General features: G+C 44.4%; 3 protein-coding genes across 6 annotated transcripts; 2 read left to right on the top strand and 1 right to left on the bottom strand.

The window, feature by feature from the left end:
* Nucleotides 1-6,481: 6,481 nt before the first annotated feature.
* On the top strand, nucleotides 6,482-14,215 carry CRYGN (crystallin gamma N). The gene is made up of 4 exons (XM_062493673.1): nucleotides 6,482-6,523; nucleotides 6,980-7,228; nucleotides 8,957-9,102; nucleotides 14,080-14,215. The coding sequence occupies exons 1-4, from the start codon at nucleotides 6,503-6,505 to the stop codon at nucleotides 14,213-14,215; spliced, it is 552 nt and encodes a 183-aa protein (XP_062349657.1). The 5' UTR covers nucleotides 6,482-6,502.
* Nucleotides 14,216-31,018: 16,803 nt separating this feature from the next.
* Nucleotides 31,019-52,763, top strand: WDR86 (WD repeat domain 86). Its single transcript, XM_062493662.1, has 6 exons — nucleotides 31,019-31,181; nucleotides 33,902-34,043; nucleotides 35,500-35,932; nucleotides 44,614-44,749; nucleotides 49,072-49,175; nucleotides 51,119-52,763. Exons 1-6 carry the CDS (start codon nucleotides 31,019-31,021, stop codon nucleotides 51,335-51,337), a joined length of 1,197 nt encoding a protein of 398 aa, XP_062349646.1. The 3' UTR covers nucleotides 51,338-52,763.
* Nucleotides 52,764-54,289: 1,526 nt separating this feature from the next.
* NUB1 (negative regulator of ubiquitin like proteins 1) lies at nucleotides 54,290-68,439 on the bottom strand. Of its 4 annotated transcripts, XM_062506159.1 has the most exons (16): nucleotides 68,307-68,405; nucleotides 66,363-67,111; nucleotides 65,975-66,092; nucleotides 65,727-65,888; nucleotides 64,394-64,452; nucleotides 63,801-63,871; nucleotides 62,873-63,055; nucleotides 61,252-61,340; nucleotides 59,767-59,873; nucleotides 58,716-58,902; nucleotides 58,244-58,351; nucleotides 57,939-58,091; nucleotides 56,903-57,049; nucleotides 56,522-56,617; nucleotides 55,583-55,775; nucleotides 54,290-54,974 (listed from the first exon to the last, which is right to left on the bottom strand). In XM_062506159.1, the coding sequence occupies exons 2-16, from the start codon at nucleotides 66,374-66,376 to the stop codon at nucleotides 54,811-54,813; spliced, it is 1,851 nt and encodes a 616-aa protein (XP_062362143.1). In that variant the 5' UTR covers nucleotides 66,377-67,111; nucleotides 68,307-68,405; the 3' UTR covers nucleotides 54,290-54,810. The 4 variants fall into 4 exon arrangements, with proteins under 4 accessions (XP_062362143.1, XP_062362160.1, XP_062362134.1 ...); XM_062506176.1 differs by lacking the exon at nucleotides 66,363-67,111 and having other exon boundaries at nucleotides 68,307-68,439; XM_062506150.1 differs by having other exon boundaries at nucleotides 65,975-67,111.
* Between the last annotated feature and the right edge of the window lie 2,365 nt (nucleotides 68,440-70,804).

Below are 70,804 nucleotides of genomic sequence, written 5' to 3'. Positions count from 1 at the left end.
CATCCAGGGGTCCCTGCTGACCCCAGCCATTTTGTGGTTATGTGAAGATTACCTACTCTTAAGTCACATTAAGTTCTCATTGACTTGTGAGATTTACAGTGCTCTGTTTTGGAAGTGACTCCTGCCTTGCTTGTGCCCCTGTCCAGCTCCTTGTTTTGCTGTGTGAATAATCCTGAGTCCCAGGGCTGGAGCTGCCCAACTCCCAGCCTGCTGTGCCTGGAAATGCTGAGGATGAGCAAGGCAGAGGGGTAGATGAGCTCAGCAGGGGAAGATGGACTGCAGGTGCTAAATGGATACATGATGCTTTTTTCCCCTGTTATTTCCATGCCTAACAAAGTTTGTCTCTGCTTGGTTAACTCCATAACAGGGAATTTGGAGAGTCAGCTCTAGGGCTGAGGGGCTTTCTTTGTAATGCTTCTTCCCAGCTTCTGTAAAGGGTTGGTGAGTCCATGCTGGAGAAAGAAAAAGCTGGAAAAGTGTTTTCATTTTCCCTGTGTGTCTGCAGTAACTGTGCTGTCATAACTGGACAAGGTGCAGATGTCCCAGGTGCTGTGCAAGCATGGTGCAGGTGTTGACGATGTGCCCAGACTTGCTGGGCTTACCCTGCCAGTTAACACCACTGGGCCTCTCCAGAAGGAGAAATCAACAGCTTCTAGTTAGCCCTTATGTAATCAGGACTGCTCATCTTCAGAGCGTTTTGCTAATACTGACTCATCTTCACAACTTCATCTAATAAGGTCACAATTGCTCCCCTTCGACAACTGGGGAGGGGGAGTGAAAACCTTTACACAGATCCCTTCAACTATTGTGAGTATTCAGAGATGTAGCTAAACTGGTCTGGGTCATGGGTGTCCTTAGCATCCAGCTTTTCCTTGGATATCCTGTTTCCTTACTGGAACTTTTACTTTCTTGAAATACAATGAAAACTGAAAGAATTTCATCCCCCAGGCTTTCTGATGCTTTCCAAAATGAAGTCCGAGATCCATCTCAGTCAGATGCTGAGGTGTGTGATGATCCCTGGACAGAATATTACTGAAAACAGGACTGTAATAAGCTAAACCTGACCAGCAGGTCCCTTCTCCAAAGTGAGGAGCTGTTTTTCCTAACAGGAACCTGGCCAGATCCATTATTTTGCAGCAGGGTTTGCTGAGTCTGAGGAGGTTTTTCAGAGTCCTTACCCCACATGAGTGACACAAAGTGTTGCTGACATGGGATGGGTGATGGGTCAGGGTGTGGGATGGCCACCCATGGTAGAGATATTCCAGAGATTTTTATCTTGTAGTGTGTCCATGCTGAACCCAAAACCATTGCCTGGCAGCTGATTCCCATTTCCAGCAACAGGTGATGTATTCTGCCAATAAGGATGTGGGTTGAATGTTTTGCAGAGATGTTGTGCAGTCAGTGTACCCAGTCCCCCTGGCAGCTCTGAGAGGCAGCACATGGTGCACTCAGGTACAGAGAGTGGGTTAATCCCCAGCAGAAACTGGTGCTTTTGGCAGCTGGTCTGAGGTGGGCCAGACCAGGTCTTTATTTCACACAGAAACTCCCTTAAGTCATGAGATAATTTTTCACTCAGGTCTTTTGCTACTCCTGAGGAGGCCAACAGGATGTGCTCATCATTCCCAGCAGCAAGCCAAAAATTTTTCTGTGGGAAGGAGCAAGACCCATGGTTGTTTCGTATTTAATGAGCTCAAAGTATCTTATGCTGAGGTACATGAAAGATCTATAAGCTTTTCAAAGCAAGGTGGTGTTTTGAAGGCCCTGAGCTAGGGATTTTCCATGCCATGTCTTACACTGCTTTGCAAATATTACAGGCTCCTCCAGAAGCTGAAGCATGGCCCTCTCAGAGGATGTGGAACCACTCCTTGGCTGCTGCTCCATTAATGGTTACTTGTGTGGGGCTGTACGAGCTGCAGGAGGTACCTCTGAGCAGAATGCTAATCCTGCTAAGCCTCTGACACAGAATATTCCTGTTCACATAAGTGAGGTCACTTCCAAAGATTCACCTCCAGGAGTCACACCCTGCTCAGCTCCCCTGGCTCTGGCCTGAACAATTTGGAGAGCAAATTGTCTCTCACCACCTCACTCATCAGCCTTGTGGCAGCAAAGGCCAGCAGGGATAGCACAGCCTGGAGCTGCCTTTGTGGGCATCAAACCCAGTCCCTCCCTCTAAACCAAACCCACAAAAGAATCTCAGAGTTTTGGGTTTTGACTGTTAAAGCCAAATACTCAAACTTACAAGTTCATTTCCAATGTTTCATCCTTTAAGCAGCCAGTGGAAGAAAGCTGCCCACAACCCTTTTGCTGTGGGGCTTATGATCAGATGCACCTGGGCACAAGCAGGAGGTGAGGTCATCCCCAGCATCACTTGCCTGAAATACTGTTAGTGGCCACAGGCTCCTTAGGCTGCTCTTTTCTCTCTTCCATTGGCAGCCTTTCCATCTTTGGTAAGGAGTTAAGGGGGTTTGTCCAGGAATTATGATCTGCCATTCTTCCATATTCTTTTTCCCCCATCATTTTCATGTTTTTCTAGAGATGGGTCCTTTCTTATTTTATATCTTTAATGTGATTTCTCAAAGAAATGAGGATAAAATTGCCAAAACCTCTTTCCATCTCTCTTGAAATAACTTTTGAACCTGTGGGACAATTTCTAAGAAATCTGACAGCTGGGCACAAGTCTTGGATTCATCAAGCTCTTGCACATTGAATGAAATGTCACACTTTAAGAGAAACAGGAAAATTCCCTCATGAGACAGAGCCAGAGGAAACCAGGCTTTTGTAGTGCTTTGGGGAAATTTGCCATGGATGCCACAGGTCTTCTTCTCCAGGCACCCAACAGCTCATCATGGTCAGTGCAAAGAACACATGAGCTATGACAACAGTGGATGGAGAATTGGGTCCCAATGCCAGCGATGGTGCCACCCACTGTCCTTGTGCTCCCAGCCATGACTCAGAAGAGGGACACTTCTTCCCTCGCAGGGCACTGACTGCAAGGCCACAGGGAATGGCTGGTTCTTGGGAACACCGCTAATGCCCCCCATCTTGGCTGCAACTCTTCCAAGTGGGTACTTTGTGTGTCCTGTTACTTTCCCCTGCACCATCTGGTGATTAATTTAACACCTCAAAATTAGCACTGGCATTTCAATGAAGTTTTGGGCAGGTTTGTTTTTTTTTCTTTTTTTAAAATCAGATGAGGGTTTTTTTCATTGTTTCCTGCCTCACAGAACAACACATACATGTGAACTGTGTTCCTGTGATGCCAGGGCAGGTTTGCCTGCATCAGCTGGAGGATGTGTTTCCTCTCCCAGCACAAAGTGCTGCCTCTCTCCTTCCTCCTCCAGTGCATCCCAGTCAGTGACATCCTCCAGCTCAGCCTACGTGTGTCTGCACACACGCTTATTAACTTTTACATCTTAATTGAAAGGGCGGCACACATTTGAGCTCTAATGAAGACATCCTTCCTCCTGAAGCAGTCTTTAATCTTGAGATGAAGCAGTGAGCCAAGGCAGCAAAGCAGGGCTGCCCAGCCAGGCTGCTGGCACAAGTGAGGATGGGAGTGACCTGCCAAGAAAGGAGGTTCTAGGATTTGGATTTGAAGCATGTGCCTGATGGTCCAGGGAGAGAGGAGGCAGCAAGGGGAGGTGATGGGAGCCCAGATAGTGAGGAGGAGGATTCAGTGAGCAGGAGCTGCATGAGCTCTTCCAGAACTATTAAAAAGTGTAAAAGACAAATCTCCTTTTAACGTGGCCCCTTGGTATGTCTCTGCATGCAGGTCTATGGACCACCCCCATACATCTGCCTTCACCTCTTCCCAGCCTGGCTCATTAGTATAAACTGATGGGATTTATGGGGCTGGGAGCTTCCTTTGCTATTTGTCCTGGGAATATGACAGTTAAAATCTCTGGATATTCTTATAATACAGACAAGGACTTTGGTCCCATATAGTTGCAGTGTAAGCACAAATACACACACACAAATACACACACACAAATACTCACGTACACGAATACACACTCACACACTCACATACACAAGTACACATACACAAATACACACACTCACACACAAATACACACACACACAAATACTCACATAAACAAATACACACTCACACACTCACATACACAAATACACACACACAAATACACACTCTCACACACACACAAATACATACACTCACACACAAATACACACACACACAAATACTCACATAAACAAATACACACTCACACACTCACATACACAAATACACACACACAAATACACACTCTCACACACACACAAATACACACTCATACACAAATACATACACAAATACACTCACACTCACATACACAAATACACTCACACACAAATACACTCACACACAAATACACACTCTCACACTCGCACACAAATACACACACACTCTCTCACACACACACACAAATACATACTCACACACACAAATACACACACACATAAATACACACTCTCTCACACACACACAAATACACACAAAAATGTACACACACATACACACAAATATACACACTCACACACACATAAATACACACACACACAAATATACACACACACATACACAAATATACACACACTCACGCACCCATACACACACACTCTCTCACACATACACAAATACACACACACTCTCTCACACACTCACACACACACACAAATACACACTCACACAAATACACACCCACAAATACACACACATGCACATAAATACACATTCTCTCACACACACACAAATATACACACACTCTCTCACACACAGACACAAATATACACACACACACAAATACACACAAATACACACACACACAAATACACACACTGTCTCACACACACACACACAAATACACACACACAAATACACACTCTCTCACACGCACACACACAAATACACACTCTCTCACACACACACACAAATACACACACATACACAAATACACACACACAAATACACACTCTCTCACACACACACACAAATACACACACACACACAAATACACACACACAAATACACACTCTCTCACACACACACACAAATACACACACACACACTCTCTCTCTCACACACACACACACAAATACACACACACTCTCTCACACACACACACACAAATACACACACACAAATACACACTCTCTCACACACACACACACAAATACACACACACACACACTCTCTCTCTCTCTCTCACACACACACACAAATACACACACACACAAATACACACTCTCACACACACACACACAAATACACACTCATACACAAATACACACACACAAATACACACTCTCTCACACACACACACACAAATACACACACACACACTCTCTCTCTCTCTCTCACACACACACACACAGATTTGAGCAGCTGAGCACGCCTCCCCTCGCCCTGGCTGTGGCGGTCCCTGGTTGAAAACGGGGCCCGGCGGCTCCCGAGCCCTTTGTCAGAGCCCGCCCGGGCCGGTGGTACCTTCTGAGAGGCAGGAAGGAAAAGGAGCTTTCCCGGCGTTTTTCATCTTTACAGGTGTGTTTCACAAGGACGCGTGGACTTTCCCATTGGTGTAACAGTGTGTCAGTATTAAAAATCAGGCAGTGATTGGTTTTTGTCAGGTTCAAAGGAGGCTGCCTGGGTCTCGGCAGGTACAAACCACCGCATTTGGTAACTTTACGGTCCAAAAGTCCCAGTAATCCTGACTTAATAGCTGTGAGTCAGGGCTTCAGTGCTGGAAGATCAAAACATTCCTGAGAACAATGCTCCCGAGTAACATCAGTGGATTTTTGAGCCCAACGTTTAGCTCTGGAGAGGATCAGGTCCTTGGCTTTTGGAGGTGCCATTTAGAGATGTTCAAAGGTTGAATGAGAAACCATTGGTTTGACAGATGGATTGCAATGTTGTTTGGTTAGGAGTTCAAGGACACCCTCTCTTGGCTGCCACACCACAATAGGTGGGAAGAAGCTGGGAAAAAGCAAACCTGACATAGAGAAATTACATGCCATGCTTAGAGTTGCTGCTGTTTCCTCATTTACTTGTTATCTGTTCTGAGGAGAAAGAAAAAGGATGAGAAAAAAAAAAGAAAAATAGGGGAAAACAGATGGGGTGGGGTAGAAACAAGAAATAGAAATAAAGACGAAAAAAGGTCAAAAAAGTAAAAAAAAAAAAAAAAAAAAGAAGTCCTCCAAAAAGGAGCAGTAAATGCACACTGCTAATCAACCAAAGCCCTGCCAAGCAAATCTTTTGTCAGATCATCTGCCCAAAATCAAAAGCCCGGACTCAGCAGGCCCCGTTACCAGCGGTTCTGCCTACGAAGCAGGAAAGCGCAAAGCCCCCGGTTCCCGCGGCTTTGTTAAAAATCCCTCGCAACACCAACCCCAGCCCGGCCCCCACCCCCCGACAGCCCCTATATAGTGGGGTGTCCAATGATCTGTCCATCGACCGGTTTTGCTCTGGCTCCCGCTCTTGGTCTTGGATAACAGCCAGCAGAAAATGTCTCAATACTCAGGAAAAGTAAGTAACGACCCAACTGCTTCCCTTTAAGCCTGGGGCCGGAGAGGCTGAGCATCATCTGGGTGGAAGCAGCTGATGAAGATAATAGAGCCAGCAGACATGGCTTGAGTGGGGATGCCGGGAGCAAATTTGGTAGTAGAGATGGGGAGGGTGTGGCAGAAGGAGCTGTGTTTTGGGAGCTGAATTTCCTGTTTAAACATTCCCGCTGGAAATATGTGTGAGTGAGCACGAGGCAGCAAGAAGTGTCATAAATGTGGGATGCACTGCATTCCCAGAAAAACAAATAGACTTAGGAAAAAATGCAATGTGATGCCATGCTCCTTTTGCTGGAAAGCAGCTAAAATAACCCAAACCACCCTGAAATGATGCACCTGCAAGAGATTCCCATCTGCTTGGAATGGGAGTATGGACGTGTCCCTGCTCGTCACTGCAGGCCCTTTCTCCTCCCTCCCCCAGATCACTTTCTACGAAGGCAAATGCTTCACAGGCAGGAAGCTGGATGTCTGTGGCAGCTGCAACAGCTTCCAGGACCAAGGTTTCCTCAACCGGGTCAACTCCATCTGCGTCCAGAGTGGAGCTTGGGTCTGCTTCGACCACCCCGACTTCCGAGGGCAGCAGTACATCCTGGAGCACGGCGAGTATCCCGATTTCTACCGCTGGAATGGGCGCAGCGACCACCTGGGCTCCTGCCGGCCCATCGGGATGGTGAGTGGGCTGCTGCTGGTGTTGGCTGTCCCACCAGAGCACTGTTGGGTTTAGTTTGTCCTGGTCACAGGAGCCCCGTGAATAAGTGCCGTAAAAATTTATGTTCTTTAGAAATAGGTTATCCCATTGAGCAGGAAAAGGTTTCCTGGGTGGATTTGTCCCCATTCAGAGCTGTCTGTGCAGGCCGCAGAGCTGAGACAGTTTCCTGTGTCCCCAGACAGGAGGAAGATAGATCTTCCACTGTGAAACATAGTGCCTTTAACAGGATGAGACATTCCCATGGTTTTCCAGATGAGATGGCAAGGTCCTGCTGGTACCATGTGCTTTTACTTTTAATGTAAGCTCCTATGAGATATTCACAGGGGAATTCAGAAGGAGATTTGTTGCCCAAGGCAAGTTTGAGCTGCAGCAGCTCCATCTCCCCATGCACCCAAAGGGGGAGAGGGCAGCCTGAGGGCTTTTCTACCACACCATAGGGCTGCTCCTAGCAAATTTTAATTGAATTCTCTGCTCTTGCAAACCACCCTCTGACTCTGGTAATCCTAAACTAAATCCATTATTTTCCCCTCCCCTTATCAAGCTTTTAAAAGCAATGTCCAAAGGAAGGTTTACATGGGAAGATTAAAAAGTAACAAAGGAAAAGTGAATACGGGTTGAGTCTTTCCATTGATTCTCCTATCACTGAAGGCACTGGGGCAATGATGAGCCCAGCTGGAGCTGGTGGGATTTATCACTGGCCCTGAAACTGCTTTTGGTACAGCAGTGGGTCTGTTTCAGGTCTGTGACATCATTCCCAAAGCACCTCCATGATCCGTACATGGAGGGATGCTCTGGCCCAGGCTCTGGACCCTGGCCAGCACAAGGATGTGCTCCTCCTTTCCTGGCCCAAGATTTTCACTGTGAGATGCCAGCAAGGGCTTTGAGGCATTTGTGCAGCGCAGATTCCCAGAGGAATGTTTGCTCAGGCACGGTATCTGCTTGGCTGCTGCTGGTGGCTGCCTGCTGTGGGGTTTGGCATTGCAGCCCAGCCTTCTTGTGCGCTGACGTTGTTTATTTGAAAAATGCATTTAGGTATTCTTTGAATTTGGCTTAAAAATATCCTTTGAGCTCGCTCCGTCCCACATAGCTCTGCTGCAGCCTGCAGAGATCTCCCCAGAGTAATTTGTGTCGTGTGACTGTCAAGGGCTCACACAGCAACCATGATGCTGGGAAAGTTTCCTTTTCTCCCCCCCCATTTTTATTTTCCTAAAAGAAAGGCACAGTATCTCTTACCAGAAACAGCAGCTATGCATGACACTGGAGGCAATAGGAGTTAGTTTAGGGGACTAGTCCAACATCTTCGTACACTCACGATATGTTTCTTTCTTTTTCCTGTTCGGGTGTGTAGAGTGTCAGGACTTCAGCTGATGCTGCATTTGGGATGGAGGGCTTGTGGGATGGTGGGGGAGATCTGCAGATGGACAATCTGTTTGCATGTGGACAGCAGCTCAGGAAGGTGCAGCCAGGCACAGGGACAAGGGATTTTTGGCTGCTTTCGTGGTTGGTATGCTGGGAGGCAGCACGAGCTTGTGCGTGTTCTGTTCATGCTGTCACCAGAGGTCTTGGACTGCTCTTCACATTCCATTTCCAAAGCACCCTTCTGTCCTCCTCTTTGTCTTATAAAAGCTGGAGAAATAGTCTGTCGCACTTTTTTGGTGTTGCTGTTGACTCTAATCCCTTTGCCCCCAGCACGGCGAGCATTACAGGATCGAAATATTCGAGGGGAGCCATTTTAGGGGTCCCAGCCTGGAGCTGACAGAAGATTGCTCCTTCCTGCAGGGACAAGGCTGGGACAAGACCTGCATCAATGCCCTCAAAGTGTACGGCGACGGCGCGTAAGTAATTCATGTGTCCTGGCATCAGCCACTGCCTTGCTCCCTGCCCTGGGCAGTGCAGAAGACAGGGGGCTGCAGACACTCCTCCCTCATGGAAAACCCTGTCAGTGCTGGGGGCACTTGGAGAAAGCCTAAAAGTGTTTGTTAAGCCTATTGTTAAAGGTGAATGTTGGTGCCTGCCCACTGAGAGCTGCTTCAAAGGGGTTTGATTTTTGGAGGGTGGCAGCTAAGCACAAGCTACAAGAACTCTGAACGTGCTACAAGAACGTGCTACAAGAACGTTTTTAAGGTGGATGAAACGAGAAGCCTAAAACAATGTCCTTCCTGCCTTCCTGCCTTCCACACCTCTTTCCAATCCATGCTGATCTCAGGAAGGTCGGATAGATGGCTCCAGGTGATGCAGGTCAGGGCTTTTGCTTTGCAAGTGGCTTCACCACACTTTTTCCTATGATGGCAAAATTGAGGCAGTAGCACCACCCCTTTACATTAAATCCCGCCTCTGAAAGACAGGGCTGACAGCGGTGGTGATGCCCAGACTGAGGCTCAGCCCCACCCTCCTGCTCCTGCTGATGCTCCTGGAGGCCTGGGCAGGGTGCCAGTTTTGTCTTTTCCTTGATGTTCCGTGGCAGTTTGTATTTTCTTAATGGTCTTGGCCCTTTTAGTGTTTTTTTTTTCTCTTATTGTCAGACAGGTTGTTATCTGTCTGTCTCCACTTTTCTCTGTCTGACAATTTCGTTTTCACTGCAAGCATGCCGGGAGCTGGGGAATGCCATAACACTTTCCCAGAGCCAGGCAGAGGATGGCTGGAGGGAGGCCCTGGGGCAGAGGGAAGTCCCTGCAGAGGAGGGAGCACAGATACCTTGTTCTTCACCTGTCCTGGACTGTATATTGTGCACCTCACAGACAGCTGGTGTGAGATGCTGGACCCTTTGTGTCCGTTTTTTTCTAAGAATAAGGAAAGGTTGTTACCATCCAAGCTCAAAACATCCTGACAGCAGCAAGTGTCCTGCAGGACTCTTTCAGGTCCAAAAATCCTCTTCCAAAAATCCAGGCTTATGATTAAGCAATGACAGTTCATAAAGGAGCAGAGCTATGGACACCTGGTGGGAAGAGATGGCTGGAGCCCACCAGGGACCCTGTTGGTGCTGAGCATTTGAGTACCAACACTACAAAGCTAAGAGGGAGCCTGTGAGTACTCTGGCAAGAGCTTTAGGAACAATTTACTGCTTGGGTCCCTGTAGCAGAGCCTGGACCTTGAGAAACTGGGAAGCTGCCCAGAAACTTTCAAGCACTTGTATTTTTCAGATTGACTTTCCCCCTCCCCTACAAAATATATAAAGGGCACAAAGCTTGTTCTCCCACGCATGGGAGTCTGGATTGTTTCTGTTAACATTACAGGACTTCTCAAGGTCTATGAATAGTGAGAAAAAATTGGAAAAAATAAAGCAGAGAGAGGAGTGTGGTGAGGAAACTTGCTGAGGTTTGTGGCATTACATTCAGATCCTGGGAAGATCAGTGTTGGACATGCTTGGAAAGGTCTGTAAAGGCACTAAAAAGGCAGGACAGTGCAGAGGGACCTGCTGTCCTGGGCTGTAGGAGGAGGGAAGGAAGGATGAGATACCACTGCAGAGAGGTGAGAGCAGAGACAGAAAGCACCACGTTCCTCCTTTGGATGGATGATCTAAACCCAGGTGCCTCCAGAGGTGCTGCAGATGTAGGTGGTGCTGGGCATAGCCCCGCAAAGCTGTCCCAGAACTCATCCTTGGCTGTCTGGGGAGCAGAGGAGATGGGGTCAGTGGAGACAAAGGGAGTTTTAGCCACGGTCTCGCTCTGTGATTTTCACCCTCAGTTCCCACAATGCAACATCTATTGGATACAGAAATATTTGTTTCCATTTCAAAATCCATGGATGGTGTCATGTGCTGATAAAAAGTTGCTGCCTGAGTTTTGTGGAGGTGGCTGCAGGAAGTGATGATGGATCATCTGGAAACATGGGAATGGAGACAAATGTCTGCCTTTGGCATGGTGCACGGTGAGCCTGAAGGGGTCCAGCACCTTCTCTGCTGCCCCTCTGGGGTAGGCAATTGCTACCTCACACAGCCAGGATGGGTGATGGTAAAGCTGTTTAAACCATGCTGGCAATGAACTGCTATTTCGGAGCAGTTTCGAGGTGTCACCGCCTCCTCGGAAGCTGTTGCAGGTTTGTGGTGAGTGGCTTCGCCCGTCCCACGGGCACAGCCAGCTCCAGTATCACACATGGTATCATCTGATTTTAGATGAAGATGTGTGGTTCTTGTCCTCCTTTGTGCCTCAGCCACTCCACAGAGGATGGCCTAGAAATAACAATTAAAAAAAGCTGAATTTGTTTTGCGGTCTAGGAGAGAATACCCCAAAAAGAGCTTTTCTACACTACAGTGGAATAACTTGAAGGAACCAGACCAACCATTTATTCTGCTGGAGCATTCATGAGTGTTTGGTAGCTGTTCCGCAGTCAGGTTGTGAAATACAAAGTAGAACAGGTACTCAAATGCTGCTGCCCAATGAATATCACATATTTCTCAGCAAAGGCAATATCTGCCCATGTCACTGCTCAAGTCCAACATAGAGAATGAGTGACTTTGAGCTCCACTGAAAACCTCCTGCTACAGCATTCCCCTCCTAATTTTTCAGTTTGAGCAGCCAGTTTTGGCTTATAGAATTTGAGTTGCTTCCATGAGCATTTTATTCCCATGTCCTTTGGGATAATGTGCTAATGAAACACAGCACTGAGATGTTTGAGGGCTGTGTGCTATGTGCCTGGATCAGCTCTCTCATGCTGGGCTTGAGGATAGGATCATCTCTTTTTTGTTGGTTTCTGGGCTCCTGACTGACTTGATTTCCCCTCTCACTGATGGTCTCAGAGAACGTAAATTTTAGGCAATAAAGAAATAGCTAAGTAAGCCATACAGTCTTTCACTCATCACCTTGCACTGCCAACACACTTCACTCCCATCTTTCTGCTATTCCTTTTATTCCTTTGTTTTTTTGTTTTCTCCAGCCTTTTCCTAAGCAGAGGGACAAGCCAGTTGGGGTTCTTGTCACCACACCAGGTCACTCAGTCTGCTTCCATCTACACCAAAGCCTGTCCCATTCCCTCCCTGTAATGGTGCAGGCACATCAACCATGTGTCTGAAAAGAAATCTTGGGAAAGACAGTGGCTGTGAGAGGCTCCTCTTCCCCTTGCTCTATTCCTCAGGACCTACCTGTTGTTGAAAGATATCCTTGAGCAAAAGAGATGAAAAGAAAGAGGAGGAAAACTTTATAAATTGTTAATTAAGCTGATGACACTGTCTGTCACTGCACACCGGGATATGTGGTGGGGGTACACTACACTCACAGGTGAGCAGTGGGCACCTTCCCCACAGGCTGCAAAGTGAGAATCAAGGGAAAAGGCTGAAGATGACTTTGTAATTCCAGTTTGCATATAAACTGCCTGCAACAAGTGCCAGAGAATGAGGCTGATCATCTGTAGGAACCACGTGTCAGTGATGCTATGCACAGGGCTCTGATAGTACAGGATGCTCTTTCATGAACCAAGGCACAGTATTCCATGCTGGTATCCACATGCTGGTCCTGCTCCTGCACAGGCATCTGGGAGAAGGGACCACCACAGTCCCACCTTATATCCTCTCAGAAACACAAAACAAGAATGTCAAGGAATCTGTAAAGTGCCTTGGATAAATATCCCAAACTTTTCTTGTTTAGTTTTTTAAATAATGCCTGGGGGTGGCTGATTTTATAAACAACTTTTTTTCCTAAGCCTCCAGCTTTTTACTTTGGGTTAGACTGATCTGAGTTCACCAGCTGTTGTCTGACCCTTAAGGCCCAGTGATCTCTGACCCCTCCAGTACTTGAAAAATTTTCTCCCTGAAAGTCCCACATACAGTAGGTCCCAACCCCAATGTCCCCACTGAATTCCTGCAGAGACAGACCACAGAAACCAAATGATTTGGAGGATTGCATTTCAAGCAGCAGATATCCTCATAAAATCTTTAAAAATATGGGGATGAGAGGAAAGAGGCAGAGATGGGCAGCTCAGCAATGACAGGGTGGAAACCTGACTGTAATACTGTCAGAGGAATGGCAACATTTGGTTAAGAAGCATGGGAGACTCAAATAGAGGACAGGGGTGACACTTGTGGCCACAGTAAGATCATGTGAAGTGAAGGAAGAGAAAAGCAGGAAAACTGTCCCTGACCATCAGACTTGCTCCTGACTTGACCTTCAAATGGAGAAAGATATGTCACAAGCCAGGGAGATGCAGAACGATGTAGCTAAGGTGAAGAAGTCACACATGCCAAAGTCACCAAGGTTATTGAATGTCGTATCTATTTGACTGCATTCAGGGGAAATTTGTCATTAACTCTGGATGTAGAGATAAAGATAACCAAGCCAAGCCCTGCTCTCTGTTGGAAGTAGAGGCCATTAAGAATTACAAAGAGAGAAATTACTAAATATGGTTCCCATCATAGCTAATGAATCAGTTCAAAGAGGCAGAACATCCATCAAACATTGCATGTTTCTCTTTGCAGTCCCTAAAAAAAGGGTTTATGCAGGAGCTGAGGGGACTCATGTCCTTTAGCACTATCAGATGCTATTAAATTTTCTCTGTTGCACATGGTGAAGCTCAGAGAGATCCGTTCCTACAGTAATGTGAAGCAGGGAGCCCTTGGGCCCAGGCTTTACTGCTGGTGTAACCCAAAACATCTTCCAAAGGCAAGGTCCAATCTGGCTGTGGGTACTTGCCAGGCCACACTGGGGGGAGAGGGGAGAAGCACCCACAGTGAGCTCCACCAGGAGCATTTCTGTGTGCAGGATGGGACTGGGAATCAGGCCCTGGTGGTTTGCAGTACAGCAGTGCCTAAATGCAGCCCCTTGGAGCGGCCACTTTGCAGGAGCACAGTGCTGGGACCCTGGTGACCCTCCCTTTGTGCCCAGGTGGGTGCTGTACGAGGAGCCCAACTACCGAGGCCGCATGTACGTGGTGGAGCGCGGCGAGTTCAGCAACTTCAACGAGTGGCAGGCACGCAGCGCCAGCGTCCAGTCCATCAGGAGAGTTGTCAACTACTTCTAGCTGAGCTTCCACCCTGCCAGCCATGGCCCGCTGAGACTGAGCATCACTCACTGACCTCTGGAATAAATTGTTAAACACCCCCCCTCTTGGCTCTAAGCACTTTTTTCCCCCAGAACAAACATAAGTTCAAGAGAGAAAAGGCTCATAATCTCTCTAAGCTTGATTTACGTGCTGTGAATTTGCTTTCTTATTCTGCAGTGGTTTATAAGGAGGATGTGAGACGATGGGCCAGAACTGGTGGTGACAAGCAGATCTAGGAACATGCCTGCCATTGTGCTTGTGGTCAGACACATGTTCCCTCTGCCCTGACCAGGGCCACCACGTGATGGCCCCAGCTGACTCCTGATGCCTGTAAGGGGTCACATTGATGCACACATGGGTGGGGAGCGCAGGCACAGCTCCTTGGAAGCCATGTGAGGATCATAGCAGGAGCTGAGTGACTTGTGTGGTCTGTCTGAGCCTGACATGCTGGTCTTGATAAAAAGGTCAAAGCAACCATTCATCCTGAGTAACTTTAACTTTAGATCAGTACACATTAATATATATATATATATTTAAAAGAACCCCCAAACCTGAAGGCACGAAACCTGATCAACCTTCTCTTTGTTCCCTCAACCCTTCAGATGACAATAACATTTTGAGGGATCAGCGGCAAAGGAAAACTGCCACTGCACTGCCATTTATTTCACAACCCTCTTCCCATCTTTCTGCCCCTTCAGTGTTCCTGGTCCATCCCAGTTTTTTGGTGCCCCTGAACCCTATTCCATGGCTGGCAGTTGGGATGGGAGCTACTCTGCCCCTTCAGCTATGAACCATCCACTGCAGCCTGGGCGCTTCCCCTGGCATGCAGCCCCCAGTAGTGCAGTAGCCTCCTTTCTGTAAAATCACAAGCTGTATTCAGCATCAGCTAGGGTGTTCCTGGCTGTTTCAGAAAGGGGTGATTTTATTTTCTTCACTCTGTTACTCTATTAGCTGTTAAGCCTTGGCTGTCTGATAGATCCTGACAGGCACAGGCATGGTGCCGGCAGAGCTGCAGAGCTCTGTGTTAATCCAGTGGGAAGGCTGCTGATCTAACCTCAGCCCCAGCCCTCTAAAGGGATGTGAATGAGGCTGACAGGTCCTCAGCACACTGGAGGAGAGGTGTGTGTGAAGCAGCCTTCGGGGCTGCTCTGCTCTGGGAATCTGCCCTTCCCTGACCGATGGGGAGGGGCAGGACTGTGCTCTGTGCCAGGGGCTGCTTGGTCCCGTGCTGCATCCCGGTGTGACACTGGATCCTCCTGCCATCCCACCAACTCACACATCCACTTTGTCATTTGTCTTCCATTTGGATCTTGGCTACCTGTGGCTCCTTACCAGTTCCAGGACTGGGGTGGCTGGTAACAGCTGGGCCTGTGTGAGGACATGTGCTGTTCCCATGATGAAGTGACATCATCAGTAGAGTTGCATCAGTTGAGATTTGCCCCAGCTGCACATACGCTGTATGTGTATTATGAGGGGATATGGAAATGCAAAAAAAATTCCACCTTGTGAATTTAACAGCAGTTTGGGTGATGTCTGCCTTAGCAGTGATACAGACAATCATGTCTTCTTGTAGACAGCCTGTTCATAGATATATCCTTGATGTAAATCATCACAAAAGCACTTATAGTTATACCAGCCCAGCTCTGGACTTCAGTGGCCATGTCTTGGGTGGCTGGTGGTGATGTGGTCCATTAGAGCTGTAAAAATATTTAAGATCTTTAATGGCTTGCAAGGTATTTCTGTGTCAGAGAAGGCAGGGAAATGATTCATTCATTGAGTGGGATGCACAAATGTACAACTCGTGCATCAACTCTTGCGTATTTCATTTTCTTTTAATTAGATGCAGCTTATGAAAGATTTTAGGAGTCCTTCCAGGTTTAGCATTTCTCTTGCCTCATGAAGGCTGTAATCAGCTCCTAAGCAAAATGCACTCTATTAAAAATTAATATTCAGTCATATGCAGTGCTCTCTGTTGTGACCCCCTGGACATTAATCTGTTAAGAAAACCCCACAGTGGTCCCAGAGAAAGACAAGCATTGAATTGTGGTGAGCTTTTCATTCATTTGAAATACATTCAATGTCATGGTGCAGCATGAAGGATAAAGAAACAAAGGCTTTAAAATATACAATAACTGGAGTCCCAGATGTTCCAAGTATTTAGAGGACAAAGGAAAAGAAAATAGAGAACAACACCCACCCACATTCCCCTGGGAACAACAGCATAAGCCCAGACACCCTCACATCTGGGTTTCTCAACACTTGGTGCACACAGCCAGGGGTTTGTGTGTCCCACTGAAGTTGGGGTCAACGCTGTGATATTTGTAGTATGTTACAATATCTGTAATATCACAGATATTCTGATGTATGGCTCCCAGTGGTCACTGCAGCTCCCCTCTGTGCAGAGCAGCATTAGAGGGACCCACTGACATCCCTGCCCATCCTCAGTGGAAGCGTGGGACTGTGCACGTACACACAGCTGTACAGGCTGACTCCAGCACCCAGCCACTGTGTGCAAGCCCACTTCATCTACATACTTCAAACTAATTACTTGTTTATATGCTCTAGTAGATTAATATTTGCTGCTTAAATTGTGGAAGTATACTTAGGATCCCAGTCCTGGACCGAGCCATGCCTTGTGCTAGGAGTTAAAAGTACAAAAAAGGCAGTCTGGTTAATCTGTGCTGTTGTGTGGAGCCCTGTTTGTAACCAGCAAGTGTTTAGCTACCTATAGCACATTTTACACAAGTCTCTAATATGCCTACAGAGTAAACACTCATCATTTATTGACATCTGATATCCCATTTACGAGCACACTCTCAATGCAAAGAGCTGGTCCCATGTGAAGGCTATTTAAAAAATTCCTCTGTGTGCACAAGCCTAATCTCGCTGAAAACTGGCAGCAGGGAATTGAATTCCATCTATTTTTTGCTCATTTGAAACCTAAGTAGGGTGGCCATGGGCCTAATCCAAACACTGATGCTGCAGGAACATGCATTGCGTTGGCAGTGGGGGGATGTGGCTCTCGTTCTCTTCCTTTTCCCTCCCCCTCCTTGCTAAATCTGCACTTGTTTAAAGGACAGAACGTACAGATCCCATATGCTTGCTAGTGGCTCGTTGGTGTTTTTTTCCCCCTTAAAAAAAAAAAGATTACTGACATTGCTCTAGTATAAAATGGTATGATTTGTGAGTTTATAGTGTATAAAATATAAATGACAAAAATGCCAGTTCAATGTGAAGTGCATGTGAGATTGTGCAGCAGAGGTTTGAGCTGCACATCATTAAACTGTATGGCTGAATGAGCTCTGCTACATGAACCGAGGAGGCAGGCAATGGATTAAAGAAATTGGAAACTCTTCCACAAAATGCCGAAGATGAAACAAAGATTCAAAATGAACAAAAGGGACAAGTTATTAATTACAAGAGAGAGAACTAAACGAAATCAACTCCATCTGGAAAACCAGGAAAACCCTAATAATCAGCATTACTGTGCTTGGCTAAGATGCTGCAGTGTAATATTGAGAATAACTTTGAATTACATCTGGCCCTGAAGCAAATAGCTCCGGCCAGAATGCCTGCACACACGAATGTCCTTTCTTTGTAGCTGGATAATTTGCAAATTTGACGGAATATCTCTTTCAAATGAATCCTTGGAAGATATCTGAGGAACTGCAGTGCTTTTGCCTTGCTGTACTACTTGGTACATGTACATACTGTGGAGGTAAGGAGGGAACTGCCCACTGATCCACTGCTGGCATGTGTGATGTTGTCATGTTTAAATGAATCTTTCCTCACTGCTTACAGAGGCAAAAGGGCTGCACATCCACCCCTCTTCCCTGGGGCATCAAAGAAGTGCTATCCTGCTGCCCCATACTCACACCTTTCTGTGCTTTTTGCTTTCCTCCTCCAGAGACACCTCTCTGGACCTGGTAGAAATGAATTCACTCTTTGGTGTCTGCTAGAGCTGTTTTATTACTTCTTTAAGTAGAAAGTCTGGCTCAACAGTGACCTCTTTTACTGAGTGCAGAAAGGAAATGAAGACTTTCAAAAGGTCTCTTTCGAAGTCTGGCACCAGGAGGAGAGCCCTGGTCATTGTTAAAGCCTGAGCAATGGAGGGTAAAAATTTAGAGGGAGCACAGGGCCTGGGCTCTGGCAGAGGTTTCCCAGAGAGGTTGTGGAGCCTCTTTCCCTGGAGATATTCAAAAGCTCTTTGGACACAATCCTGAATAATTTGCTCCAGGAGATCCTGCTTGAGCAGGAAAGTTGGACCAGGTGACCTCCAGTGATTCCTTCCAGCCTCACCCATTCTATGATTCTATGATACTTGGCACCATTGACAGATATTCTGGCTCCCATGCTTCATCTAGTTTGATTTTCACTTTCTTTTCTTTACACATTTTCTCCAATGTTGTAAAAGAAAATTAACTTGGGTGAAAACACATTTGGCCTTGAAATTTTTACTATCCATAGTCTCAAATTCTTTTCCAGAAGTAAATCTGATATAGTTAACAAGTCCTGAAACAGATAATATCTGCGTAATGTGCTCACCATCATCAACATTGCAAATGGTGATTTGTTTGGGATTTAATTTTAAATAATCTGTTTTTTTGGAGAGGTTAAACTCAGTTAAGTCAACCCTCAGCACTTGAAGTTCATGCAGCTTGGTGTCCTTTTTTTCTTCCAAGAGTCAGCAGAGGAGGTGCAATAACATCCCACACAATTTGAGATGTTCCCATATTTATTGGTGGCTCTGACAGAAGCCAAACACGGATGGAAAAGAGTGGAAAAGGACAGAAATAAGATGAATATTAGTTTTCCATGGAGCAATGGGAGCACTGAAGAAAGAGCAAGTGGGTGTACCACGTTTTCCATGGACAGATGACCATTTTTATATGATTCAGAATGAGACAGTTCGGAATAAAATCAAGCTCTCCTGGTTTAAGCATGCCAACATATGGAGAAATGTACCAGTGTATTCAGTCAAACTGTCCATGAAGTAAACATGAAATCGTACAGAAATCACTAATATAAATTCTTTCTTTGAATATGATGATCTCTAGTGGATTGCATTAAATCCACATGTCCTGTAGGCATTCACACCTACATTCACACAGTCCAAAAAGCACTGAATGCTACCTCTCAGACAGAATGGTTTCATGTGCTCCTGCGAGGGAGTTTGGGATGGTGAAGGATCAGTCCCTGCTATTCCATGGAAAAAAAATGCAATTTAAAAAAATATTTGTTTAACTCATTGCAGCAGTTCTGGTATGCTGCCACTCCGTTTGTTTAGCCTAATATAAACTAAGCTCTTTTCTCATGTAAGTGTTTCTTGGTGGCTACCAGTGCTGCTCATCTGTGCAACTCTTTCCCTGCAAGACACCACAAGGCAAGGCTCGTGGTCAGCACAGGTTTGTTCATGTTTTGGGGGAGATGCTTTTAAGCTTTGACGTTGCTGCCCTGTGATCGTGGCAGTGAGGAGGTGAGTGAATGATCCTGACTCATAGATGGGAAAAACTCCGTGGTTTCAGCTGACCTTACCCTTGGGTTTATTTGTGCTGTTGGAAACCAACAGCTTTGAGAGAAATAGCAAAAGACTGTTCATGGGACAGACCCCTTCCTTGCATGTTTTGCTGAAGGTGGCCACCACTAAAACCAGTCCCTTATGTGCACATGAACCAGTGCTACAGAAGCCGTAAGGTACCAGCACACAACTGAGCCCTCTCCAACACACAAACACAGCTAAAACTATGAGCTTCCTTTAGTTCTTCAGGGTAGGCTGTACATAAATCCTGCCCTTAAATCAAGTTTTCAGGAAGAAAAAGTGCAGTGTGGGCCACTCCATACACAGAGCTGACCTGCTAAACTCCATGAGCACAACAGCTGCTTCAGCAATGTAAGTGGGAATCAAAACTGCTGAGATTTGCAAAACTTTATATGGTTGTCTTTGGTTTTTTTGGCTGGTAATGCAAGAAGAAAACAATAACATTTGAGTCATATGAACCAATAATAATAGTAGTAGTAGTAGTAGTAGTAGTAATAATAATAATAATAATAATAGGATTTAAAAGGTTTTATTTTGTGTGAGTCCTGCTATTATTGACTTGCCCTTCAAAATTATTCTTCTGAAAATTAGACAGCCTCTTTTTTATTTTTTTCTTTTCACTAATGGTTGGGGCCAGTTTCATTTGTCATCTCCCTTCTAAAAGGAGAGGAAAAAACCCAGACAAATACCATTTTGGCTTCTGGAATTTATAACTTGTGTTCAGGTCTCTCTAGAGCTGACAATCAACATTTCAATGGTTTCAGACTTCTTTTCTTAAAACTTACTAATAAATTATATTTAATAGTCAGCTCCCTTGATAATTAAACATGGCACATCCCTTCAGAACCAGGGGCTTCCATGACACTGGAAATACTTCTGCTTATATTGAATGATTCTTCTCTTCAGCTGCATTCAGAAAATACAGGTTTGGAAACACACACACAAAAAATTCTGGTAGGAATCCAAAATCTCTGAAACAACCCCCCAGGCCTGGGATTTGTCTAATAGTTCGCTATTAAAGGGTTCTTTGGCTGGAAAGAAGTACCAGACAGGGTTTCCCTTGTTCTAGTTCTTAGTTTCTTTTTTTTTTCCTTTTTATTTTTCTTTTAATTTGGTATTTGACTCCTCAGCATGAACTTGTTGTCAAGATGATGGAAGTTCCAGAGGAGGACAGAGGTTACCATCTTCTCAAAGCTTGCACTGGCTTATTGCAGGAGTTGTTCCTTCCCCAGCATCTCCCAAGCAAGACAGAATAACAATAGTATGGATAACAGTAACAACAACAATAATAAAAACATTAAAATCAGTGATTTTTTCCATTTAGGTTCTAATCACCTCTTGAAAATCACAGCAAAGCATTTCAGCTTGTATGGAAAAGACCCAGAACTGTGTCAGGAGCTGTCAGTCCCAGTCCTTTGCTGTTCTTGCCTTCTGCTGGGTGCAGCAGTGATGGGAACACTCTGATTTCCTGGCAGCACAGGGTGATTACCCAGCACTGAAGGCAGTCAGTGCAATTAGTGTGAATTAGGGCAGGCCCAGAGCTGTGCCTTGGCTCCTGCAGCCTGTCCCAGAGGGACACCGGCTGTTTTAGGAGCCTGGTGCAGAACTGGCTCATCAAGCAAGCCAGATAGTTCAATCACATTTATTTAGCATGACTGCACCAATTTATTGTAGCTGAATAGCTGGCCCACAGTGTGCACATGTTCCTAGATGGTTAAAAGTCACTCTTCACATTTTCCTTCCTGTTCAAGTGCTCCAAGGCTGCATATTTCAGTAGAGCCTCTGGAAAGTAGCTATTGTTTTTATCTTTTCAGTGGTTTAGTTGTGAAATTCATGCTTGAAGAAGGGGTGGAGGAAAGTCCCAGAACAGCCAACTGAGGTAAATAGAATTTCCTCTGTCCTAATTATTTTCTTCTGTCACTCTGTGACTCTGCACCTCCCTAAGAATGCGTGTCCATACCTTAAACATCAGATATTTTCTGACACCCTTATAGAGTGCTGATTACATGAAAACAGTATGTCAGATTTAAGGCTGGAAGTGAATCAAGGCCATTTGTCTAATCAGCTTCTTTTTTCCTTTGCCAACACAAAAATCAGACTAGAAAGCACTTTCCTCATTAACAAAGAGTAATGGACACCTAAGCAAATTTATAGTGGAGAGAGGAAAAGTATATTCCCTAAGTTAATAACCTTAGCTAACGCAACTGATTTGACTCAACTGAAGTCAGTTGTAGAAGTGGGCTCTGAATCTTTTCCTCATTGCACAGCTCAGCCTAACAGGAAACCCAAGGGTTAACAGCACAACTGCTGGTCCCCTTTGTATATATCTGTACAACATAAGTAATGCATATTTTGAACAATTGCATCCAAAATGAACATATCTGTGAGAGGACATGGATCAGTCACAGAGCAGAACAGGAAGAGCCCTCAGCTGCCTTCCAAAAGCAGGAGGTGGTTATTTCCTAGATCCTAGTGCCTTTCCCAGTATATCCTGAGGCTCAAACACTTATCAGCATGATTATCATCACACAAATGCTGCCAGAGTTCGATTTGCACAGTTACTTCTCTGCTAAATGAATAACCTTTCCAAAACCCTGTGATGCTGGAGCCTCTGTCATAATTCTTCTGCATTTTGGACAGCTTTTCTGCCTGCTTGGGGTTTGGTGCTTGTGTACAGAGGTGCCATAAGATAAATTACTCACAGGAGAGTGTAAGATAAAGCAGGCAGCTCAGCCTGATTGAACCAGGGCCTCATCCTCCTGGGGCTGAAGCCTGGCCATGGTGTGAGCAGATGCAGCAGCTCCTATTGCTATTTCAGGGAGAACTGATCTGCTTGGAACAGGGAAGGGATTTTATTCCGGGTGAGCAGATGTTTTGTTGAAGTGGTGTAAGCAGCAGGGAACTGTGCTGGGTCCGTGTATTTCCTTTGTCCTTGGATCTCAGTGGGTACATAGCTGCTGCCTTGCAGCAGCTTCCTTTGTTGGCATGATCAAGGGCAAATTCTGTGTGAGTCCACCCTGCCTCAGACCCCCAGAAGGTCCCTGCTGGTGTGACAACAGTCCCGGCTGAGATTTATGGGGGTAACTCAGAAGCAGCTTCCCAAAGCACCCCTTCAGGAGCAGTGGACACCTAACACCCCCTGAGTGACTTGGCTGAGCCTCCTGGCCTTGGTTTCCTTGCACAGGCTCTCTTTGTCCCTCTTTGGAGGTGGAATGGGGGAGCCCAGCTGCCCAACACCTCCAGAACTAGGGCTGAGCCCCAGGGCACCCTGGTGCCTTTTGCTCACCCTTTCCCAGAGCTCCACCTCTGCTTCAAGGGCTTCACAAGTGCCCTGTAACTTTTCTCTGTGCCAGTTTATTCTCAAATGACACCAGGATAGAGCACCAAACCTTCTAAGGAGTCCAGGGCCCTCTCTCTCTCCCTTTACAGCCTTAGTTCTTGGCTTCTTCTCTGAGTCACAAAATGACCCTTTCCCTGCAGCCAACTCACTGCTCTTTCTCCTGTTTCTTCTCCATTTCTCTCTCTTTCTCTTAAATAGCTGGCAGGAGGCCCTTTCTTTCCTAACTTCCAGTCATTTTTGCCAGGTGACCCTGTGAGTAATCTCCCCCAACAAATAAGTGAAGGCCTAGTTAAATGACCACTTCTGGCAGGAAGAATATTCCTCTTTTGAACCCCCTCATTATTCTCTCCAGTGGGTCTCTCAGGCAAACAACACGAAATCCAGATCACCCGCATCCCCAGCCCAGACACAGCTCTGGGGCACACACGTGTGGTTCTTATTTCCCCCCAAGGGAATGCCTTTGAGAAGTTAACCTCTTGAGGCCAGGAAAAAGGCAGCAGAAGACTTAATAGCTTCAGTGATTCACACACAATATTCCATAAAGTGGCACAGCAATTGTTTTTATTTTCCAGAGTCACGCACCACCAGTATTTTTTTTTTTTTTGGTCAAGTTTAACCAAACAGGCACTTTAAATGTCATGGTTTATATTCTCGATGAATTTCACTTGTGAGTGTTGTTGCTAAGACAGACCATATTGTGGCATCAATTTTTAATCAGGCCGTTCCCTCAAACTCAACAGGGAGTTCTGCCTGAGATCTGGTGGTATAAATCATGAAGTTCTGTTAGCAACTTTTATTACTCACTTTATGCCTCTTTGTGAAAAGGAAGGGAAGATAAAAGGAGAGGGAAAGAGTTTAACTGAAAAATCGAATATTACAACCTTTCTGATGAAATCTGTCTACTCTCCATATGTGAAAGTGCAACATCAGCCCCCCTTGGAATTCAGTTTGTTTTTCTTCCCAGCGCTTAGATGCCTTAGTTTGGTACTCCTGACACTTGCTCAGTGAGGAGCTGGATGCTTGAGCCCAAAGTCTGGTGCTGGGCCATGTGTGGGTTGGAGTATCAACAGATTGCTCCTCCACAATCATCTTTCTGACCATGTCATGCTCCATTTTGCAGGACAAAGAACACTCCCTGAATCTCCCAGCCCCACCTAACCCTTTGCTCTGGATGTGGTTCAAGTTTGCACAGAGTGTATCAGTGCATTGTTTTCATGGGCAGCTGGAAAACCTCAGGAATGAATGGAAACAGGCGGTTACAGACCAGCTAAATCGCAATCTCTCCTCTCAGCAGGAGAGGAGTCTAGTTAGGGTGCCTTCCAAAACAAGAGTGGGATGAACACTACTGGGAACTCAGGGGAGAGATAAAAAGGAGAGCAGACACAAAGAAAGATTTATTCACCAGGACATCTTTGGGCTATTATCAAGGAATGAGGTGACATCCTGACACCTGATACGTAGTGCTGGGCATCAGTGCACGGCATCAGGCTTTGTTTATGTCCCTCCTCAATACAGCATCAGCCTCTGTCTGTGTTTTGCACTTGGATTGTGCCACTGACTTCAATAGGGTTTTGCCAGGCACTGGCACTGTGGGCCCAATGCTGCTGCTGCTGCCCTAGTTCTGTTCAGTCCAAGAGGAAAACAAGAGACAGACTGTGCCCACCAGTGAGCCCAAATTCACACAAACAGAGGTGGAGGTTGTTACAGCACAGTTTCCCTGAGCAAACTTATGTTAGATCAGGCAGAATTAAAATCCAGTCCTAAGGGTGAGGCTACTTGAAAAGACAAAGGCATGTATGCTGTGAGGTAAGAAATGCACAAAAGAACGTGAAGTGGCAAAAAAGAATAGGTACACAATGAAAATATTTTCTGTATGAATCCAACTTGAGATATTAAGCTGAGCAGTTCAAGCTTTGAAAGTGCTTATAAACCTCATGGTGGGCTAATGTTCACCCTGATGTCTTTCTCTTTACCAAGGACCACTCTCATATTTGGTGGAGAAAATGAAGAACAGCATTGGCTCTAAAGATGCTCTACACAGAGCAGGACAGAAGCTTTGACATCCCTTGGAATGGCACTATTTACTCCCACCATCAACTACACCCATCTAAGACCTTCCCTGCCTTTCTCAGACTCCTGGAAGATCTGTGCACTTCTTGTGTCAGCTGTGTCAGAAGCAGGGGCAGTCTGGTCCTGAAAGCCTCGTACAAAGCTTAGTCAAGGCTGCAGAAGGTTATTCTCTGGTCAGTGGGTTTGGTATCAGTTGTTCCTATAACTTTCTTAGCAACAACGAGGTGTAAGAGATCGTGACTGCTCCCCCCTTGCCCAAGGTTTGGCTCTGCTAATAACGAGGCAGAAAAACAACTGAGAAATCTTCCAGAGGCCAGATGTGAATGCAATTGTTAAAATACTGCCTGGGTCACTGGCTGCAGCTTCAGCATTTTTGGAAATTTGTTTTTGTACCAATGTCAAAGGCACTGGGGCTCTTTGCTTGCATCAGTACAAATCTGGATTAATGCAGTTAAAGCCAGCAAAGTTGTATCCATGCAAAAGCAGTTAAAATGGACTCAGAATCAGACTCAGAAAGTTACCCTTGTGTCACTTTGTAAGATATATTTCTTTTGGCCTCCATTTAGATTTGGTCCTTAAGGAGCCTGTCATAAGAGATATATGGTCTGGGCAAGAGGCCAACTTACCGTCTGGAAGAAACAGCAGGGCTCCCATCAAAATAGGGAACAGAGTAAAATGAGCTTTTGACTATTATTTTGTAATTTTGCAAATATTTGTGATTTTGAATTATTCAGTAAAGTTCCCACTATGCCGTGACATGATGGAAGGGCCTTGTCATCTATAGACTGTGTGGGGAGAAACCTATTTACAGTGATCTTTGAAACAGCTGCTGTGAGATCTTACGTTTCCTGGCATGTCACAGCTTAAAAATTTCTAGGAAATTGCAGCTGCTTTCTTAGCCAGGGAGATAAGATGCCTTTGCAGCATCTTATCTTTGCAGCAGTGCTTTTAAGCCATTGCTTCATCACAGCAGAAAGTAAATGCAATCCTCTCTCCACCTACTCCAAGTTCACAGCTAAATTCCCATTGCTACCAGGGCCTGACATTGGAGTCAGCTACTAAGAGCCCATTTGTGCGACATTACTTTCACCTGACTGTTCATTAGGTCATTGGGCACCAGCTGATTCTCCAGATCCCAGGCTTTCAGACCCCTGGCATTGATTAGGGGCACCCAGGTGGAGCAGCAGCAGACAGGGGATGTACATGGGTTTTGCACATGGGTGATCTTGTTAGGAAACTCATCAAGCCAAGTATTTTTTTGGAAATAAATGTTTTGGAAATGCAGTTTCAGATCTGGTTAAGACCCAAAAGAATGTTACATATAATTGCAGGAGAACCTAGTTTAAGTGACAGTTTCCAAGCATTTTTTTGTCCTGTAGGGGAATTTGCTAAATGTTTATACCCAAACTAGATTTCTGAGCACCCTGGAGCATTTTCAGCTGCAAAGAATTCATACTCGGATGAGGGAGGGAAAGAACTGTATTGCTTGTAAAAGAGGCCAGTTGCAGAGGGGTCAGAAGGAGCTGCAATGCTGAGTTCAGCCGTGCATCTTTGGTCTGCAGTCTGAAAGTCTGCAGACTGCTCCTCCATCTTCAGAGTAGAGCTTTAACCCATGTAAACTTAATTTGCCTTCACCAATAACAACTTTTACTGCAGAGCGAAGCCACTTAGATGTTGATAATGCCTTGGATTAGTAGTAGAAGATACATTTAAATCTATTTAAGGTTAAATTTTATTTGCATTGTACCAGTGTAACAGGATTGATTTTTAAATAAAATTTAACTTTACCAGGGAAATTTTCTTAGAGTAGTTTGCTCAGTTAAGGAGCTTGTCTCTGGAGACACCATGTAACATGCTTTTGTTTGTAGTTCTTATTGACTATAATGATGCGGTTGAATCAAAAAAACCGACCAAGGCTGGATGTCCATGCAGGATGTGCCACTATAAATCTTTCAGGCCCCTGACAGTAGTTTTAATAGAGTTAGTTGGCTTTTGCAATTTTCTGGAGTGAAGGAAGAGGTAATATTTAATTATCAGCAATTTTGAGAGTGATTGAGGTTGACAGGCTGAAGCAGAGCAATAGATGAAAGAGAAAAGATGGCTGGCAGCTGGAAAGGCCTTTCTTCAGAGAAGGAGGAGGGGCTGGGATGATGGAAGGGGTTAATTCTCTAAGAATGATAATTTGCATTGCTGCACACTTTATTCTTTTGTTTTTGGTCCAGCTCTCTGTGCTGACTTCTTTGGGGCGTTATTGGCTCTGCTTCTTTGACAGAACAAAGAGCCTTTGTTGTCCATCAAAGACCATTGCAACCATCCAGATACCCAGGGCCCCAGGAGGCAGAGGTGGATGTGGAGGAGCTGCCTGTGTTCCTTCCTCCACAAACAACAGCAATAACATTATAGGAAGCATGTGCAGCATTGCTGAAATATTTTCAAGGGAAATGTTCTTCAGCATTTGTATCAGTGCAGATAGTGATGTAAATACTGATTTAGTGATTTCCAAGGCCTGGGAGCCTATGTTGTGTTTCTGAAGGTCTGGCAAGTGAGTCTAAGCACAGAAAATTTGGGATAAAGCTGTTCACAGAGGATTTTGCACCTGATCATTACTATCTTGTGTGTGTGGGAACTAAAGTGTCATACTGTATTGTTATTGGGTCAGAGATGTGAGAACAGGTTGAACCTTTGGTGGAATGAAGGTATGATTTGAAGATAAAAGTCTCAATTTGTTCTACTTAATTGCAGATAATTTGGAACCTCCTGTTGTTGGACCTCTGTCATAGTCCATGGTGAAGGACAGAGGCATCCCTCTCCCCTTCCAAAAGACAGTGTAGCTGATCTAAACTCTGCATCCTTCCTTTACTTCTGATGTCTGCCTGAAGACTCTAAACCTGGCTCCCAACTTAGCAACAGCCATAGGATCCTGCACATCATGTATTATGAATCCAGCCATGAACATCTAGAAGCTTTCTTAGGGCTTTTTCAGTATCTGGATGTTATAGGAGCAGTTCATGCCTCTGTGTATGTACACATCTCTCTGGATGAAGGAGAATTTACTGCAAGATTTGGGCCCTGAGGAGCAAAATCAAGCAGCAGGTAACTTTCTTTTACTTTCTTCATTGTCCTACAATTAAAAACCCACCACAAAAACACAAATACAATAAACAAAATGTACCTAAAATTCAGGCAGATAAAACCAAATGAAAAAATATTTAAAAAAAACCCTCAAGAAAATGAATAAATATTCATGAATATATTAAAAAGCTCAGATGTTTTCATTAGTCACCACAGGAGGGAAATATTAATTTGAAATAATAATAAGAAACCTTGAAAAGGCTTTAAAAAGAGCAAGGGGAGGAACAGCACACCCTCTGCTCCCACAGCTGATGCATGGCTGAGCTGCGGCCAAGGGTTTCCCCTCTAGCTCAGCCTCCCCTGGAGATTTAAACTGTGTGGGTTTAAAATGTGCAGACCTGCTTCAAACCTAACAAAATATCCCTTCTCTCTGAGTTTTTCCTTTATTCACACCACAGAAGCACAGGAAAATAAAAAGGAGCGCTAATCTATCCTACAGTTTCCCAAGCAAGGATTCTGGACAGGGGTTTGTGAGTGGATTTGACAGATGTACGAGCAGATGGTGAGGGACACTCCCTGAGAGCAGCCGATTCCCAGGCCTCCATGTCCAAAAAAATATCTTTTCACGGATAATGTGATTTTCAGAGGGAAGAAATACAAAATTCATGTCTCACACCAGAACTTCTCAGTCATTTATTGAATGCACAAGGGTTGTGTGGAAACGTTTGTCTTCAGAAAAGAGCTGGCTGGGGAACATAAGCCACAGGGCTCAACTTGACCCTCACAAAACCCAAATTTGCAGCCCAACAGCTCCGTCTGGCAAGTTTCTCAGTGGCTGCATGGCTACAACTGGCAGCTGAATCGGGATCACCTCGTTGTTTACATTGGGTGTGACATATTAGTCCTGTTCGGCCTCTGCCAGTACGCACTGTGCAAAATAACACATCCTGGGAATTACCCATTGAGCACACACATTTCTGTCCGGCCCACATGCTGGGCCACCCCGTGCAGAGGGGGCTGGAGCCTCATTAAACGGCAGCGAGCTCCTGCTGAACCCCGATACTGACCCCGCGGTGTGAAATGGAGCTGGGGACTGGGGATTTGACACAAAAAGGGGCTTTTCTGATCAAATAGGGCAGAAATTGGGAGAGTAAGTTTTGTGATTTACCCTACCCCTACCAGCATGTTTTTAGCTATAAGTTATCAGCAGCTCCCTTTTCTTGTGGTGGGGGGAATCCACGTCGGACCCTTGCTGCTGCCTTGCTGGGAGCTGTCGGTCTCTCCACATTGCTTTGCCCAGGGGATTTACCCTTCCTACATACCACGACAGCACGGTGGGACAGAACCCCCCAGCCCATGCTGTTAGAGCTCCCGGCCAGGCGGTCTGCAGCAGCACAAAGCTGGGGCACACCGCACAAGCCGTGCCCACGGCGGGCAGGGCGCGGATGGGCGAAGGGCTGCTCTGGTAAGAAAAGAGCCCCAAAAGCTTCGTGCCGGGGCAAAGCCAGACAGCGGGGTTGGGGCTCCTGGGGGTGCTTCTGAGGCGAAACGTGGCAGGAGCTCGCCCAGGGAGAGGGGCGAGAAGAGGAACAAAAGGCGATGGCTGCCCTCAACCCAGCTACCAGCACAAGGTTCTGCGCCCCCCCCACCGGAGGCACCGGAGAATCCAGGGAGGACATGCCGGTGCCCCCCGGGCGTCCCGAGAGGCGAAGGCGCCGCAGGGAGCGCTGCTTCCCTCGGGACGAACCCGGGCGCTCCGCCGCGGATGCGGGGCTGCTGTCGGGCTGCTCCGGCTGCAGCGCGGCTGTTAACGAGACCCCGGCCGGGAGAGACCGGACCGCGGCAAGGACGGCTGCAGCCCCGGGGGGGGCGAGGAGGCCGCTGCCCGGGAAGGGGGGGTCGCTGCGGGCGGAGGCCGTCCCGGGGGGGCAGCGCTGCCGGGCGCCTCCGGAGCGGAGAAAGAGGGGCAGAGCGACAACACCGGGGGAGCTGCGCAGGCGGGGCGAGGCGGCCGCCGCCGCGGGGAGAAGCGGCTCGAACGTGGAGCGGGAGGTAATGGAGGCAGGGCCGGGGCGGGGGGTGAGGGCCCGCCCCCGGGGTGGGCTGAGGAGGATCGGCGGGAGCCCTTCTCGTCTCCCCGCAGGGCGGAGGCGGCCGGGGGGACCCCGCGGTGTCTGAGGTGACCCGGCGGGAGGCGGTTCCCCCTGCCAGGAGGGCGAGTGCGGGATCGCTCCGCCGGAGCGGTGAGTGCCGAGATGCCGGGGCCCGTGAGGGAGGGATGGCGGCAGCCCGGGGCGTTGGGGGCCGCCTGAGCCCGGGCTCCCCTCCCGGAGGAGTCGCTTCCTCGGCGTGCCCAAAGTCAGCCCTAAGTCTGCTTAAAAAGCAGCAGCCTCGGCGAGGGCACCAGGTAGCGGCGCCGCCGGCCGGGCTCAGTTCCCCAAGGGGCTGATGTGCCCCGATGCCCAGGGAGAGAGCACAGCGGGCAGCGTGTGCGCCCGTCTACCGCCGTGGGGCTTCGGATCCTGCGGGGAACGGGCGCTCAGGGGCTTCAGCTCAGCCTGGCTGAGGAAGGGATGCAGCCACGGGGAGATGAAATGATTTAACGCGCTCTCCCGTTCCCCCTTTGTGTCCCTGTGCAGGAGCCTGGACTGCCCTGCTGATGGCTCGGAGTTGAGGTAATGGCACAAGTCGGTCCGTGGGGCACGGCCGCAGGTCCGGAGCGCGGTCTGGGGGCTGCAGAGCGCCCGTGATCTGCGCCGGGATGGGGAACAGCGGCTCGGCCGTGAAGGTCTGCACGGATCACCAAGGCGGCATCAACTGGCTGAGCCTGAGCCCCGACGGGCAGCGGCTGCTGACGGGCAGCGAGGACGGCACGGCGCGGCTCTGGAGCACGGCCGACAGCCAGTGCCACGGGCACTTCCAAGGTACGGCAGCTGCTCTTCGCATGGCATTTGGGTCTGAGCGTGGCACAGGCCACACAGCGTGTTCTGGTCTTGTTCTGGTCTCTTTCAGTCCCTGCCGGGCGGCCAAAATCATGCTTATTTTGTTTTGATGTGTATTCCAGCAGCGTTAAGCAGGAGCTGTTTCAACCCAAAACAGGTTACTGGCCCTTCTGAATGCACGGATCCTGTTATCTCAGGGTGTGCAAAGTTGTTTAACTTAGGCTACTTTCTGGAAGTCCTGTTTTACTCTGTGAAAAAATACTGACTTTTTTTTTCTTTTTTTTTTTTTTTTTCTTTTTTTCTTTTAATCTTCTCTTTTCCAGGTGGTCTTTATTTAGACCACGTAATCCTTGACCCAGAAGTCTGGAAAGGAACCTTGCTAAATAAGTTGCTTTTGTTTTCCCTCCTCATTTGATGCACAGAAATATTAATTGCTGGGCTTTTCAAATTTAAATTAATTTTGAATCTTAAAAAAATTATTCTTAGACTGGCATGTCAGTAATTGAAAAGAAAAAAAACCCTGTAGACAGTGTGGTCATGAAACAACTCTAGATATGGGCTAAAAATGTTTGCATTCCCATTCATGTTCTTTTCATACAGAAAAAAAAAATAAAGCTGTTAAATTTGGAATTTCTATTTTTTTTTCTTCCAGAGAAGAAATCACATTGGTGTGATTTCCTTGTTGTTTGCTTGCTTCCTTGTTCTTCACTGTTGAGTATTGTCTTTTTTCCCCACATCCTGCCATGGTTCTAGCTTCTGGAAAACTCCCTCCATTTGCTTTAGGCTTAGAAATCCCTTTAAACTGCTAATTAACTTTTAACTAGAAAGAGAAATGTATTGGATAGCATTCATTATTATGGAATCTGCCAGTACTGCCAGTGTTTGGGGTAAACACTGAAGAAGGTTGGGCTGGGTGGTTTGTGAACTGTCAGTCGAATCAGGTAATTGTGTGTATTTTATACTTATGTACACACGCAGTTGTCGTGTCAGTTTTAATTTTACAAGCTATAATTACTGATAAACCTGTATCTCCAATGCAGTTTCAAGCTCCACCACAGCACAACCAGCAGACTTGTGTGGTGGCTGCTTTTTGGCCAGACCAGCACCAGACCTTGTCTGCCACATGAAGTTTTGGCACTCTGTGTGTGGGTCAAGTATTACTGATGGTTAAAATCTGCCTGGCAGACTTTGGTGCAGTAACCAAGATGCTGTTTTGATCTCAGAGCTGGATTACATGGTGCTGTGAGAAAAATCCCAGTGACTGAAACCTGATCTATTCAGGCTACTTTGCAAAAAGTTTCACAAATATGGGAGAATGAGTGTAGTTTTGCTTATAGCCCTGGTTATCTGTTTAAATTTTGGCATCTGATGAATTTGGTTTAGAGGAAACAAGCCATATGTTTGTAACATGGATTCTGGTTTGCTTTTGAACTATAACTTCAGGAATTGTAGTGAAATCTGTTTTTTGCAGTCAGTGAAAGAGTGTTTTACTGGGCAGTCTGCTTACCTTCGTTTTTTTTATCATCTCTTTATTTTACAACATTCTGTTTTTCTAATACTTTGTCCATCTGTCTCTCTTTAATCACAGTTGTCCTTCTTTGATTTATTTTTTTCTGGTTTATTTTTCCTCAAAGAATAGTATTTAAGTCACAGTAAAGCCCACCAACCTCAGGCATAACATGTCACTCTTGTAATAGTGACTTAAGTGGAAACACTTCTGCTCCTGAAAGCTTACAGTCTAAATGTTAAAACAGAAGATTGAAAGGTAGTAGTAGTCCAAAGATTAGATAGGTGACAGCAATTTCACATGAGATTTTGGATGAAGCTGAGACTTGAATCCTAAGGTGATTTTTACATGTGCTGCATTTAATGTTACAATAGAAAAATTACACTAAGCAGCAACAAAAACTTGAGCTGGCAATATTGATTCCTCTTTTTTGGTATTGCCTTTTTTGTCAGTGTGACATTTTTAGAGCAGTGGTTGTGTCTGTTTTTATTGTAACTGTAGAATCCCTGTGTACTCTGAATATTGTGTAAACATTTGCGCTGTAATCCTCCCTCCCTCCCTCCCTCCCTCCCTCCCTTTATTTTCCTTAGAGGTATACTGATACTTAGAAAACTGTGGGGTTTAGTTGTGTGGGAGAAAGTATTGGCTAACTATTTACCTGGTATGGTTTTTTGTTTGCTTTTCATTTTGCCTGGACAATGAAATCAAACTTGCTGGTAAGTCTCAGGTCATTTTTTCAGAGTTTCATGCTTTGATTTATGACTGTGTCCTGACAATCAATGGGCTGGGTTGAAATGCAGCCTTTTTCTCCCTGCTTTCAGAAAAAGGAAGCAACAACATTTTGTAATTGAAAAAATAAGCTGTTTTTTTACTGGTTTCAAACTTCATTAGTCTGAGTTTTATTATATTGATATTAATCTATGTCATTACATTTTTGCAGTACTTTTTGATTTACCTGATTGGTGGAATTGTTCTGTTTTACTCTTTCACTTAATCCTCAGATCAGTGGAATTTTCTGCTGTGACTTGAAACAGTTGTGTTGTACTCAAAACTTTAAACATGAAAAGCGTGGTGGTGCATTTAAAACTGGAGTTTTGATACATTTGTTTGCATTTTTACTTTGATTAAGGTGAAGAGGTGGACTAGTCTGTCCTTTCTGCGTGCACAGTGACTGACTTCCTTTTGTTATTCCTAGGACATGAAAGTTACATCACCTTTTGCCACTTGGAGAACGAGGCTGCCTTCACGTGCAGTGCTGACCACACCATTCGAAAGTGGGACGTGGTGACCGGGCAGTGCTTGGCCATTTACCGAGGCCACACATCAATTGTCAACAGGTGGGGTTCTCCCCTCGTGTTCCTGTCATCTGCTGTCACACACTTCATCATTTCACTGCAGTTCCCCGTTACTGCACTCATAAAGGGGCTGTGTAAACCTCTGAGTTCATGTGCTGTGCTGCAATGATTAGTTTTTCTAGCAACGCTGCTGACACAGATAGGAGAGAAATGAAAGGCACACAGCAGGGGAATGGAATCCAGGGCTAGGAATGAAATTCCAGAAGAAATTATCCAATTGATAACAGATGCTTCTGATAAATAGGTTTAAAAACATCCTGTCGAGCTTTTGTGTCAGCAAGAGCGATAAAGTCAGGGATTTTTCTGTAATTATGATTCCTGCTTGGGCAAATGAAGTTTAATAATAAACTTACTGTGTGTGGCTGATTGGCCTTTCCATTTAAAGTGCCTATTAATAGTTGGACTGGATTTAATTAATGGCAAATAGAGCAGTCAAAGAGTGGTATTTTTTTTTAACATTTCTTTTCTGGTGGGCATGTGGTCTTTTTAGTTCCCTTCTGAACTCAAAACACATATGATGTGTAGTGAGATTCTGTAAATAGTTAGGAAGGTTGGTTCTGTGTTTTGGCACAGGCCTGATTTTTGCTTGAATCAGCAAATGGGAAATGTGTTCCCCATTCATATGATTTCGTTGCCTGTTTGAAAAGTTCCAGAGGACCAAGCTCAACTGACAAAAGAAGGCAGGTTATGGGTGTTTCCTATCTCTGGTTTGGAAATATGAACTGTAGAGTTTTTTTTTCTATTATTGCATATTTGTGCAGCTACAACTCATTATTTTGAAGGCCCAGGAAAGTGAATTCCTGAGGTGTAATCTTTGGTTTGCTCTTCAGTTATGTAACTGCTCTTGCTTTACCTGTTTTGAAATCCTGAACTAAGTGAAATTAAGTGTATTATTTTCCTTGCATTCTCCTTATTTGATGATGGAAAGATGGTTATTTTGCATTATGTCAGTTACAGTTCAGATTCCTGGAAATTTGTTTTGTTGCTTTGTTGTTGTTTTGATTCCAAGTAATTATCACAGGTCTGTTTTTGAATAATTTTTATAAAGAAATATTAATGAATAATTGCCAAGAATTAGCTAATTAAAAAACAAAAAACAAAAAACCCCAAGAAACACAAACCAAACAGCAAAACAAACTTCTAGGTATTATATATATGTTACGAAAGTTCATATTCCTTGCTGGAAGGAATTTTAGCAAAACAAAATGCACAAAGTTACAATGCTATAGTGTAAAAATATCTGCATTCAATGTACCTAAATGAGTGATCTGAAATTTAAAAGCAGAAACAGGGAAGTGTTTGATTTTTAAAAATGCCAAAGATGTTTTGTTCCTGCTGCTGTTTCATACTTTGGGGTACTTGGCATTGAAATTGTGACAAAAGATGCTTATGTAAACAGAGCAGTACTGTTCTTATACACAAACTTTATTTTTTGCAGAATCCTGGTTGCTAAAGACTATCTCTTCAGTGGCTCCTATGACAGGACAGCCCGCTGCTGGAGCGTGGACAAGGAGAAACAAATCCAGGAATTCCGGGGCCATCGGAACTGTGTCCTGACTCTAGCTCACTATTCCTCCAGGGATGTGCTGGAAGAAGAGGAGGAGGAAGAGGAGGAGGAGGAGAAAGTGAGCAGGGACCTGCTGGTGACAGGGAGCACAGACTGCACTGTGAAGGTCTGGTGGGTGTCCAGCGGGCGCTGCTACCAGACCCTGCTGGGACACACTGGGGCCGTCTTATGCCTTATACTTGATGCACCAAACAGGGAGCTGTTCTCTGGCAGCACGGATTACACCATCAGGACCTGGAATATTGTCACTGGAGAGCAGCTGAAAGTCTTCAAAGAGCACCAAGGATCAGTAATTTGCCTAGAGGTAAGGGCAGAAGTTTCCTCGAGAGCCTTTGGATGTCTATGTCTTACCTCATGTGGGGCTCAGTTGTCTTTTCATTCATAAAGAAGCTCCTCTGAGATAGATTGTAAATGGTGAGCTTAAATATTAATGTAATAAATTAATAGTGCTCTCTGGTCTTGAGACATACTCTCCTTCTCTAAAACACTTAGTGATCTCCTCTTAGCTTCTAGTGGTCTAACTTCTACCTCAATATCTATTGAAATTCCACTAGGTCATGGAACTCATGAGTAGGTGTGCTGAGAGCACTGCTCATCTGAGTGGAATTGTGTAGTCAGGCTCACCAGACTTTGAAGAAAATAATCTGAGCAAGTAACACAGGGTCAGGTAATTTAAAAAGGGGAAGGGGAAAGCACTCAGTAAATCAGGTAGCTTCAAAAAACCCAACCCAAAGTTCAACCCAAAACTGTGGGCAAAAGATAATACAAAAGCATAAAGCTGACAGAAATCCTACATTAAAGACCTCACAGACAAGATGTGAGAAAAGAAAGGGAGAAACAGATGGCCAAGACAAGAAAACAGGCAAGGAAAATGGAAAAGAGAAGCAGAACATGGGGGAGAGAAATCAGGAAAGAATGGAGGAGAGAGGAGAAAAAATGTAACATGATCTGAAAAACTATACTCTGTTTTTCTGTTTGCACTATTTTTCTGTTGAATGCTGCCAGCTTTGTTAACATTGCAGGGGAGAGGAGTAGGTCAGGCAGATGAAACAAGAGGAGAACTATCACACAGGCACGTATCCTGTATGTTCATTATTCACCAGAAAATGCTAATAGTGTATTTAAAGAGAGTACACGAAGGTCTGTCACCCAGTTTCAGGTAGCATACATGTTTATACATAGATGGGTCTGACTGAAGTTAATGACAGTAGTTTTTCTCCCTGCTCTCCCTGTTTGTGTTTGTTGTCTGTACGTATTTTTCCCTTACAGAGGCTACAGGATGTATCTTTGATAGCTGTTTAATAAAAGTTGCCTTTGTTTCTAAATAAGGTAGTCACAGTTGACACTAGCAGACTAAAAACCTGGGAATACTGAAGGAATTCTGTTTTCCTTCACTTTTAGAAAGGAAAAAAAAAAAAACCAACAAAACCCACACAATATCATATTGCCCTGGAGTAATGTTTGTCTTGCTTGGGTAAATTCTCAGTGTTAAATCTTGTTTTTATGATATTGTGGTAATGTACTCTGAGGATGCTGAAGTAAATCTGTTGCTGTCCTTAGTGTCACGCTATGTTTTGTTGTTTAATTGTAACCCTTCTCCAAGGCACAGATTGGCAACAACAGAGCTTGCCTTAATTTAATTGGGTTCTTGCTAAAATTGTTACACAAAGCTGGCTTGACCCTCTCCCAGAAGCCTGGGAAATTCAATTACGCCCTTTGAATGCTCAGGAATGAGCAATGCCTGTGAGCACAGAGTTAAGCAATGGCTTTAAACAAACAGAACTTCTTGTAGGGGAGAAGAAAAGCAAAACCAATACATCTATTTGGAAAACCTGAACAATTCAGAGTACACAAGATTACTGCTGCTGCCAAGACTGTGTTGGCAACAGTCCTGGCCAAATCTTCTTGAGTGACTGGTAGCCCCTCACTTCTCTCATCACCAGTTAATGTTTGGGGCTGGGAGGATCCAGCTGAGGTACAAACAGCCCCCACAGAGAGCATTTAGTGTCCAGGCCTCTCAAACTTATCCCAGCTTAAGCAGTCACTGCTGTTGAATAGCTTTAGGCTGTCGCTCTTCCCTGATTCCTCCCTCTGCCTTTCTGGGTTCAACACTATCCCTTCTGTTCTGCTTGGCTGCCACTCAGCACAGCCCACATGGTATTTTCATTCTTTTAGAAAGGGGTCAATCACCAGAATCCATACAAAGATGTTTCAACAGAAAGGAAACTTCCTGAATAGAGGTGGGTTTTTTTACTATTATTTTTGTTTTGTTCTCAAAAAGCCTTTTTTGCTTCAGGCTTCCTTGTGACAGTGTTGGAATGTGTGACTTGGGATGGTATTTTTCAAACCCTGGGTCAGAAAGGACTGGGAGGTAGTTTTGAGTTGCTCACAGTAGCCAGAAGTTTTAATTGTTGACAGTAATTCACAGTGCAGCAGCAGCAGTAAGCTGCTAATTACATCAGATTTTCACTCTGCTGTCCTGGAGGAGCTAAGTTGGTACCAGCAATTGAAGACAGTTACCTGTTCTCTGGGTGGTACGATGCTTGTGTGGGGAGAAAAGAAGGAAAAGAAAAATAAAGACTGCTTTTCATTTTATTTATTCAAATAAAGATCCCTAAGGGAGGATGACCTTTCAAAAAGTTCGAGAAATGCTCAGTGTGATTTCTAATCCTGGACACAGATCAGGAAAAATTTGGATATTGAGACCACATTTTCCCCAGCTTTAAAAAGCCGTTATTAGCGAGAATGCCACCGGGATATTCTGAACTGTTGCTAATTAGGTCTGGCCTGTTCCAGTCATCTCCCATTACTTTCCAGTAAACACCAATAGTGTTGCTGTAGCAGTGAATGGAAATTCCTGGAGCTTCTTGAAGGAGTTGTCTGGGTAGATAGCCATAAAGCACACCCATGTTTTTCCACCCTGCTTCCTGCAGTGCCGGTGTGTGGACAGCAGAGGGGTGATGCTACCGACACATGCAGATTTTGAACGTTCAGTTGCTCTAAGTTCCTTTAAGGTGTTGTTGCCAGGTAGTGCAAGTAGAGGACCCTGGAAACAACTCTTATCTAGCATGGCAGAATAGAAAGTGTTGGTGAGCTTTGAGCTTTCCCTTGTCCCCTGTCCTTGGTAGCTCTGGACAGGAGAGCGATGAGGCTGAGCTGTTCATGTTCCTCAGGCTCGTCCTGCTGTCCAGGGCTCAGTGTGGTGAAGCTGACCAGCTGAACCCGCTGCGTGTGCTCTGCTGCCAGAGGAGTTCTGCAGCTCGTGATAACGCCGCTTCTCTCCTCCTCCCGCCATTTAAATTGGGCTGAGCGAGGTTTTCCTGGGAGACTTCCTATCTGTCATGGGAATTGTGTCCATGTTAGGTGCTTTGGCAGCATTGATTAGTTGCCTTTCCCAGTCAGGCAAGGTAACTCACAGTGGAGCAGCCAGAATTCTTCACTTTCCTCCTCCTGCAGTGTGTTGATAGCTTGGCAGACCAAGTACAGCAGCTGTTTTGGGAGCTCCCTCTTCATATAAGAGCCAATAATGAGATTTTATAAGAAGTGATGGGAAAAAGCCAGGGTGGGCTGAGTGTAATAACATAGCTCATGCTCATTCTTCCACTTAAAATTTCAGGCCTGGCTGAAGACCAGTATTTGCAATTAATAATCAAACATGTACTTTCATTAATATGATTGCCTGCAATAAGCTGAATAACCCTGATTTAAATATTTACTTGTGTGTGTTTTTCTAAATATCTCTCCTAAGTAGCTTTGCAAACTGTTCACAAGGATTGCTTTGTCCTTTACTGATTGTTCTGCCTCTGAGTATTTATCAAAATTGTGCTGCTAAAAGCTGGCAGAGAGAAATGATCCAGCTTGGAATTTAGCTTGGATCCTACAGCAAACATTATTGCAAGAAAACTCCCTTTTGAAGACCATGAACATGAGTGGGCAAGAACTTGCTTCTGGTTTTCCTGCAAAAATTCCTTTGTTTGGACCATTCCCGTCAGTTGTCTTTTAAAGCTGACTAGAAGAAAAGAATGCTTTGAACAAAGCCATTGCCTGAACTCTGTTTATGTGCTTAACTGTGGTGATCACAGGGACAGAAATGTTTCCTTGCCACACCAGTTAAATTAAGTGCATGTATTTTTTCTAATTTATGTTTGTGTCTGATGCATCAGAGGATGAAGATATGAATGAGTGGAATGTGAAGGTGTACAACACCTGTAAGAATGACACATTAGACCGTCACTTTGCACTGCAGTAAAAAAATTTGAAATACATTCTCTTAAGAGCCAGCCCCGAGAACTCATTCTAGATGGATTCTCAGGGAAAAAAGCCCCAACAATTTCTTGCCCACAGGGAGTTTGTTAGCTCATTAAAATGGATGTGGTTTGAATGGGATCCTGAGACTCTTAACTGGCCCAAGGCTTACATAGTTGTAACTCGAGATTGGTTCAGCTTGGTGATTTTTGACTTAGAAGTGGCTGTGAACAGAAGACCTAAATTCCAGATTGTAGGAACACTGACCCTCACGAGAAGAATAAACTGGTGAGGGGTATGTGGTCGCTCATGTGAACTCATCCCAAAGTTCATGAAGGCCAGTCTCAGTGCAGTGACCCTCAGCAAAAGGAGGTGTCCAAATCTCTTTGGAGAATTAGTTGCCTCCCATTGGCTCTCCAAAAATTGTTTCTCATAGCAAAGGTTAACTGGAAGGGCAAAGTCCCTTCCTATAAGGTTGAAATGTCTGCTAAACAGCTCTTTTGCAGATATTTTTTGGCATTCTTACAGGTAGAAATTGTCTTAAGCTGCTGCATTTATGCAGTTCAGCCAAGCTTGTGAAGCAATAGGGTTGTGATGGCCTGGAGAAACCAACCCTGGATGTATCTGATAATTTGTTCTCTATTAAAATTCTTGTGTGTTTTGTGGGGCTACAACCAAGGTTTTTTCTTATTAATGAGACCTGTAACTACTAAAGCGTTTACAACTTGTCTTTTGCTACTGCTGTTACTCTGCAACTCACAAGCAGCTTGACTGAACTTTTTCAAGGAATAGTTACATCTCCAGTATTTTGGATTGAGGATTAAGACAAATTTGCTCCATTCACATGTTTCATCTGGTTCAAAGCAAAATCTCTCAGAGCTATGAGAAAAAACTAACAATCCAGAAAAAAATTCAGTGACTTTTTTTTCTGCTGTCTGGCTGAGGCTTTAAAACTGGCTATCAAACTGTTGTCAGGTTTTTAATGTTTTTTGAAGATATATGGGTTTGAAATATCCTCTCAGCCCATTGGTATCTGAGCTGCAAATCTGTTCTGTCATCCACTTTGCTGCAGGTGTCCTTGCCTGGCCATGGTTTTCTGTGGTCAGGAGCTTTGTTGGGCAGCTGGCCAAAGTGAACCAAGTGCTCAAAAGCCAGCCAAGTTAATGCAGCTTTAGAAATGTCACCTCTTTGGGCAGACACAGATTGGAATATGTAACTGTGTCTGCTAAACATTTTGAAACCACAGAGTGTGGGGCCAGCTTGTAAGGCGCTTTTGCTGGGGGAACAGTAAGTGATGATGATTATTATTTTAAATACAGATTAAATGCAGATATCTGCAGTGTTGCAGCTTAGGCTGTAGTTGTAAGCTAGACCTATCTTTAGTCAAGTGAAGGAGTGATCTCACCTAAATTGTTCTGACTGCAACTGAGAAGGTAGTCCTTGTTGGGTAGGAGAAATAGGTTTTAAGGCATGATCTCTTTCAGGTGTGCCTCAGGATGAGAGGAGTTGGGCCCTAGACCACAGTGGCTGTAAGTGGGCTATTCTTGGCTGTGGAGATGTGAGCCAATTTAGATGAGATTATGCCTATCGTATCACTAAAGGCAGATCTGATTTGCAACTTCTTCCTGAGCTGAGTGCTCCTAAAGTCTTTCTTCACTAACAGCCATTTCATGCTGTTTTATAAAAATGCCATGGGAATGAGGGGCTGTGTGACAGTTAGAGCCTGCCCTGGATTTTGCTGTTGGCTCTGCTGCAGACTGAGTCTGTGGCATCTGGTGGATTGTTTAACCTTTTAATATTTCCTTTCCCATGCAAGACTGAGAATCCTCTGCTACTGTGCTCGCCTACTTAAATTGATGAGGGGAAGGAATGTGCATGGAAGTGTATCATGGGGCAGCACAGAGGCTTTGAATTTAATTGAGATGTTTGGTGTGCTGGCCACCTCACCAGATCTCAGGCACTGGAAAGCCAACACTATCCAGGGCTGCAGCAAAACCAGTGTGGGCAGCAGGTCAAGGGAGGTGATTCTTCTTCTCTGTTCTCCTCTTGTGAGACCCCACCTGCAGTGCTTCATACAGCTCTAGAGTCTTCAGCACAGGAGAGACACGGGTTTGCTGGAGGACGTCCAGAGGAGGTTGTGAAGATCATGAAGAGGGAAGGAGCTCCTCTGCTATGGAGGCAAGCATAGAGTTGGGGTTGTTCAGCCTGGAGAGGAGAAGGCTCCAGGAAGACCTCAGAGCCCCTTCCAGTGCCTAAAGGGACTCCAAGAGAGCTGGAGAGGGACTTGGGACGAGGGAAGGGAGTGATGGGACAAGGGGGAATGGCTTTAAACTAAAAGAGGGTAGATTTGGATTAGGTAGAAATTCTTTCCTATGAGTGTGCTGAGGCACTGGCACAGGGTGCCCAGAGAAGCTGTGGCTGCCTCATCCCTGGAAGTGTCCAAGGCCAGGTAGGATGGGGCTTGGAGCAACCTGGGATAGTGGAAGGTCAAAGCCCCATGGCAGGGGGGTTTTGAGTGAGATGATCTTTAAGGTCCCTTCTAACTCAAACCATTATATGATTCTAAGGCTCTTAAAATCCTGGTCCTATAAATTACCTCAGAAGTCTACATAACTTGAAACATTTTTGTATCTAACAAATTAGCAAACCTAGGCAAGCTGCAGCTCTCCTGTTCATTGATACACCCACTTAAATGTATAAATGAAGCTGCATAACCTAATGTACCATTAATGCAGAGTGGCATTTACCTGCAGGAGGTTATAATTTAGTGTATTTCCTTGCTCAGTGGGTGGGTTGATGCTGCTAGCAAGACATCTAAAAAAGAAATGCAATGACTCCACCACAAACCGCGCAGCAGGATTGCAACTCAAAGCATCCCCTTCCATTTAGCAGGTGCACATGACAATGCTTTTCATGCCTATTTAGGGAGAGACTGAAATTTAAAAGTCCTTCCTCAGGCTAACTTGTGGTTCTTGGTTTTGTTAGTGCTGCTGGCCATTTGTTCTGTCTCCTCATGGAGATCTAGCATTAATGCTGTTGCTAAAACAGCTTAAAAGTAATAGGAAGTGACATTTCAAAGTACTACTGGCTTTTTACAGTGGTTTGTGCTTTACAAGCTCCTGGCATTCAGCTATGAAATCTCACCATGGGCCAGGTTCTGCTGGGAGGAAGTGTGGCATGTCCTGCTGCAGCTGAGCTGGTGGGGGCTGTCATCTGGGAGCCTCTTGGTCTGCCTGCACACATTTCTTTTGTGGATTGTCACAGTCCCATCACTGCAGTGCTTTGTATCTTAAAATACCTTTTGTTTCATGTTGTAACACAGCGCAATGTTGTTTTGTACAAAGCTCACTTCTGATGCCTTTTGGGAATGAGGTCATTCCTTCTTGGACTGGGAGCAGAGATGGAAGGGCATGAACAACATTCCAAACTTACAAATACAGAGTGTGCAAAGAGTGGGGACCAAATCTAAGGTGGCAGGAAAAACAACCCTTAAAAGTGCTCTACAAGCAAACCACAAGTTGATTTGTCATTTGCTGGCTTCCTGGAGATAGCAGAGAAGCAGCAGGGGTTTGTGCACTGCTGGTCATTCAGACCTTCTGATACGTGTGTCTGGTGGACAAACAAGTACCATTCATTACTCCTTGGGCAAATTCCACTTCTTGGTGGGAGGTCAGGGCTCTCCCTCCTGTCTCCATCCCTCTGATACAGAAGTTGCTGAAAGTCCATAAAACTTACCTCGATCCACAGCTGGGAGTTGGAGTGATTGGCTGTTTTCAGCAGGAGTTGGGCTCTACATAACAATGACTGAAAAACTTCAGTTTGACGCCTTTACACAGACAGAGAATGCCAGATTTTTCTATGCACTATGGAATTTTTTCCTTGCTAAGCTTATAGGCTTTGTATAGTTTGTTTACTGTGAACTAGTGTTTTTTTATAGTCTTGCAAAGGTCAGTTATTTTTTCCCAGTCTCTGTTTCCCAGCTGCAATCCTTCCTTTCTTCATTCTCTGTCCTGTCTATGTGGAGCAAACCCCTTCCTCCCTCCCCACCAGTGAGTTCTCATAACGTGCAGGATGACTGATGCAGTGAGGGGTGACACACAGCAGAAGACAATCTGCTTGATGATGTTTAAAAACCTGTGTCAGGATAGTTACTTAATCATTCAATAGGAGTCTAAAAGGACTTGTGAAAATGCAGATGCAGAACAGTTTCAAGGAAGGGTCAGTGTTTCTGAATACTGACCTTGTGCAGAGTGATCATACCAAACATAAACCCTGATTTATGGTGTGTAGGATTTTAATTTTAATTTACCATTAAAAAAAAAATTGTTACTCAGAATTGTTCTGAATTTTGTTTTGTAATTAAAATGTAACAATCTGGTAAGAGTTCTTGCCAAATATGCTTTGCAGAAACAACACTGCTGGGTGTTTTTTTTTTTGAGGCTTTAGCAATATAACTGATTATGAATGTAGGGTTAGCATTGTTAAGCTGCCTAGAATCCTGCCTGCTGGCACAGGGAGATGGGCTAAGCTTTTATGTTCTGAAAGCTGGGGGCTTTTTTTAAGACCCAGAAGTCAATGGGAGATGTTACCATGAAGAACTCAAGGCTGATTTGCTCACCACTCCTCTGTTTCAAGGCAGCTTGTTGCTCTCTGAGTTGGAAGATGTGACTTGGGATGGGTTCCTTCAGTGCAGTTCTTTCACGAAGGTGCCACTGCTGATGTGTTTTTCTCTCCCCTCAGCTGGTGAATCGTCACCTGTACTCGGGGAGTGCAGACAGGACAGTGAAGTGCTGGTTTGTAGACACTGGGGAGCGGATCCAGACCTACAAGGCTCACAAACACAGCGTTAGCACTTTGAAATACCACGCTGGCATCTGTAAGTTGCCTTTCCTATGTTCTCCAGCCCCCTCCAGTCTCCTTTTCAATGTTTGTCTTTGACTGAAGGTTGTTAATGGAGAATGATTTTGAATGCTTGTGAAGTTGTCGCTTTTTTCCAACTCCAGCATGTTTGTGTTCAGTACCAAACTGCTGCACCACTCCATGAGGGAAGCTTAGGCCTCCCCTCCATTTTCTACCTCCCTCTTCTCACAAATGAAGAGGCAGTTGTTTTGTTTCTGTTACCAAGGGAAGTGGCTTAGATCCTGAGCTGTCTGGGGGCTGTTTGTGTAGCTGTGGTTTAACCTCACTAGTCTGGTGTCTGTCACCTACTTGTGCTGCGTGCTGGGGACATCAAGTGTTGCTGCTGGACACACAGCCCTGTGCCTCTCTCTGCTGCCTTGTAGGCTCTGTGCAACAGCCTGTCCTAAGCCAGAATCACAGCTCAGATGCTCACTGCTCATTTCTAACTGCTAGGCTTCCTGTTCAGGCTCTGACCCTCTCCTAGACTCGTTTCCCACAAGTTCTTTTCCTGTTATCTGTCATCATTCATTGACTGGTTCTCCAAATCACTTTCCTCCAGTAGCCAAGCAGTGCCTGCCTTACTAATGCTCAGGACTCAGCTCTCCTACTTTCAGTCCTCCTGTTTACAGTGGTTTCTGTACATCAGTGTCTATTGCTGACATAGCAGTTTATTCTGACCATCAAACCTCCCTCTTTAAATCCCTCTTTGTGCAGGCTTTCCATCTGCATGTCTGGTTTTGGGTTGCCAGACAGCACCTCTGTTTTTATCAGTGAACCTCTCTCTGTGTCATTCTGGTTTTATCCTGCCTCTGGTGTTTGACTTGATGTACCTTCACTTGCTTCCCAAAAAAGACCTTCTCTCCTCTCCTACTCTGAAGGAGATGGCCATGGCTGTCTTAAGCTAACTTAGACATTCACAGCACTTTCCTGATTTTGATTTCTTCACTTCAGCTTTAAAGTGAATACATCACACTAGATTAGTGGTTGCTATCGGGCCTTGATCTCTCTTTTGGCAGCTCCTCAGTGTGATGGTGATAAGTGGCTGACAGATGCAAGATGGTGTACGTTAGCAGAGTTGTACCTGCAAGGTTTAGTGGCAGTTGTCTGGCATCATGCTTGCCTGACTGTATTTATAACCCAGTAACTAAACTGATTTCTTAATTATGTTTGGAAACTTAGCATGTAATCAAGCCCAGAGGTAGAATTTTAGTCAGGAAACCTTGTTTTGGTCTTCCTTTCAGCATGAGTCCCACATAACTGCTTTTCTCCTGTAAAACATTTATTTATAATTTATGGTTCTTTCAGCTCTCCTCACCTACATGGCAGAATTACCCCATTCTCCCTACCTGCAGGGTGTAATTTCTGCTGATTTCAGCTTCTGCAATTGGCTAGAAGGCTGAAATGGAAGGGGAAAGGTCTGAACCTACACTGTACCTTCAAGTTATTATTGCTCCAAGATGCAGGCAGGGAGAGCAAGGGAAATGAACCAGAAATTACAATCTGGGATGATCACTGGTAAACAAAGTACTGATGATTTTGTGTGTGTGTTTCCCCCCCTTTTAATTATAAAGACACAAACCAAAACATTGATTTTGTCAAGACTAGCCACAGGCGAGCTGATCCTGTGAGGAACATTGGTGTCTGGGTGGGAGGCAGAGATTGTCTCCTTCATTAATGAGACCTCCAGAGCTGCATTTTTTCACTGTTGATCCTACTCTTCATGTAGCCTGTAGAGACTTGACCAAACTGTAAAGAAAAGAAAGTTTTGGCCCAAAACAAAAGTTTCATTATCTGATGCCACCCCCATCAGCTCTGCAGCTTTCTCTCTTCCCCCTCATTCTACCACCCTGGCCCTGCCATATACATACATTATTTTTTCCACAACACTCTTTTTTTTGAATTAGAATGCAGACAATATTGCTGCATTTAGTCAGACCTGTGAAGAACATCCTGATAGTGTGATAGAAAAGTTCACTGAGTTATTTAAGACCTTGTTTTAAATCAAATGCAAAAATACTAAAAGTGTCAAACAGGGAGTACTGAATTGTTCTACTTGAAGGGTAGAAAAAAAGAGTTCTGGAAAAATATTAGGAACTTGTTTGACTGCATTATATGCACTTCAATTAACAAAAGAGGAATTAATTAAGAAGTAATTTATATACTATGATTGCATTATTGTGGTGCATTCATCACTTATTTCCACACTATCTAATAACTTTGTTAGAATTAGAATTATAAAGATATGCTAACTGGATACCGGTGTTGGAACCAGTGCAGCTTAAAATTCTATCTGTTCACCTGGGACAGATCAGAACTGTCGCTCAGAAATGTGGAAAAAATTATTTAAATTATGTTTGTTATGTTACATTTGCACCAGTGCAAGAACATGAAAAAACATCTCAGCCAAGAAGTAATTTTCTGTTAGAAGATCTTAATTCTGCTGCTTTCTCTCTGATCAGTGCCCAAAGGCTCATTGCCCCAAATAGCTTGTTGTCTAAATAAGAAAATAGAGTAGAAGAAAGAGAGGAAAAATAAATTTCTGTTTCCAAAATCACTTTATAATATACGGGGAGTCTAGAAAGATGTGAAAACTAAGCATTAAATCATCAGAATGTGTTTCCAGTGGCTTTCCTCACTCTGCTTGTGTAATTAATAGCATTGGGAATATTACAGCTGGTTCTCAGTCTAATTTATTTAATGATATGTTGATTATTTTTCTCTTAAAGTGTGTGCACAACTGTTTAAAGTTTAATGTGGTTTATATTTTTTTCATGTTGCAAAAGCTCCAGGGGAACATTTCAAAACTGTTCTCCCAAGGGTCTATGAGAATTAAGTAAAAAATGAAAATTAATTTTATTTTGTTGTTGTTGTTTATTTCACAGGTGGTATATATAAGTATATATTTAAATGCTAAATCTGGGTTAGATCAACAGCTCTTCTTTGAAATTCAGAGGTGGAGAGAGACTTCTTAAATCCAGAGTGACAGTTCAAAAGACATAAAGGATGTCTGTCAAAAGTGAAGTTCTGATGGCAGAGCTGAAGTAAACTGGCAGCTGCATGGTGAAAACAGCTCTTAATTGGTTCCTACTCTCTGCATGTCTGTAGCAGAATTAAGTGATTTCCATTCACTGGGAAAAAAATCAGTACTTCTTCCCTGCTTTACTTTGTTGCTACTCATTTGCAGAGTGGCACATGATGCTTTCTCAGGACTCTGCTGGAAATTGAATTATAGTGGCCCATATAAAGTGACATTGATTTTTCACATCCAGATGTTTCTTGGACATGCACGCAGGAGGCGCCCAGTTCCCTGCTGTTTCATTTGAATTTAAAAAGCTTATGGCAGTACACAGTCTGTTCTCTCATCTATTACTGTAGTCCTGAATTTACAACCATGATAATTTTTTCACCTCTCTTTAGAGATTCAGTTCCTGACTTCTTCCAAAAGATAAGGAATCTGTTGGCTTCAGGCACTCCAGTTTTGTAAAAATCCTTCCATGCTAGTGGGTTTTACAAAGACATGAAATGCAGGGAACAGTGGATATATTGCTTTTTGCAGCTCTGAAATATTTATCTCTAGATAAATTTGAGGAGTTTGGGTTAACTGAAGGAAAGTGTTTATCAGGAGAGCTTGTAACCTTTGAAGCACATGAAATATGCCTTTTTTGGGCATATTGCTAAGTACAAAATCTAAATATTAACACTGCCTTACAGTTTCTGGATGCAACAGTCTAGGGATCTGATGTGAAGATCCTGAAATGTTGAGAAATTGTTCTTTGAACATGTAAGGAAGGTATTCTAATGAAACCTGATGAATAGCCCAAATTCCTGATCATGCTTAATTTAGTTACCCTTCCCCTCTTGCAGCAGCAGAAGCGATAGAAACCCTGGAGTACTGAATGGAAAGCTGTAAATAACTCTGGTAAAACAAATGAAAGGTTGAGCAGAAATCCATAAAACCAGACTTGACATAAATTGCCCGCTTAGAATTATTGGGGCACATTTAGGCAGGGAAATAGCTGTGGAAGGGAAGAGCAGAAATAGATACTTGAAGCATGTGTGGAGTGAAATGCTGGTGTGTGTAGGAACCACAGGTTTAAATCAGTTCAGTGTTTCAAAAAACACAACTCAAAACAAGTATGCTGGGATCAGCAAAATGAAAATGATCTGGTTTGTGTGAGGAGAGAATCAAAATGATATGTCATGCCCCCCAGGAGCTGGTTTTAGGTACATTTTTGAACTTGTGTGAACTGTCCTCACGTGGCTGCTCACATCTGGCTGTGCTGTGTGGTTGTGTGTCAGTGTTCACAGGAAGTGGTGATGCCTGTGCAAGAGCTTTCAATTCCAGGAGTGGAGTCCTGCAGAAGATCTTCCGAGGACACAAGTTCATCATCAACTGTATCCAGGTCAGGAAGGGGTTTCTTGGTGGGGTTTCTTCCTTTTGATTGCTCCCTCATTTGTTTTGTGGGAACTGGTGGAGCTGACTCTCTTGGACTGGATGTTGTTCTAGCATAAGACTTGAATATTCTGTATGTAATTTTAGAAAAGCTTGTTAATAATAAGTGAAACCACAGAATGAATCCCCAGGGATCGCCCCGTGTCTGGATTAGGGTTTTTTCAGGTCAGGTGGGATAAGCAGCCGTGAGAACTGAGACAGGTGAACTGATGCTGTGTGGGGCACAGAATGAACTCCAGCCTCATGAGACCCTTTCCATTACAAGACACTAATGATAAGTGTTTGCAGTGCTCTAAGGGGAAAAGAAGTTCCTGCTTTATGCAGGCAGAATAATTCTAGCATTGTCCCCCAAACCACCTGGGGGCATGGCATTCCTAAACAGTCTGAAGCAGCTCAGCAGTGATAGCTGACCCACATCCTGCCAGGCAAATGGAGGAGTTTCTGCCACTGGCTTTAAACTGAAAGTTAATGTTGTTGGAAATTGTCTAGGCTGAAGTGAGAGCGGCATTTAATAGTTAAAACAGGAGGAATTAGTAATCCTTGGTGGCCATGCAAACACCATGGAATCATAGAGGGGTTTGCATGGGAGGGGACTCATTCCAACCCTCCCTGCCATGGGAAGTGACATCTTCTGCTAGACCAGGTTGCTCAGTGCCCCTTCCAACCTGGCCTTGAACACTTCCATGGATGGGGCAGCCACTCTAAGAATCTGCATCTCCCTGCATTGAGATCTCAGTGTAAGTAAGCTGAGTGCAGGATGAAGATTTTTCATTCACAGTGTGAGAAATTGTTGGCAATTCTGGCAGGCCGAGGAAAAAGAGAGGAGATAAAATTCCTTTTGGAATGGATGACAAGCACATGAAGTTGTAAATATGGTTTTCTCTTGTGTATTGTTCTGAATTAGCAAGTGGCTGGATGATCTTGAACTGCCAACTCCTGGTACTGGGCAGTTGCTGTGTAGCAGGGGAGTACCTGGATGTGTTTGGGGAGTAAGAGTACCTGATAGAATCACCCTGGGCAGCCCTGAGTATTGGCAAGACCAAAGTTGGGCTTTGTATTATTCTTTGTAACTTAATTTCCAACTGTACAAGGGCAAAAAAAAAAAAAAAACAAAAAAAAACCAAAACAGGAAGGGAGAGGACTAAGAAGTGGCAACCTTAAGATGATTTTAAGTATAATAACAGGGGCTGGATGAGGGGTGTGATGCTTGTGTGGTATTTCGTGTAAGCCAGGGAGATGCTCACTGTCACAGCACAGGGCAGGCAGCCACGGGGCACCCACGGGGTGGACAGCCTGATACAGGAACAGGAAGATCACCAGGATTGATGTCTGGCTTCCAGGGCAGGACAAGCACAATTGGAAACATTACCAATAGCAGCAAATGGTTCATGAAAAAAAATGAAACCAAAGCAGTGAATCCAGGTTGAATTACTGCAGGTTTTGAAGAACAGTGGGGTTTGAAGGAGGAATTATACCCATAATTTAGTGCAAAGGAAGAAGGAAAGCCAGAAAAGAAGCATTCCTGGGTCTCCCACTGATGATGATTTTGGTGCCTCCTTAAACACCACATCAAAACCAGCAGTCTGAAAACAGTGCAGAAATTCACAGCCACAGCCTCCTCTAACTGGGTTTAGTTTTCCATCGCTTTTCTAGAGGCTCAGGGTTATTAATAACTCTTGCTGTTTATGTCTGTGAAGTGGCTGAGAAATGAGTCCTGACTTGGTAATATCTCATCCCACCTCAGCAGCTTTTGTGATAATTTACACTGGCTCTTGCAAGGAGTTCAGGCCTTAAGTGTTGGGATCAAGCTGTGTTTGCTGTGATTTTTGACAGCTGGATTGTGCTGATTCCGAGCTGTATGGCTCAGTATTAAGTGTGACCCTGTTGTTCCAGATCCACAACGAGCTGCTCTACACAGCTTCCCACGATGGCACACTGCGGATTTGGGACATCCGGGGGATATGCAAGAGAAACAAGCGGCGCTTGAAGAAGGAGAGGTCCGTGCAGGGCAGGAGCTCCCAGAAGGGGTCTCTGTCTCGTCTCTTCAACAATAAAGTTGGCTGCATGGTACAGCAGGAGAATGGGGAACACGAGGCTGTTGAATTGATGTGACTGTCCAGAGCAGGCTTTATGTCAGTGACCAAAGCTGAACCTTTGATTTTCTGCACCACTGTGTCCTTGTAAATCAGAACTTGGAAAGAGATGGGAAGTAGCTTTGCCTGAATCTTTGTATGAGAAGCCAGGACTCTCTGTGGCTGCCAGATGGACTCAGGTCAGATCCTGTGGCTGTGATGACTCAGCTGAGCAGCTCTGGGGTCGGGAGGGGAGGCGGTGTGGTCCAGGTGAGGCACCACTGTGTGTGTGCTATTAGGAACTTTCCTTACCACTGCTGGCATCAGATCCCGGGGCACAGAGCCATTTCACCTCTGGCTGCCCAGTACCTAGTGGGATGTTTTCCCATTCCTGTTGCCCACTCCCATCTTCAGCCCAATGTGGCACTGAAAGGTGCCCTTGAATTCCATCTTCACAGGGACCTTTGGGTCAGTCATGGCCAATGCAAGAGAGTTTGGCTCTGCAGCAGGAGTTTAAAGCAGACTGGACATCTCTCTGGGAAGCTGGGAGTAATAGGATAGAAACTAATTTTTTATTTTTTTTTTAAAATAAAACATAAGCCACAGAGCAAACTAAACTTCATCCCTTTTGTACCAAGGTCAGCTATTTGCTGTGCTAGGTTGCCAGTAGCATTGGATAAGCAGTGAAACTCAAGTGTTTTCCCAGTCTTTTTCCAGGTTCATCATTCTCTGATAACCACTGAGCCATGAATTAATAAGGGTTCTTATATTTTTCTATTTGCAGATACAGCTCTTTGTAGAACCAGTACAAAACTATCTAAGCACATGTTTTTATTTTTATGGCTTTATTTATTCTGTGCTACAGCAAGATAAAAATGCTGTAATCCTTTTTTAGAATGGATTAATAAACATATGGCATCTCCAGACAATTGACTTAGTTCTTATTTTTGTCTCATAGATAGGGGTGTGCGACCTGGCTGAAGAAGCACAGCAGTGAAGAATGGATGGAATGGGGGAAAAACCCTCACATACACTTTTGGAAACATTTCTTACCTTTCAGTGCTGGGATTGGCATTGGGTGGGTGTGGAGCTGTCCTGCCTCTCACCAAAGCTCAGTTCCCCCATCAGGAGTGGACCAGACACAAAAGCACAGACTTAAGGGAAAGCAGGGATGACAAAGAGCTACAAGTCCTGACTCAGCACTGCCCTGGTGGAACCAAAGCCTCCTGTTCTGACACCTTAGCACTGTGTCAGTGGGTCAGGCCCATCACAGACCCTGCTCTCCTCTCCTGCTGAGCAGTGTTGGTAGTTCTTACCTGGCAGGTTTCCACATCTAGTAGAAAACAGCATTTAAATTATGTGAAATGCCTACCAAGAGACTAAGTTGGGAGGTCACCTGCATCGTGCAGACTTAATTCCACAGTAAACCTCTCAGGCTGGTCATTGGGGCTCAGTGGCACAGGTCAGTGAGCTGCTGCTGGCTTGCCATGCAGCTATTTGTATTTTGCTTCTGAGGACAACACTAAGCAGAAGGCCTTCAGGAGCTGGATGGAGCTCCCCAGAGCACCCAGGCTGTATTTTGTGTTTAAACCTTCACACACAGTACGTGAGACACAAGCCTATCTGGGCACACAGCAGCTGCGCATGCAGTCAGCAGATCTCAAAAAGTGGAATTAATGAGTCATTACCACTTCTGCCTGTTGCTAAACATATCTCAGTGCCTCCAACTGCATGGTCAAAATTAACTTACAGCTTTCAGCCAATGGCTCCACTTACAACTGCGCTGGCAGAGTTACATCATTGATGAATGGCCTCTCTGACAAGCACTGCGTGTTATGACGCTAATTTTAAATTCCTCAAGGACAAACCTTCCCTTTTGAAGATGCCAGTTTGCTGCGCAAGCCACTTCAAAGACAACTGCTGCATGTGCAGCTCAATGCTGCCTTCAGTGCATGCCCAGGGGCTGGCAGCCAATACCAGGATGCCAGGTTTGGGAAGGGAAGACTAAATCTGTGTTTCCACCTTCTTCTCGTTAAAACTACATCAGTGACTTGCATATTTTCAATTCTAAATTCTTTTCTCTATTCTGTTTTTGCTCTGCATTTTGTCCAGGGGGTCCTCAGTGTGGAGGCCTGTGCGCTGGTCTGTAAAGAAACAGGATATAATGGGTGCTGGGGCTGGTTTTCCCTCAGCAGCTCATACTGCTGGCTTTGGAAATCCTTCAGTTTCCAGGGCAGACATACAAAGCCATTCAATTTTTATAGCACTTGCCTTGATAGGGAAGAATGAAACACAAATAATTCCTTAACAGTGTAATCACTGCCTGCTCTTTGCTGTATTTGGCTGATGGAATCGGTATAAAACTCAATCCTCTGCTGCAGCCCGTTCAGTCCCCCGCGCTGGAGCGGAGCAGTCATCCCGCAGCCACGGCCCTGCTCCCCGCAGCGCACCACAGTTCACGCCCTCATTTCCCGGCCGGGAAGTGCCGGCTAAGGAGACGCTGTCAGCACACGGAAGGTTGATGTTCCGGCTGCAAGTGGAGAGCGCGGCCGCTTCCCTGCTCCCACGGCTCCAGACGGGGCCTGGGCTCCCTCTGCCGAGAGCGTGCAGTCATGGAAAGCGAATAAACCACGTCCAAGCAAAGCTGCCAGGCAGAGGAATGTCTGTTCCCGGCGCGGAGGAGTGCTCGCACGGCAGGAAATGGGATGTTATAAAACCACAGAAATCCCCAAACGCTTCTTCAGAACGCTGGAGTTGGACACAACTACCGAGACAGCGCCTGAACCAAGCTCTGTTCGACAGCTGATTGCAGAAAATCCTGTAATCCCTCGGAAATCCATCAACCTTAAAGCACACACCTGCAGAGGTTAAACGGAGCTGCTTGGGGAAAGTGGCCATTTAGTTATAAAAGCAAATTTCAGTACATTACATCCCCCAGTCCCAGGACAGGGCCCTGCCACGGAGTTCCCACTTTTTAAACAAAACACAGAGGTCTCTCACCAAAGGCAGAAGCAGCACAGAGTTACCTTTATTGCCTGTGTAACATCTGCAGGTAGGGACAAGCAGAACACGGTATAAACCATGCATAACAGATACATTAATGTCTGTTAGAAATCTTTCAGAAGAAAAGTTGGAAAGCTGATATACCTCTACAGCCTCGTGAACTAAGGCTTTTCATTTACAAACTCATGTTTTTCTTTTAAAGCTGGTATTTTAAAATGGTATAGAAATGCTTCTTTACTAAGTGCTTTAGCTTATTTCACAATAAAAATATAGTTTAGTTCTATTAAATTTTCTTCTGAAAATAAATGTTTCTATTTTCCTATGACAATAAATTACAATGTATCACAAATGTAGACTTTAAGCAGAGTTACAAATAAGCAGGAATTAAGTATTTTAACTACAGTTTAACAAAATTCAAGGCCCTCAGTAAGAGATAAGCCAAAGGTGCATTTATAATCCAACTCAATTTGACAAGGTAAATACATATAACTGAAGTAGATTTAATGGGATTTAGTGCTGCGGTACTTGTATATAGGATAGGTATTCATGAATTATCTGTTCTTCTTCCTCGAGTGTTAAATCCAGATAATCCTCTTCATGTTCAGGAATATCCTCAAGGATTTCATTGACTACATCCGCCTCCATGTCTTCATCTGTTGGTGAACTAGAGGAACCTTCCAATGAAAAGCAGCAGCAGTGAATTCACCACTGAAAGAAGTTGCTGCTCTCCCTGTTTCACCATCATGGCTGCTCTGCCAGCCCCTTCCTGCACAACCACTTCTTACAATTACTCTGCAAAGGACTGGGCAGGATGGCCATTTTTTCTTATTATTTAAACGTGGTGTAGGAAAGCCTTTAATTATACAACAGGGATCACTACAGCTCAGACAAATAACAAGAGAAAAAATATGTGCAAGTTTCTTCTCTTTTAAGTGGAAAGTTATTGATTATGGTTCTATCCTGTAAGGGACATGATGTTTGGAGGCAGGTCGGCCACCTGCAGAGCACAGATTTGAAATAAATGACTTAGCCCTGCCCAGGACACTCTGAGTGTCACCTTTTCTCCTGGGCTGCACCTGCCTGCAGATGGCACCTGTCTCCTCTTCTCCCTTTGTGCAGGGAACAACAGCTGCTTTCCTGTAACTGTGTTCCCAACAAAAACAGCCTGGGCCATTACTGGAGCCCTGTGCCACTATTTCAGTAGAATCCATTTAACTATTTCCTACAAAAGCCAGAACAGCCTTGCCTTCCCTACCCACCTTGCTGGATGCAACATTCTCACCTGCAGACTCTGTGAGGAGGTCCTTGGAAGAAGCAGATTCCTCTGATGGACTGGACCCTTCTGAGGACAGCAGCAGTGAAGGGGGAAGAACTCCCCCATAATGAGCAAGGGTTTGGGAAGCCACATGGATGTTCCCTTTAAAGACCTTTAAAGCTTGCTCTGCTGACTCACGGCTGAAACCCATGTACGTCAGCTGCAGGAGGGGGAAAAAGGAATAAAACAGAAAATCTGGGGAAATCCAAGATCATTTGACACCAGGGTCTGACAGGAATCTGACTCTGCATCTGACAGTCATCCTCTCATACAGAGAGAAGTGCTGCATGCCAGAAATTCCAGGACTCTGACTCTAGTTTACTGGAACAGTTAACAACAGGGCAGTGACCTATTAAAGGCATGGGGATGTTGAGCAGGATCAAGAGCCTCTTGTCTAGTACCAGACCAATTATTTTTCTGTTTTCAAAAGGAAACTTCAAAGCACTCCAGTGTATCGGGGGTGCATGTACTGTTTACTTTTCCTAGGCAATAGTTTTCTTGCCTGACATCAATTACACAGCCACTCTAACTACTGATGAGCTTGCAGACAGCCTGTCATGAGAAATATACATTCAACTCTTTCCCTTGTGCACTGCAGAGTTTAGAGACTTGAATAAATTTTTCATTTGCTGTCTTTTTTGGGATAAAGCATTACAGTGCACACACTTTCCCTCCACATCCAGGCATGGGAGGTTAGTGCAATGGGTAGGAAGTACACACAAATTACACGTTAGTCTGAGTGACTTCACCATGAAGAGTGGATGCCAGACCCTGGAATGTGACAGCCTGAGTGACATGGGTCAAAGAGTATTTGTACAGGTTTACTTAAGGAAAATCTGCTGTCTTTGCAAGCACAACTCAGAAACAAGACAACTAACTCACAAGAAAGTAAGTGGTCTAGCTTACTTGCTCAATACTTTCTTGGGAAACCTGAAACTGGTCCATGGCCACAGAATCATCATCATCATCTTCCAAGAGTAACTCAGGATTGTCAAGAATAAACTGCAAGAAAAGAGAGAGAGATCAGAACAGAGCAACAGAGCTACAAGAGTCCTCAGCATGGTTGTGTATGCAGCCCAATTGTTGATATAGGCAAACCACAACCAGCTTAAGTGATATCTGATTTATTGGGTGAGGAAGTACAAGTTCACTCATTACGGTTCAGAAAAGGTAGCTATGAACTAAAAAACACAGATTACAGAAAATAAGAATCTGCTAAACAGTTAAAAAAAACCCAACCAAGTTTCTTTTGTACAACACTACTACTACTACTGAAAAATCACTTACCTTAAAGGCTTGGTCGAGGTTTCCTTGTGTCTTTTGAAGAGCCACCTGAGCAGCTCTCTCTGGGTAGCCCATATTTTTCAGGGTATTGATGTCTTCCAGTCGCCGCCGCCTTTTAGCTCTCTCCTCCCTCCTGATCTGTGCCTTTTCCTGCAAGAGCACAGACACTTCAAAGCTCACTGTGCAAGGGAATGCTTTAACACATAGCCTGTGCATGTAGGGCTTCTTGGATTTTTTTTTTTTTGCTTCAAGTTTGAATCTCTTGAGGAAGAGGCTTTTTTTTTTTTTTTTGTAAATACAGACTGTGCTGCCAGACACTCGTTCCTAAATAAAGCTGCATTTCCATGAGCCAGCCCTGTCGCCCCATTTCCGCTCCGCAGATCAGATCTGGTGCCATCACAGCTATTCCAGGCCCTGTGTGGTAAGTGACAAACCCGTTTGGCAGATGGGCCCACAGACAAGACTTGCCAAGGACAGACAGTCAGAACCAGGCAGGGAGCCAGGGAGTTCTGTTCAGCCTTCCCTCAGCCAGTTGGCTTTTCTGTCCACACTTCACTGTCTGAAGTCTAGAAGTGCCTCCTCAGCTTACCAAACATCACTTCAGATCGGGACAGCACTGTCTTCACTCACTCTAGTATTAAAAAAAAATATCCCTCTTCCCTGCTGGATCTTCCAAGTACAAAGCCACAATAGGGGGCAGCCAAGCCTGGGAATGACACCTTGGTCCTCGTGGTTTATTCCCATATCACTGCTGAGTAGCAAACACTGGTGCAAAGCCTTCCCATGTGCCTCTGTAGTAGGACCACAAGTCTTTGGCACTCTGATCCCATCTGTTTTGAGACAGAGCTTCCCTTGTCAGTTCATTAAGTTTTGGTTTCAGACTTGTGCCAACACATCCAATTGTCAGCTAGACCAACAGTGCTGGAGCAGGATAATTCAAGTCCTTAACTTAGCACCACACTGCTCTGGCCACACAACACGCATCTCATGGATACCCCAACTCAGATGATTTGTGTTTTAATGGTTTCACTGCCCTTACCTCTCTCCTGTTGGTGATTAGATTGGCAGCATGCTCCACATTCCCGTGGCACGCTCGCAGGGCAAGGCGAGCTTCCTGTTCTGAGAATCCCAGGAGTGACAGGCGATCCACTTTATCAGGATCTATGGACAGCTCTCCGTACAAAGACGACGCCTGGATATGGGAAGAACAAAACGACACCACTTATACTGTTAAAATACAAACAAAAAACGCCTCCCTGTTTCTCTGAGTAAGCAAAGAACAAGTGCAAGATGGAACCCAAATTGGAGTGAAGGACTCCAGAGTTTTACCTAAAGGCGTCTTACCTTCTGAATGTACTCTGCAGCCTCCTTTTCTCTGCCACTGTGGTAGTGCCCAATCCCTTGAAGGAGGTAAAGCCGTAGAAATAAAACCTTCTCACGACCATAGCTTCCCTAAGGAATTGTTTAAAGAAGGAGGGGGGACCATGTAGGTAGAAGCATGTGCTAGAACACCAGTTCATTATCAACAGAACACTACACACTTAGAGAAGACACAGTCAGAGCTTTGTGACACTCAGTGTGCAGATAAACCACCACACCTAAACCACTGATGATGTCTGTGCATATAAACACAAGTCTGCCATGACCTTTTTGCCAGGCCCAATGTTTTACCTGTGCTGACAATTACAGAACCAGATGACAGGCTAATGATACACAGGAAAACTTTAAGCTTCTAAAAGCCAGTCTTGCAATACTTGAACAGTAACTGAATACACGTAGAAAAAATCCCACCCTAATTAAGTCAAACCCAGCATACTTTGATGTCAATAAGTCTTTCGTGGTTCTCCCCATAGCACCTCTGGAAGCATCTCTGTGCTGTGGACAGCTTCTTCTCTGCATCATCCAGGCAGTCCAGCTGCTCCAGACGGAAGTAGCACCACACTATGTCCAGCTGCAGCACTGCGTAATTATCAACCGTGTTCAGCAGCTCTGTGCTACACTCACTGGAAAATAAAACAATTTGTTTTTTTCTGGGAGAAGGTTGTTTATTTTGTTATTTCCCCACCCTCCACTTTTTAACATTCGTAAAATAACATTAGAAGTGTGGACACTCATGTTGGAGAAAACACACTCTTCGTATCTGAGGCAGCAAACTGATGCCAGGGAAACGGAAATAAAATGCTGATCCCCCAGTCCATTCCGACACACAGGACTGCCAATGCTACATCTTACAGCATTCAAGTAACAAAATGAGCTGTGGCTACTGTTTAATATGGCATCTCTAAAAGTACAATGGAATTAAACCCTTTGTAATCTTTGGGAGGACTGAGAAACTGCCTTGGTGCACATGAACATGCTGAGGACTGTGCCAGTCTCCTTGCACACCCACACAAATGAGAAACAGACTGGGACAGTATTACTTTTGGGATCTCAAAAGACCAGTTTAGGGCTCTGACAGCTGATAGGAAACTAATTTACTTGCAGAAGCCCTGGTATGGCTACTGACCTCAGCTATCTGCTCCACTTTTTACAAGAAATTATTACTTCACAGGAGCAACTGCAAATGAATATCTGTAACTGTCTCTCAAGCTAATGCAATTTATAACCTGGTACATGAATATTGACAGTTTCTGTTTATGTTGTTATGAAAGATTAACTTGCCCAGTGGCAGTATCTGTTTCAGCTGTTCTGCATGAAGCCACCTGTCACTGCAAGTCAAAGTTTTATCTGCTGCTTCCCATCTGCAAGAGGGGGTGTGAAGCAACCCCAGGCAAAACTGGCCCTGATTTGTATGCACAGGCAGAGGTTGTGCTGTTCCTTTATGGGCTGACAGTGAAGACAGACACAAGGGCTCAAAATGTTCTTACCAGAAGTGTTTATCAGCATCCAACAAATATGGCAGTGCTATTTCATATTCTTTCTTCTTCATTAATGCTCTGCCCTTCTCATGGTAACCCATTGCCAGCACAAGCGCCTAGAAAAGCAGATTAAGACTTTTGGCTGCACCTTCCCAAACCAAAGAGCTAAAAGGAAATATCCAGGTAATGCATCAGAGCCCTTGTTCTTCCCAGAAAAATACCACTGTATCAGTTCTGTAAGACCAGAGTTATTTCACACTGCTTCACACTTGTCTCCCATCTGATGATAATGTCAGATATTGCCTTCTTAAAAGCAATGGATGTTACTGGCACATGAAATGCTGCACCAAGCTTACTTTTAGTATGCAACCCCAGAGAGATTTTCCATGGTGAGTGATGCAAAGCTCAGCATTTTTCTGGGTGCTGCACTTCCTAACAGCACCAAACTTGTTTTGCTTTGCTACCACAATTATTTTGCAAAAGCTAAAAATTCACCTCCTGAAAAACCTCAGAATGGAAAATTAAATTTTGAATGTTTCAGGAAAACACTCCTGTAGTATAACAAATGAAAATATAATAATAATTCTGGATAGAAACAACCTGCAGTATTTCTTCTGATCCTTGATCAACACTGATGAAATCTCATTCACTTGAACACTGGATACTTTAACTCTTCAGGTGAATTATTCATTCAGCACTTCATCAGAACAGCATGCACTGTGTGAGTAGACAGTGTCATCCCCATCTCCCAGAGACTCCAGGTGATGCAGAAATCACAACAAGCCTCAGGAGAGGCTGGAGCAGCACTTGGAACACATTGGCTCATTTCTTCACATTTTTCTTACTGGGTATAATTCCAAATATTTGTAAAAATTTTATTTATCTTCGAAAATCTAGTAATCCTGAAAGGCAGCACCTATCACTATTCTTCTGCTTCAGTGGCCAACATTAGGTGTGTCATTCCTTCTGTAACTCAATACTTGCACACAACCAAAGGTATTTTCAGTTGAGAATGTGGAAATTTCTTGAATGATGAACACATTTAAGTTTGAAAGGGGACACAGTGAAGATGACCTAAAAACTCTTAACAGAGTCAAATTTAGAGAGACTCCTCAAGTTTCCAGATGGAAATAAGGAACAAGGTATTTTCATGCCTTTCTAGCACACCCAAAATTTATAATAGACACTGTGATCAACAAAATTAAAGCCTGTGTTAAACCCCAAAGTAAGATATGGACCACACAGGGGTCAGTGCAAGATTAGATCTGCAGTGAGATCAGGAATCACAGGTTGTCTCTGGATGACTGAATTATTCCCCCCTATAGAATCTTACTTCAATTGTATTTCAAAATTATTTGTATTAAGCAAACATCTAGTGGGCCCAGGGGTACATCCCCAGAAAGCCTGACTGTATTTCAATCCCATTTTTTAAATGTTTCACACATCAAGCTTTGAAGAGCCATCTTAGTGGCACTGTAAGATGTTTTCACCTACTTTTTTAGCTTGAGGAGGAACCTGAATTGACCTTCCAGTCTGATTGGCTATATCTAGGTATGGGACTGAGTCTGGATCCAAGTACTCCTCTGAAAGATATAAAAAAGTTTAAAATTTAAACACTGCCTTCAACAGAGCAACTCTGATGCCATGAGATTATTTTAGTAAGTATGCTGTTAAACAAAACAGCAAATAACAAAAATCAGAATTACATATAAAGGCTGCATGTGTGTCTTTCTGGACATATCAACCAACAGTGGCTCTGGCCAGATAAATATGAGGAACTTCTAGAAAGATCACTGTGGAAAAGGCCTTGTGCATGCAGAAATTTAGACACAACATTAAAAGTTCCACGACTTACAAAGAAGGTTTTTTTGCAAAAGACAAAACACCTACATTTTACACAGTATAGCATTTGAAATTATTTATCAACTAAAGCACAGAGTATTTAAAAAATACAACTGAGCACAGTTGATAAAGCTGGAAAAAAAAACCAGCTCTGTATTTTCCTTCCCCACATCTTTAATGCTTGTTATCAAAGCATCAATTTTGTTTTCACTTCCATTTGATTTACAATGAAAAGATGATTTTTTTGTAGGTAAAAGACAGTTATGGAAGAGTTTGTGGATTATGAAAAGCTTCTGCCCTGTGGTTTCTGTCAAGTGAACAAAAGGATTGTTAAAGCCTTACTACACTTCTCACAGAACCTTCAGCCTGGGAGCCCATTACAGACTCTGCTCTTTTACTCTGGCATTGGCTGCAACTGACAGTGGCAAAAACCATAAAGACATCCAACTCAGGATTCAAAATTTGGGGTCTAAGCTGCTCCTGAAGTCCAAAAAAAGCAAACACTTCTATCCTGTGTTCAAAATCTGATACTGTGGTAAGAAACCAGAAGTCACCAGCTTTGAAGCTTTGTTTGGGTTTTTCTGCATTTGGCAGGAATTTGTTACCTGCTCAGCTTCAGAGCTCCTTGCTTGTGGATTTGTGAAACAATGGAATAGAGAAGTGATTTAAATTCACCATCAAGCACTACAGTTCACAAGCACAACCTCATTTGGAAGAATTATTACTGTTAAGTTAACTATATCCCTTTAACTTAATCCACAGTTGCCAGGAATTAACTTCCAAGGGAATGAGAACACCACAGCCATGTTGCAGATGACAGTGATAAATGAGCTGCTCTGCACAATGAAACCATGTTTACACACAGCCATAGCTAAACTACAAAAAAAACCCAAAAAAACCCCAAAAGAAAAAACCCCACAACAACTTAAAACACATTATGCCACTGTGCTTTTGTCTACAATAAACTTAAAGCTTCTCACAAGTCATCAGTCCCTTAACTGCCAAGTGCCAATTAAACAACTGATTCATATTATATCCTTCTCAAAGTGCCAATGTTTTTTTGTAGCATTCTAATTGTGTAAAAAGGAGGGGGGAAAGGTTTCAACCAACTTAAAATCCAGTTTTCAAGGTGGCAGAAACCTAGAAAAGTGTGAACTGAAATTCAGCCATGGTATAGGCACTCTTCCACCTTGAAAGGTCTCTGAGAATGTAATTTTTGATGCACAAAAATTCATGAATACTCACCTCCCCCCAGCCCAACAAGCCCACTTACCTCTCTCTGCTAGAATTTCCAAACCCTTCTTAGTTCTTTGCATCTTGTCATTTATTTCTTTGTCTTTCTTACACTGAAGTTCTTCCTCCTGAACTTTCCTTTTGGTTTCTTCATCACTCTGTTCCAATTGAAGCACCATCACTTTTGCATTGTGTGTGACACCCTGATCTTCAAGGGTTTTACCTGCAAAACAGAGTGTGATTAATACAATCCAACTACTGGAACTACTGAAATTGCAAGACTTGAGAACTCAGCCAAAGCCCCTAAAAATTACTGAAACAGTCAGCAAAATTTAGTATCACACTTGCATCTTAAAAGTGCTTTTGAAGTGACTGGTATGTTTATTTCCTTGTTCTTTTTTTTTCCAAAACATTACAAAATACCCTCATCTCTATTTCAGTTTATTGATCTTCAGGCAAAAACTGCAGTAAGAACTTGTCCAGGATCATACACCACAAGAGTGCAGGACAGAGGAACTGGGAACTGAATCCCAATTCCTTCTGTCACGCCTGTGCTTCTAATTCTGATATATTCCAGGGCCATCAGCAAAAAAAAAGCTATATCATCACTTCCCCATGTCTGACAGGTTGAGCATGGGCAAAGCATTACAAAAAGTCTTTGAAAGTGCTACTATGCAATAACGTTTTTGAGGAAATTTAGAGTTTCTCTTAAATGTGCATTTTCAGTGCTTCGACAGAAGAAGAGGGGATTTTCTACATTCATTACAGCATTCCTTCAATTGATCTAATTCTGTTCAAGAACTGGGGTTATTATAGTTTAATGCATTTCTTGTAAAGCAGAACCTGACAAATATAATAGCTGCTTTTTGGAAACTTCTGCAATTAATTGAGTTGCAAGGCAATTTTTTTTCTGAGAATCAGAAAACTAGAAAATTATCATAGAAGTATCTTTAACTAGAAATACATACCCAGATCAAGCTGCTTCTTATTTATGATTATTTTGACAGCATTTTCTTGTAATGCATATTCCTGTGCTATCCTGTGAAATAAATAATTGCACCCATAAACATAAATTTGTAAGGTTATACAATACTATTGATAAAATAGCAATAAATGGCTTGTAATTTTTGCTACAAAAGGCTGCTAGAAGTAAAATAACCTCATCAGAGAGCTTTATGTACTAGAGAAAACCTGGGATACAAAAAGAGAAAATGCAAAGCAGACAGAAAATAATCTGTTTTTTTTTTTTTTTTTTACTTAAAAACACAAAAGAAAGGGAAGGCAATGTTCACTGTTCAGAGGATCTGCCTGGTTACACATTTGGAGCACTGGAACTTGCTGGGGATTTACACAGAACTATCTTTTTCCTGTTTTCCACATGTTAAACCACAGCTGTTCCCATGAAGAACTGCCCTATAGGGACACTGGACATCCTGTTCAGAGAATACATACTAAGAAAAAGCTTAAATCAAACAAAATAATGGGTTTGTTTGCAATTTTTAAAATGCCCTATGACAGGGTAGTGTCTCGTGAGAGAAGCACAAAGGGTGATTGCACTTACTGGGATCTGAGCTCTTTGCCTGTGATGAACAGACTGGTTTCCAGTGGGATTTTCCTGCTCTGTAGTAATTATATTGGATGAAAAGTGGGGAAAGCAAAAAGGGAAGGAAAAGCATGATATCAAGATACTTTGGACATTTTCTTAATTAACTGTTCTACAATAATATTTCTTTTCCAAATTACAATCATAGTTAGAGGGTTATGGCTGGACATACATAACCGTAATTTCCAGTTCTGTACTTGCCATAGTGCTAAAAATAAGCATTATAACAGCAGAATATTCAGAATTAAATAAATCTAAATTTAGAACCAAACAATTTAAATTAATTTAATTATGCACCTCCAATAATAACTGTGCTTTGCAATTATGCCACTCACCTGTGACTGGCTAAGTTATGATTAATTCCTATTAGTATCTCTGGTCCCAGATTCAATAAACTGGAATTTTAAATTAATTCGTTACCCTATTTGCCCAGCAGCATTATAAAGTAGAATTATGAAACTATTTGGTTGTTTTAACTGCATGGCAATCACTTAAAACTTTCTACCCTTTAGTCCAGGTAATTATTTTTCTCTACAGGAGTATTTTATGCGTGAAAATAGAAGTTGAAACCTGACTTTAAAAGGGCAAAACTTAATTCAGTTCTCTGTTGGAAAAGCTTTTAGGAGCCTGCTCTAGAAGACTGAGCAGTGGAATGGGCTGCCCAGGGAGGTGGTGGAATCTCAATCCCTGGAAGTGTTCAAGAAACAACTGGAAGAGGCACTGAGTACCATGGCTCAGTTGATAAGGTGGTTGCTGGTAAAGATTGGACTCAAAGATCTTGGAGGTCTTTTCCAACCTTAATGATTCTCTGGCTCTGTAATTCTAGGAGTCTATGAAGGGAACAGGTGAGTGCCATCATAACAGAAAATCCTGCTTCTCATTTCCAAGATCAAGTGACATTAACATGCTGAATCAACTTCAGGTATTCTACAGCAGAAGAAATACAACTGTTCTTTATTGCTAGTACAAGCAGTTACATCAGAAGGAATCAAATTGAAATAGACATTTAAATCTAATTTATTTTTCTTAACTGAAAGATTATTTGTCATTAAATCCTAAAGGGAGAAATTACTCAACTCCTCAATATTATATTCCTTTGCTATGATAATCCCATATACCTGGAAAACTAAAATATGTAATTCCCCTCTCCCCACTTTTTATATACCTGACACAGATTACTCACACAAAACACCTGAAGAAGTTGTAGTGAAAATATTGGCATAGACACAGATCTAGAACTCAAACCTCAAAGTAAAGCTACTTATGCAGGCTTTCCTGCAGTGCTACTCACTTTTCTACGAGGCAGGTATATATCAAGTCTTGCAATCCCAGTCACTTTAAAATTCTCATTTCCTGTCCCACGCTCAATTGCTTTACACCGTATTTCTTCAAGCATATTCTCTGTATCATTTTCACTGATATTCAGCTTGGATGAATACTTTTGTACTAGCTCCTGAGAAAATGAGAAGAAAAACTGGGAAAATGCACCAGCAATACGACACGGAAGATGTATGACATCAGCTCAGAGAAAATATTTACCTTCATCTCTTCACCAGCTTCTTTTTTTTCATTTGTATATGGTGGTTTCCATAGCTGAATTTTGTCCTCTCTTAAGCAGCTTGTCAGTTTTGCTATCAAATACTTCTTTTGTGCCATTCTTTTAAAATAAAAGCATGGTTGGAAGGGAAAAGAGAGAAAAAGAAATAATCCTTTAATATAGCTTTCCTCTAGCAAGTTATTCTGCTTTTCAAGAAGTCTAAGTGACATTTTGGAATTATGCAATAGATGATGAGTATTAAATGCATTCCACGAATTTTAGTGGGGAGGGGAAACTGAGGCCTGAAATTATGAGAAGAAATGGGGCGGGGGGGCGGGGGGAAGTTATTGAAAAGAGGGTGAAATTTGGACTGGAGTAGGGATAACTTACAAGGGCCCGGCCATTTCAAGACAAATTAAACCTCTTCCTATTCCCTCACGTGAACTGGGATTGCAGAAAGTGGCAATGTATGAAAATCGACAATTCGGTTGTTCTGCCCTGCTCTGGATGCAGCTGCTCAACCCATCACTTCTGATTCAGCTCAGACAGAGCAGGAAACTCTGAGTTAACCAGCACGGCCCTGGCAAAAAAATCAAACACCCCAAAAAGCAGAGAAGGCACACAGAGGGCAAGGAAAGGTGGGTGTAGAGATCTCAGCAGAAAAAAAAAAAAAATAACTCTAGGTGCATGATAAAGCACGGGAGAGTTGTGGGTCTTGGACACTGGGAATCACATGGAAAATGTCGTTTAAATTGTACAGAAAAGCATTTAAAATGTTGGCATACATGTACTAAGGTGGCCGTGAAATTCAATTGATCAGTTACACTTTTCTTTCAGAGTGGTTTCCATCTTTCATTCTTGTTTACTGGCACACAGTTCTCAGGAGAAAAGGGAAGAGTTCTCCCAATTTCAAACACTGCTCCTGGCTCAGAAAAACACCATTTGGGGGGGGGGTAGGGGGGTGAAGTAGGTAAATATTGTATATGAGGTAAGTTTAGTGGTCAGCCTTACCTCAAGCCCAGCTTTATCGAGCTACAAAGAATTCACTGGAAGCTGCACTGACAACAGTCTCCTCTAAACAGGAGCCAGAGGGATGAACTGGGCAAGTGGATGGTTTAACAACCCTTCTAGTTGGATTGCTGTAATTTGCAAAGCATCTGTCAAAACTAGCAGAGACAAACACACATTCTTTTTCCTGCTGGGATGGTGCTGCTCTTATTTTAGAGCCAAGGCAAACAATGGCATTTACAAAGCTAAAAGTGACAAAACCATTTAATTTTCAAAGCATTGCACTGTAGCTATTAAAGCAGCTTTCCCCCTTTCCCAAAACACACCAGGGGATTCTCATGAACAGCCTGTAAGCATCTTATTCCCACTTTCAAGTTACGCTAAAGACCCATTTTATAGCCTTAATTCTACTTAACACTTACAAAGAAAGTTACTCGTGGTTTTGGGTCACTCAGATAAAATGTAAAGCACCAATCTATTCTTAAGATTAAGAACTGTAAGTACAGGTGACATTTATAAACTCGTCATTCATCTGCTTATCAATACTACAGCTTGGTAAGTTCATGATTTCTAATTAAGCTATCAAAACAGAAAACACCACTGCAGTCGCCAATTAAACATACTCCTACAAAATCTCTATTTAAAAAATAAATTTCTGCTTTCAGAAACGCAAACCCTATGATTCTATATGTAACATTTCTAACATTTACAATAAATTCCATCACACCATCACTAAATTGTATTAGAAGCCACAACGCAAACATTTGTGACATACTCTTCCATCAGCCATGAAACGCCACAAGTGCTCCTGATGCAATTTCACTTTCGGTATGAGTTTAAAGGGACTTTCTCAAAGCTCATTTGAGTAAACAACGGGGGTATTTCCCCAGAAACACTCTGAACGCGAGACTCAGCTTTTGTAAATAAAATGTCATCCTCTAAGGCCAGTTTGCCTTAGACGCGAAATAAAACAAGCGCAGAAGATGCGTGAGTTAAGACGCAGCAACCAGGTTCAAAAAGCAAATTGTTGACGGAAGGAACAGGGGATTGTCAGAGTGGCTGGATAATAAAGCAGGACGCATCGTTTTTCTCTGAAAAAGGAGACAAGCACAGCTCTGACCCGTTTCTCCGCGGCTGAAGGAGGCGAAGCACTGAGGCAGCGCCATGAGCAAACCCCACAGGGACGGCAGCTCCATCCCTGCGGGCCCGGAGTGCCCGGGCATCCTCATCCCTCCCCGGGAGCACACCCCGAACCCGGGCAGTGCCAGCGGCAGCCCCCGCTGTCACCGCGGCGGAGTCAGCGCGGCCCCGGCCCCGGGCACCCACCTGCGCCCCGCGGGCTCGGCACAGCCGCCGCCGGGGGAAGCTCGGGGGCCGACGCAGCTGCTCCCAGAGCTGCTTCCCGGCAGGGAGGGAGAGAAGGAGGGAAGGAGGGAGGCGAGGCCCGCTGTCCCTGAGGGAGAGGATCGGCAGCGGCTCCTACGGCAGCCCGGAAGGCCCAGGGAGGCGGGCGTGACGTGCGCGAAGCCGCGCCCCGCCCGCCATGGCCGCGCCCTGCCCTCACTGTGGGGCCCCGGGGCGGGTCAGAGGTCTCTATTCGTCACCGTGGGCTCTGGGGTTTGGGCTCAGCGTGCTTTCAGGCCTAGTGAAAAAGAAAGGAATCACAGCGTCAATTAGGCTGGGCAAGAGCTCTGAGGCCATCGAGTCTGACATATGACGGAACACCACCCTGTCAACCAGACTTATCCCGTCCTCCATAAACATCTCCAGGGACGGTGACTCCATTGCCTCCCTGGGCTGCCCGTTCTAGTAGTGCCTAATCTTCCTTTCCATGGAGAAATTTCTCTAAATATCCAACGATAAGCTTCCCTGGCACAGCCGAAGGCCGTGTCCTGTCGTCCTGTCCCTGAGGAGATTTACCTCATCCATGTGTGTAAGTGCCTAAAGAGGGGTGCCAAGAGCATGGACCGGGCTCTTCTTGGTGATGCACAGCAGCAGGACAAGAGGCAGAGGGCAGAAACTGATGCACAGGAAATTACATCTGACCACGAGGAAAAACTTCTTCCCTGAGCAGTGACCAAGAACTGGAACAGGTTGCCCAGAGAGGAGTTTCCTTCAGTGAGGATATTCAGAACCATCTGGACACAATCCTGTGCCATGTGTTCTAGGGTGGCCCTGCTGGAGCAGAGAGGTGGGACCAGATGACCACTGTGACCCTTCCAGCCTGACCCATTCTGTGGTTTTGTGAGACATAACCCAACTTACAAGTTCTAAGAGACATCCAGACGTTAGAAAAATAAATTAATTGTTGGTAGAGTTGTTGTGTTAAGCTTTAGGGCTTGACATGTTTCAGTGATCTCAGACCTTGAGGAAGGTTAACAAAGCTTGGGAAGAAAGAGTTACTACTGATAGTGGACACAAAGAATGCAGAATTTACAGGCCACAAGGACGTTTGGCAGAACTCTCAAGATAAGGAAGAAACAAATAAAACCAACTTAGTAACTGTGCTGAAATCAGCTCCAAATGGGTAAAAGGTAATTCTGGAAGGGACACATCCCAACTACTCATCCAAGCAACCCACAGACTCAAAAGATGAGAAAGTGCTAATAAGCACAAGAAGAGAGAGAATAATTAACCAGTAGAAGATAGAATACTGATTAAGAAAAGAACTATCTAACTTGTAGCAGGTGAACAATAATGGCTTTGTTTGCTAAAATGTATAAATAGTAAGAAGTTTTTATAGAGGGTGCGCTTGATTTGTGGAAGACCACCAGCACCCACACTTGTACAACTCTGAAATAAATAATGTCTCTCTCAGGTGTGTAATTATTGTCTTGCTGCACACTAGTTAATTAATTCATTTCTGTGACAACAGCAGGAGCTTCTGGCTCCAGAGTATCTGGTGGCTCATCCCTGGGACATGGTGGGGGTCCCCAAGGCTGCCTGAGGCACTGTCCCTCCAGGAGAGGCTGAGGCTGGGTTGGGACTGAGTGTTCTGCAGCCACCCCTCATGTGCCACCTCTGTGTGTGTGAGGAAGAAGTGTGCAGGTTGGGGTTTTTTCCTGTATTTTTTGAAGGTAGCAGTGTTGCTGGTGAGATTTATCATCGGAGTTCGTATTTCCCCATCACTGGGAGTGAGCAGGGTCTTGCCTGATTGTGGGGCTGTGTGCAGGCCCATGGGCCTGCCCCAGCTCCACCCATGGCCTTGTCCTGGAGGGATGCCCTTTGAGTGGGCTGTGATTAGCTGATCTCAACCCTCCTGGAAGGATGCTTCTTAGGTTGGCTCACCTTTTCTTATCATGGTGAGTTATCCCTCCATGCCATAGTACCCATGTTAATCCTTTGTAACCCGTTGGTCTTACCCCCTTGGTACCACCCTTGTCCTCCCCCATAAAAACCCCAGTATTTTCCCAGTTCTGGAGGGAGCAGTCGTTCCTGGCTCCCTTCACAGAGCTGCTGGATAATAAAGGAATCTCTGTGTAATTTGCTATGCGACGGTTCCCGTCTGTCCCTGAGTTGGCCTGGGATAGCCTCGCAAGCAGAGCTGGAATGGCTGAGATGAAATCACTGATCAGAGCTGATCACTTGTGGCCACGGCCACCGCTTGCTGAGGCTCATCCGGCACCTGGGAGAGCAGCCAGAGACCCCCAAAAGGCAGTTCCTTGTGGGACTCTCTCTCTGGGAAGGTTGGAGGCTTCCTGGGTCTGGAGCACTGGATCTCCATGGACCCCCTAGCAGCCAACAGGGCTGTCAAAAGTTAACCTGGGTTCAGAGACTGGGCTGGAAGAATACATGAGAGGTGTGGAAAACCTGGTGCTAAACAC

This window comes from Cinclus cinclus, chromosome 1, assembly GCF_963662255.1.
Source record: "Cinclus cinclus chromosome 1, bCinCin1.1, whole genome shotgun sequence".
Lineage (NCBI taxonomy): Eukaryota > Metazoa > Chordata > Aves > Passeriformes > Cinclidae > Cinclus > Cinclus cinclus.
This window is presented reverse-complemented; position numbering and strand designations above follow the sequence as displayed.

Coding starts and splice junctions, on each gene's coding strand:
- WDR86 (XM_062493662.1), top strand. CDS start 31,019: ATGGGGAACAGCGGCTCGGCCGTGAAGGTCTGCACGGATCACCAAGGC. Junction 31,182..33,901: donor GTGCCACGGGCACTTCCAAG/GTACGGCAGCTG, acceptor TGTTATTCCTAG/GACATGAAAGTTACATCACC. Junction 44,750..49,071: donor GAAATACCACGCTGGCATCT/GTAAGTTGCCTT, acceptor GTTGTGTGTCAG/TGTTCACAGGAAGTGGTGAT.
- NUB1 (XM_062506150.1), bottom strand. CDS start 66,202: ATGTCACTTAGACTTCTTGAAAAGCAGAATAACTTGCTAGAGGAAAGC. Junction 65,889..65,974: donor AAGCTGGTGAAGAGATGAAG/GTAAATATTTTC, acceptor TCATTTTCTCAG/GAGCTAGTACAAAAGTATTC. Junction 54,975..55,582: donor CCTCCTCACAGAGTCTGCAG/GTGAGAATGTTG, acceptor TTTCATTGGAAG/GTTCCTCTAGTTCACCAACA.
- CRYGN (XM_062493673.1), top strand. CDS start 6,503: ATGTCTCAATACTCAGGAAAA. Junction 6,524..6,979: donor TGTCTCAATACTCAGGAAAA/GTAAGTAACGAC, acceptor TCCCTCCCCCAG/ATCACTTTCTACGAAGGCAA. Junction 7,229..8,956: donor CCTGCCGGCCCATCGGGATG/GTGAGTGGGCTG, acceptor CTTTGCCCCCAG/CACGGCGAGCATTACAGGAT.